General features: G+C 39.9%; 1 protein-coding gene across 1 annotated transcript; it reads left to right on the top strand.

Annotated features, from left to right (window-relative positions):
* The first annotated feature begins 6,330 nt into the window (after positions 1 to 6,330).
* Positions 6,331 to 49,775, top strand: SKOR2 (SKI family transcriptional corepressor 2). The gene is made up of 9 exons (XM_073655085.1): positions 6,331 to 6,509; positions 9,200 to 11,004; positions 11,373 to 11,430; positions 20,637 to 20,711; positions 25,875 to 25,940; positions 31,939 to 32,037; positions 36,628 to 36,695; positions 48,761 to 48,826; positions 49,270 to 49,775. Exons 2-8 carry the CDS (start codon positions 9,244 to 9,246, stop codon positions 48,821 to 48,823), a joined length of 2,190 nt encoding a protein of 729 aa, XP_073511186.1. The 5' UTR covers positions 6,331 to 6,509; positions 9,200 to 9,243; the 3' UTR covers positions 48,824 to 48,826; positions 49,270 to 49,775.
* The last annotated feature ends 22,314 nt before the right edge of the window (positions 49,776 to 72,089 follow it).

Consider the following 72,089-nt stretch of genomic DNA (forward strand, 5'->3'; position numbering starts at 1 on the left):
TGTCCTGGCACTGACAGCTGCCTCTGCTGACAGCACAGGTACTGTACATAGATGACCTGGTGCTGAGTGCACCCCCTGATCACAGGTATCATGTCCTGGCATCTGCCTCTGCTGATACCACAAGTCCTGTACCTTGTGAGGTTTTGCTGCCAGCTTTCTCCTCTGTAGCTTTATCCCTTCTAATTGCCAAGATTGATTTCTGCTATTTAAACGTGAGATTTTAATTGAAGGCTGAATTGTAAACAGCTCGGCCCCTGACCAGGCAGATTGAGGTAATTGTGCGTAATTTGGTTGTCAAAAGATTAATCGCAGAGGCTGGGCCGATTTGATTAAGTCAATTAATCTCTGATTACAGTGTTCAAGTGTCATTTGGCATAAGACAGACCATCTCAGGTGCTGCTTGTAGTTGAGTGATCGGAGCAATCTATTGGAGGGCAAACATCCTGGGCTGGAAGCATTACATGCCCATGGTGTGTGCAGCACTGACAACATCAAATATGTATATGTATATACCTTTTCAATTAAATCTCATATATACATAGAAATATTGTTTATAGTGCATTCTAGTTGTAAATCGTAGTACCCATTTATATTGTTCCTTGTGACCTCATAAAGATTGGTTTTCTTGGTTTTCAAAGCTTATTTGTTAAGTTTTATTTCTTATTGAAGTTGATTTAATAGAATTGCGATTATATACACCAGTGCTCTGTTCTCCAGTGCCATAGTCCACAGAGGTCGTGTGTGGGTGCCTCACCCATCAGCAATATAGCTCACAGCCTTAACTAAACATTTAGCACACCAGTCTATAGCGTTTATATACGTCCCCTGCTCACTTAGCACCACTGCCCACTAAGTTTATAGAAGGTGCCATATACATTAGTACAACAATCCATATCCTTTTTCTGTCTTTTCAGCACCAAAGTCTATAGCATTAATGTAACCTGCACCGTCTGTTCAGTCCATTCAGTAGCTGATCTGCATTACTTTCACTACTACTTTTCACTATTACTTGATATTTAGACGTTAAGCCAAAACAAATCTATTACTTTTATTTTTTACTAGTATGTACTTTGATTTATGGTAACAATAGTTATCCAAGGGCTGCTGTTTGTGTATGCGTGTGGATGTATATATATGTATGTGTGTGTATATATATATATATATATATATATATATATATATATATATATATATATATATATGTGTGTGTGTCTGTCTTATTCCTACACTTTGACATAGCAGGAATGATGCAATGCAGCTAGGCTGCATGTAATGCTATATACGCTCTTTCTACTCCTCACATTGTGTTGATCGTAGTTTTTTTTTTCATCAAGATGAGATACTAATACTGTACTAAGCCAATAATACTTTTTTCCAATTGTTAATCGTATATGCTAACACTCTACAATACAATAATACTAAAAAATAACGAATATTGTACTAAATATTGTACTCGACTAGACCAGAAATATTCTGCTAACACTAAACAATAAAGTATTTAAAATGCAGTATTGCTACATAATAATGTACAAAATATAGGAACTGATATAGTAATTAATTGATAGTATGGTATGTTATATTACTACATACAACAGCTTTAAATTATATACTAATATTACTGATATGAGTAATACTATATCATTCTATAAGTTATGCTACACGATTGTGCTTAAATTATAATATATATATGTCTATTTACTATACAGTATATCTATTTACTATACAGTATATATATATATAATTATAGTGTATATTCATATATACTTTAACTATAATATATTATAATGTAAAGGATTCCTCTCATTAATACAGTATATACTACATATTGGCAAGTTAAATAAAAAAAAATGTCTAGATAAATAGATCGATACATAGACGGATGGATGGATAGATACAGTGATCATTTCTTGATAAAATAAAAAAAGTGAAAGTTATTTTTTTAAGAGAAAGTTTTTATGGTGATAAGATAATGATAATGGTGATGATAGTGATACTATATTGTTCCTAAGTAAATAATTTATATCAAAAGGGCAATGTCCAAATACATTCTCTCTGCATGAGACCTAAAGACAGGAAGGCAAGTATCAGTAGCACCAGCTTTAAGCCCTGGGTGTAGTGCACCTCCAGAGTACAGGGTGCAAGTGTCCAGGCCATGGAGGGAGGATTAGTACAGTTGTGGGATGTGTAAGTACCTCTCACAAGGACCCCAGGAAGCTCTGCTGTGAATTCAGAGCAGTCATTAGCAGGCAGCTTTAAGTGATTGTGAACAGTAAGTAAAGAAATCTCTTGATTGTAATACTCTCTCACAAAGCAATAATATCCCAGTGGGTGGTCATCAGTAATGATGGATGCAGCTTTATAATAGCAGCTCTGGAACTGCTTTTGGAAAGCGAATCTCACTCTTATTTCCTTCTATCCAGTTGCAATAGTTACTTAGTGATTCCTTCAGAAGCAGCAGAGCAGGTAGGAGTCAACTCACATCTGCTGATTATTAACTGCCTCCATTTAAGTCTCTCATTAACTTTACATTGTTGTACTCCAAGAATATTCATCCATCTCCTTAATTGTTACTTTGTAGCCACTGCAATTCCTGCACAATACAGAACACCTCAGTATGGATTTCTGCTGCTTATTATTAGTAATATTTGTAGTCATTTGGATGTAAACTCTACTCTTGGGGATTTGTACAAGATTTCCAGATTCCAGATTTTCTATCTATCTATCTATCTATCTATCTATCTATCTATCTATCTATCTATCTATCTATTATCTATCTATCCATTATCTATCTCCTATGTATGTATGTATCTATCTATCTATCTATCTCACTATCTATCTATCTATCTATCTATCTATCTATCTATTATCTATCTCCTATGTATGTATGCATCTATCTATGTATCTATCTAGCTATCTATCTATCTCTTTATCTATCATATACTTACACCTGTCCCATACTTTTTATACCATCTATATTTGTATTCATATCTGACAATTTCCATATATATGTCCATCTGACTATTTATCTATCCATGTATGGACAGGTCTCACTTGGTGTAGTTAAAACATATCTCTTTAGACACATATGAATAATTCTAAAATTTGGGGGATGATTGTCAGACCCGGAGTGCCTTATGTGAGCTCTCAGACTTTCTTTTGTTATATCAGACCAGAGGTTATTGAGAATGACAGACAAAGCCTGGAGTGCTGTGGCCAAATGAGCCCTAGATTTCTCCAGATGGGACCATCTCCATTGCAAATACCCAGTATTGTAAAAAAAATGAAGCATCTCTGCCACAATCATAACATAATTAAAAGCAAGGAGAAGCAATAACAACGATCATCAGGGTAATTGGGGGGCAGTTGATTGCTTAACCTGCTGAGTGCCAAAAGACATCAGTTTGTAATATGGTAGAGGTTGCTAAAATACACCAGATTAAGAAATACTGTAATTAGACAGATCGATAGAGAAAGAAAGAATCAAAAGAAAGAAAGAGAAATGAAAGAAGAGAACGAAAGAATGAAAGAAGGAGAGAAAGGAAAGAAAGAGAGAGAAATAAAGGAAAGAAAAAGAGAGGAAGTAAAGGAAGAGAAAAAGAAAGAGAGAGAGAAAGGAAAGAAAGAGGGAGAGAAAGTAAGAAAGAGGGAGAGAAAGGAAAGAAAGAGGAAGAGAAAGGAAAGAGTGAAAGAATTAAAGACAGAAGTGAAAGAAAGAATGAAAGAGAGAATGGAAAGAAAGAGAGAATGAAAGAGAGTAAGGAAAGAAAGAAAGAAAAAGCGAGAAAGAAAGAAAAAGCGAGAAAGGAATGAAAGAAAGACAGAAAGGAAGAAAGAAAAAAAAGCTGCAATTATTAATACTGCCATAACCAGTGCAATAGATCAGTAAACAATTGTAAAGTTCAAAGTACCATAAATATGACTGAGGTACACATACAGTAATATTATTATTATGTTTTTTTTTCATTATTTTAAATGGTTTAAAATAGTTAAATAATCTACAAGAATGAGGAACTATAAGTGCATTAATTTGCAGTTTTATTATTAATGATGGAATATAAATTCATAATATTAGTAGCAATACTAATAATTACATGCTATAGAAAATAATAATAAGAAGAACTAATTGAACTTTACTATTTTAAGTGTATTTGATCAAAATATGAAACGTATAAATAACAGTGATCTCCTTCCCATCACAAATCTCTTCTATTTAAAAATCTTCAGTGCAGTGTACACCATGTATACCTCCTCCTCCTCCACCTCCTTCTTCTTCTCACCCCTAAAACTAAACATCTCTGTCATGTATCCAGAAGAGAGGAAAAAAAATATGGCTTCTAGTCTAATTAAGTAGATTAATTAACTTCTCAACCACTTGCAATAATTACACCTTGCGGTTTTACCTGTACTAAGTGGAGAAAGATTACATTGCATCACGACTTCTTAATTATGCATATCAATATACAGTTTATTATTATTATTGTTATTAATAACAATAATAATCATACTATTAATATTATGAATTTGATTGTACAATTTATCAATTAAAAGAAAACATTTTTAGGAAATTATTAGAATTGTTGTAATAGCATGATCTCATTTTAAAAAGTCGCAGTCAGTTGAATCCTGGATTCAGATGTTCTCATCTATGGCCAGTGGTGGCCACACAGTAACATGTGGCTCTCAGTCTTCTCACCCTCTTCTGGTTATTTTCTAGTCTGGATTGACACTTTAATTCCCCCCCATGTTGACGCCGACAATGAAAACGGAGGAAATCGCAGGATCCCGAATTAGTTCTCATTGCCAGGGGTCCATTAAAGTCTCTGACTCTTATTTTTGAGTCTTTTTTTACCACTTTTTCCCCCCCTTGTCAGTCAGTCCCGCCATGGACATTAACAAATTAGGTGCTCCTCTATGCCACTTGTCTGCTAGGAATATATCCTGATAGATCCATGTCACACAAAAAAATGTCACAAATGGCAGGTCATTTATTAAAACAAAAAATCACGTCTAAAACTACAGAACACTTTAACAATTGTGACTTTCCAATTTAAATGTTTTATCTGACTTAACCAAATTGCTCAAAATAAAACACAATCATATCAAGTCATGTCGAAAATAAATAATATTTTTCCATTACATTATTAGCTGAAAAAAAAGGAAGAATTGGAGATCCCTCTCCTATTATCCTATTATATAGGTCTTAATGTGTCCTTGCGGACATGTACAGTGTGCGCCATTTGTCATGCACTTGAAAGCCATAAGATCAGATCCGACATTTTGGTTGCAAGAAACTGCGACAAATTAATCATATTTAGGGATAGTCTGGGAGTTAGATTTTTTTTATGGAATATGAATAATGAATAATCATGGATACTACATACTATATGCAGAATTATCTATGTAATATTTCATAGAGAGATCTATCATGTATCCAGTTGCTTCTGTATATATATATATATATATATATATATATATATATATATATACACATATAGATAGATAGATAGATATTTATATATAGTACATTTGTTACATGGTTGATTATAAAAATTGTTTTTCCTTAAGTTATCTATCATATCTATCTATATATTATCTATGTATTATTTATTATCTATGTATTATTTATTTATAATTTATCTCATATTTATTGCCTCATATCTATTTATCTATTATCTATGTATTATCTATATAATCCCATATCTATTATCTATCTATCATTTATCTCATCTATTTATATATTATCTATATATCTATCTATATATTATCTTTCTATCTATTTATCTATCATCTATCTATTTATTATCTACCTATTTATAATTTATCTCATATCTATTTATCTATCTATTATCTATCTAAATATATATGTCTATATATCTATCACTATAAACTACTAATTGTTAAATTACAGGACTGAAACAAAAAAAAAATTGAAAAAGTGATAGCATTTTTTGGTTCTGCTATTTATTTTTTTACAATAGGTTAAATAATTTTGACTATATTGAAAATATTCATAATAAATGAAAAAAAAAAATCTGAAAAGAAACATAAATAAATCAAATGATGATATATAAAATACAGATGCAATGTAATGGAGCTCTGTGCTCCAGCCCTGTAGACTGTGCAGTCAGGGAGCAGTCACAATTATGCAGCACATAATCTCTCCAGCACCTAAGGATTATCAGATCTGTGTCTTTATACTGATGACATCTAAGGTGAAGGCAGATCAAAGGATGTCATGAATATAAGGAGGGAAGTCCCAGGCGGAGAGGGGGTTAATGAAGAAGTGATGACGTCACTTGGAGTTCTAGTAAGAAGATAGGCTCAGAGGATGGAGCTCCTCCATAGAGCAGCTCAGGCTCCTGGAGCAGGAGTCACAGAGGAAGGAGACCATTAATAGAGGAGACTCTGGATCTATGTCACATCCAGCTGCAGCCTGAGGACCCTCCATTACTGGCTGCACCCACCACACCATGCCCAGGTCTGAGCTGTGAGGATCTGCTCTGCAGCAGGTAGATAATGCGGTCTCTGGGCTGGATCCTCTGTGCTGTGCGGCTGTATGAGTATGTGGGCTGGGAACTAGCGCTGCATGTGAATGGTGTCTATGGGGAAAGTCTGGGATAAAGTTTAGAAATATCAAGCTTTGCCCTATTCAAGTTATGTGGTATTTGGATTATTAAGTATGCTGTGATAAATGATAGATAGATGATAGATAATTGATAGATGGATGGATAGATGATAGATAATAGATAGATAGATAGATAATAGATAGATAGATAGATAGATAATAGATAGATAGATAGATAGATAATAGATAGATAGATAGATAGATGATGGATAGATAGATAGATGATAGAAAGAAAAATAAATAATAGATAGATAATAGGTAGATATATAGATAGATAATAGAGAGATAATAAATAGATGAAAGATAATTGATAGATAGATAGATAGATAGATAGATAGAAGGATTGTATAGATAGATTGTGCTGCATTCTTATGGAAAACCACTGAACAAACTCAGCTCTGCTAGATTACTTTGAACGGTAACAGAATAAAATGTGAGTGTGAAAATTAATTTAATAATTATAATGTCATCATTTCAACTTTCTATTTAAAACTAAATATAATTAAAGATATATATATATATATATATGTATATAGTGTTCTTTAATTATATTTAGTTTTAAATAAAAAGTTGAATCATGACATTGAAATAATACTGAGAAATAGTATATATATATATATATATATATATATATATATATATATATCTGTATATACATACACACTATATATATCTCACTATGTGCTATGCACTCTGATTTAAGATGTGTTGGTAGCCAGGATGTGATACCTTTATAAATTGTTGCAACCTGCAAAATCAGCTCATATGACAAACTCAAACTCAATTCTACACCTCTGCATTTGATTTATAGTAATATATGTAGCTTGTCATCTTAATATATAGTGGGTTTTTAAAAAAAAAAAAAAAAAAAGTATGTGCCACATTGAGTTTATTGCTTTTAACCTCAAACTACATTTCTGAATTAGACCAAAAGATATAGGACAGGAGGTATCCACAAAATATTCCCAGAAAAAAAAAAATATATATATATAAAACTTCATATATCATAGGTAATATATATATATGTGTGTATGTGTATATATATTATATAGATTACCTATAAGTAGAGGACACCGCTTGATCCTCTTTTACAAAAGTCATTCAATTATTAATAATTGTGCTAAACATTTCTAGGTAAAAAAAGGCATAATATGATTATAAAGATTTTGCAAAATTCACAGTTAAATATATAAACATTCCATGCTTTGTGTAGATGATGAAAATAAATTAAGCAATAAAATAACTTTCATTTTGTCCATTTATATAATTTAATAATAAAATAAAAATTTACAACTGGATGATTATGATGATGATGATAACAGGAAAAATACAGCTATATGAAATAGAATGTAAATGTACGTGTGGTAAATTATTCAATTAATTTTAATTATATTTTTGTTTACTGTTTATTATAGATTTTTTTTTATTTATTAACATTATTTTTTATTAATTTAAAGGTATTCATTTTTTATTTTACCTTTATTTACATTTTCCGCAGTTTGATAGATTTATTTTCTGACTTATATTGATATTTTTAGTCTGCCTACATTTATATTATTTTTATTTCTTGAATGTTCTTACAAAAAAAAAAAAAAAAAGATTTGGGAAAAGAAAAGTGATTATTTAACATGAATGCATATTGCCTGTAGTCTCAGGACAAAAACACATGCTCATTTTATTTCTGAGTCTCATCCTGATCTAATGAAAACGGCTCTGGGTTACCCGCCACAGTAAGGAGGTTAATTGCATTTTAATTAATAGTTACATTACCAGGAACCTTTGCTTTGTACATAAAGAACCCTGTAGCAAAAGTCTGTATCACCTATTGTTTACAAATGCAAATTATGGCTACAATGTAACGATATAATACAAAAGTGTTAAGAAAGAAAGAAACATAGATGAATGGATAGATAGAAGGATAAATAGATAATAGATAGATAGATAGAGGATAGATAGATAGATAGATAGATAGATAGAAGGATAAATAGATAATAGATAGATAGATAGATAATAGATAGATAGATAGAAGGATAGATAGATGGATAATAGATAGATAGATAGATAGATAGATAGATGATAGATAGAAGGATAGATATATAGATAGAAGGATAGATAGATAGAAGGATAGATGATAGATTATTGATGTGAAGTATGACCTAGTGTGCAATTAATGATAATTTCTTGCTAATAATTAAAAATGAACCTTAAGATAGATAGATGTGATACATAGTCTGATAAAAGATAAATGTAGCAAATGTCACTATTCATACATTGAAGAAATAATGAAAGGAAGAAAGAGAAAGAAAGAGAGAAAGAAAAGAAGAAAGAAAAAGAGAAAGAAAGAGAAAAAATGAAAGAAAGAGAAAAAACAAGAAAGAGAAAAAGAAGGATAGATAGATATTTTGGGGTGAATGTATAACCTTTCCCTGGTGTCCAATTAATGGTCATTGACAGCTAAAAATTAAAATTAACTTTAAGAATTATGCATCTGTCTTTAGTTTTTCACATTGCCCTTGAAATGTTTCTAATTCATTATCTAGAAAAGACTAAAAATATATTTTTTTCTTATCTTAGGGATTACCAGACAGAGGAATTTCCTTCATCTGGGGTCTGGAGTGATGGCCACCAGCCCACTAACAGCTGCAAACGACCACCTTTTACCCTCTCCACCAAACTCCTACCAACAAGATTCCCTTCAGTCAAGAGTCAGTCACTCTAACATGAAACCAAACCAAGTCAGCCAAGTCACTTTGTATGGCATCCCCATTGTATCGCTGGTAATAGATGGGCAGGAGAGGTTGTGCCTTGCCCAGATCTCTAATACACTCCTTAAAAACTATAGCTACAATGAGATCCATAACCGGCGGGTTGCCCTGGGTATCACCTGTGTACAGTGCACCCCAGTCCAGCTGGAAATCTTGAGAAGGGCAGGAGCAATGCCCATATCTTCAAGAAGATGTGGAATGATTACTAAGAGGGAGGCTGAGAGACTGTGCAAGTCCTTCTTAGGAGAAAACAGACCACCAAAGCTTCCTGATAACTTTGCATTTGATGTTACTCATGAGTGCGCATGGGGGTGCAGGGGGAACTTCATCCCAGCGAGGTACAACAGCTCCAGAGCTAAGTGTATAAAATGCACCTACTGCAATATGTACTTCTCTCCAAACAAGTTCATTTTCCACTCTCACAGAACCCCAGAAGCTAAATATACCCAGCCCGATGCTGCCAACTTCAATTCATGGAGAAGACATCTAAAGCTTTCAGATAAAACCCCTCCAGATGAAATGGTCTTCGCTTGGGAGGACGTCAAAGCAATGTTCAATGGTGGCAGCCGTAAGAGGGCTTTAAGTCACGCACACTGCCAAAGTCTTGGCGCCGTAAAAGCATCCAATGGTATCTTGCCACATATGATTGGGCAAGACCTCAACCACAAGAGGCCAAGGTTCGAAGAAGAAGAAGAGATAGAGAGCAGCAACATCCCAAACAAGACCCAAAGAAGTTACCCTGTAATTCCAGTCCCTAGCAAAGGATTTGGCATGTTGCAAAAATTCCCAGCCAGCACCCTCTTTCCAAGTCCATACACCTTCCCGGCCTTTGGCCTGTGTCAGAAAAAAGATGACACCGAAGCAGTCAACGGTCAGAAAACCAGTGCACTTTCAGGACTATTCTGGCCTGGTAGAAAAGATGCATTTTACCCTCCTTTTTGTATGTTTTGGCCACCAAGAACCCCTGGTGGACTTCCAGTTCCTACTTATCTTCAGCCTCAACCCAGCGCCCTTACTTCTATCACAGACAACCCAACTTTGAGACAGGCCTTCCTAGAGCTGGCGGACCAGAGTGATGCCAGTAACCTCAGCAACACCGGTGACAACTTGTTTGAAACTGAATGTTCCAACTCTCCGGTGTCCAGCGACATCAGACCCTCCTCCGAATCCAGGACCAATGTCTTGGATGTACCTTCTTTCCCAATTAGAAAGCAGAGTTACCACTCTGCCTTCCGGCCTGTGGTCAAAGATGCCGAGAGCATTGCCAAATTGCATGGTACCCTTGATGACTTTCAGAACGACAGGCATGTGTCTCCTGGCACTAGCTGCAGTTACCAAAGTGACAGCTCGGACTCGGACGAAGAGCAGGACGTAGATGTGGAGACCAATAAGCCGACCGGCGAAGAAGAAGAAGAGGAAAGTCTCAGCAGTCAGTTTCTGCAGAGCAGAGGACTTGTAGAAAGCAATGAGAAAACGTGCAAAGACCGTTCTCCGTTCTCCAGCTCAAGGAGTGAAACCCAGGCCGAGAAAATTGAAAGCGCAGAACATCCTTCTTCCACCCCAAAAGACTCCAGCCCCCGTCATACATCACTGGAGGAACCTTGCTACAAAGATGTAAATATTCCCGCAGGCTTCACAGCTAATTATTATTATTTAAATGCAGCTTTAGGCTGAATGGGCGATGTCTGCATAATAAGATTGATAACTAGATGCCCTACAGAAATGAAATCTTCAATGTGTTTAGCTCTTTAACACAATGCCACCGAGAGCAAATGTTCTACATGCAAATAAACCTCTGTGTTCTGAGATGTGGCCCATATGGTACATAGCCCACCCTATATTCCCATATACAATGAGGGGCCTGTACCGATAATGAGTTCACCTTCACCACCAAGAACCTGACATGTTTTATTACCCCGCACATATAATGCATGTACTCCTCTCCTCTATACCTCCCTATATCTTATGCTTCTCTCTCATAGACACAGAAAAGCAAAGAAGACAATGGGAACTTATCCTCCAAAGAAGACTCCTACTCCGGTAAGAGAAGCCATGGCCCCTCTATAACCAATCCCTGCCCACTGAATGGCCGTGTGTCACCAACATTGTAGTAGGGATGTCATTCGCTTTGTATTTCGCTTGTTTAGTATTTGAGGGTTTTCGTTCTTCGGTGCAAAGTTTATTGAAAAACATAAACTGCAATATTGTTACATTTCATATCTGTATATGGAATTGTTATATATTTATTTGCTAAAATCAATTAAGTTAATACTTCTATATCCTATCTGTCTATCTATCTATCTATCTATCTATCTATCTATCTATCTATCTATCTATCTGTCATCTGTCTATCTGTCTATCTATCATCTATCTATCTAATATCTATCGATTATAAATCTATCTATATATCTAATCATTATCTATCTATCTCATATCTAATAAAGAAAAAAGGAGGCAGCACTCCAAAAATCTGTGCAAGAAAGTGTATGCTTTATTAGCACATGTGGCGACGTTTTGCCTCCATAACAGAATCTTTCTCAACCTGTGAAACATTCTGTTATGGAACCGAAACGTCGCCACATGGGCTAATAAAGCATACACTTTTGTGCACGGATTTTTGGGGTGCTGCCTCCTTTTTTCTTTATTATAAGACAATTTGGGTATACGTATGAGAGGCCTGGTACCCGCAACCAAATACCCTGGTGCTGCACTATTGTTATTTGTTGTACGTATCTATCCATCCATCTATCTATTAACTATCTATCTATCTATCTATCCATCTATTATCTATCTATCTATCATCTATCTATTATCTATCGTCTATCTATCTATATGATCTATCTATCTATCTAATTATCTATATTATTAAAATATATCTATCTACCAATCTGTCTAATATCCTCTCTACTTCCTACCTGTTACTTTATCTTGCTACCTATAATATATCTATAAATTTCATATCTATTTCATATCTATCCATTTATCTATCTATCTATCAGGTGGATTTGATATATGGATTAGATATAATGCATAAATAGAGTTATAGGATAGAATTGATAAATGTATGAGATAGATACGATAAATAGATAGATGATAGATGGATAAATAGATAGATAGATGGATAGATAGATAGATAATAGATAATAGATAGATAATAGATAGATAGATGGATAGATAGATAGATAATAGATAGATGATAGATAGATAATAGATAGATAGATAGATAAATGAAATAAGGAAACAAACAAGCAAACATAAAATTTAAGCAGTGCTCCAAAAATCTAGAAAATTATAGGACCTTAATGGCCACATGTGTCGATGTTTCTGTCCATAGTCTGAACCTTTCTTAAGCTTGAGAAAGGTTCACATTATGAATGGAAACGTCGCTACATGTGGCCATTAAAGTCCTATAATTTTCTAGATTTTTGGAGCACTGCTTCCATTTTTTGTTTCTACTGTCCAGGTTAGTCTTATGCCTGGGACTCTTTGCACCACAATTTTGTCTCTTTATATATATATATATATTTTTTTTTTTTTATGTATAACTGGTTCTTTTTTTCCCTTTTCCAGATAATGAGATATATAGATAACTGTATCTATCTATCTATCTATCTATTATCTATCTATCTATCTAATAAATCTATCAATCACCATAGAACATTATTGCACTAATATTATGTACAGTAAGTCCTGACCTGGTCTCTACATCTCACACTTCTGCCATATTAAATCTGCGTTAATGAAATCTCTGTCTGTCCTTCTGCCTCTATTAACATAAGAGGTCACCCGGCCATGGCTGTATTATAACATGTGCTGCAAGTAATGAGGACTGGATGGTTTACAGGGAATAGTGTCACAGTTCCCCTACATCTCCCCGGCCTGTGTTACCTGCAGTTAGGTATATAATTACTTCACTATTAATACAAAACACTGTAAACCGCCATCTACATGTCACACATACCGAAGCAGCAGAGTTGACATTGTCATTTGACACATTGCACCAAGCTAGTGCTAGCATCCCGGATTTTTTCCATAAACCTACTACAAGTCATAGACTTGTCATTAAGGATAAGCAAACAAGCTCAGCTCTGCTACATATGTACATACATTAGGTAGAATTAGACACTGTCCTATTTTTGTATCTTCTGCAGTCGTTTTTATAAGAGCAGTTTACAATATTAGTAAACACAAATCTTTATAAAAGCGCGATAAAATACAATGGACGGATATATCTATATACTCTGTGCATAGTAGTGATGGGAATACTAGAATTTACTGGTCCATTGGAATAGTACGGCAAATTAGGTGAACTGATTAGTGCACGCTTAAAAGTAATAACAATCTACAACTGAATCGATCAATCAAGACTGAAGCATCATCATTACTTAAAGGCAATTCCCCAAAATTCATAGTTTGTCTAATAAGTCAATTACTGGTTGGCTTAAGCCAGCCCTATAACGTTATAGTTTTAAAAGTTTTAAATAGAACTTTTCAAAATATTTTAATTTTGAGGTTAATTTCTCCAATCTACGTCCAAAGTATCCTTTAAATGGTGGCCAAAACCACACACATTTATGTACCATTTATTCACTCTGCCTTACCCTTATTTTTTAGCTTATATTTTAAATTACAGATTGTTTTTAAATATTTAAGAATCAAGCCACTTCTGGGGTGGCTGTGAGCTGGTATTTTTAGGCTGGGAAGGACCCAATATCCAGGGACCTTCCCAGCCTGATAATGTCAGCTCACAGCTCTCTACTTTACCTTTGCTGGTTATCAAAAATGGTGGGGACCCCAACGTCATTTTTTTCATTATTTATTAGGTTAATATATGTACAGTAAACTTCACACGCACAGCACTAACTTTATATCTCATGGATATCTATCTTTCTTTCTCGCCTACATACATATAAGGCAATGTACTTCCATCGTTTTTAATGAGAGAAACAAGGCTTTAAATAATGTACAAATTCACAAAATCATAGCAAATTAAATTTTCACCAGTTTGTTCCGCTCCAACGACACCTGATCTGCACTTTACATATATAGCAGTTTTAATGTTTTTTTTTGCCACCTGACTGATACTATTTCGTGTTTTTGACTAATTTAAGATCTATTGTAATACAATGTATTTGGAGACACTTTTTGGGAAATGCAAAAAAAAGATCAAAACATGAAAACAGGGACGCTTGTAAACTATAGGGCACATAATGGGCACAGTCTTGCAATTGTTTTGTGATGGTGAAAGATTCACCTTTCCTGAGAGATCAGAAAAGATATACAGTAGCTATTTTTGTGTATTTTACAGTTTGTGTTAATCTTTGGAGGATAGAAATCCATATTCATCTGGAAACCATTAGCAAGTGGGGTAACTGTTACTGTTATTGACAGATTTTATTCTCATTTATTTATTGTGCTAATAAACTCACCTTATTAACACAAAATACTAAAAGCATGGGTGGGACTAACATTTTTAACAATAGGTGAGGTAAACCACACCCTTTTTCTGACTACAACCATTTTCACAGACAACCACACACAGTTGCATGCCCCTCCCTCACCAATGAAATAAAAGTAATTGCACACAAAATTATTGGTTTTCCTGCAGTACTATGTAACAGCACAAATGACACACAATAATACCGCTTTGAGCACTGAAAATGTACTAGGTGTTATACAAGTATTTCACATGAATACAAAATCTCCACAGATTACACAGCAAAGCCAAAGTAACACTCCTGTCTCTCCAACCAGCATCAGTACATGGATTCAGTGCTAGAACCATCATCAGTACATAGATACAGCAATAGAACTATCATCAGTACAGGAATACAGCACCAGAACCGTCATCAGTACAGGAATACAGCATCAAGACCATCATCAGCACATGAATACATTACATTACTAGAATCACCATCAGTACATAAATACATCCACCAGAACCATCATCAGTAAATTAATACATTACACAAACCATCATCAATATGTGAATAAAGCACCAGAAGTGACATCAATACAGGAATACAGCACCAGGGCAAACATCAGCACAGAGATTTAGCACCAGAACCATCATCAATACATGAATACATTACCAGAGTAAACATCAGTACATTAATACACTGCTCAAAAAAATAAAGGGAACACTCAAATAACACATCCTAGATCTGAATGAATGAAATATTCTCATTGAATACTTTGTTCTTTCCAAAGTTGAATGTGCTGACAACAAAATCACACAAAAATCATCAATGGAAATCAAATTTATTAACCAATGGAGGCCTGGATTTGGAGTCACCCCCAAAATTAAAGTGGAAAAACACACTACAGGCTGATCCAACTTTGATGTAATGTCCTTAAAACAAGTCAAAATGAGGCTCAGTATTGTGTGTGGCCTCCACGTGCCTGTATGACCATCCTACAATGCCTGGGCATGCTCCTGATGAGGTTGCGGATGGTCTCCTATGGGATCTCCTCCCAGACCTGGACTAAAGCATCCGCCAACTCCTGGACAGTCAGTGGTGCAACATGACGTTGGTGGATGGAGCGAGACATGATGTCCCAGATGTGCTCAACCAGATTCAGGTCTGGGGAACGGGCGGGCCAGTCCATAGCTTCAATGCCTTCATCTTGCAGGAACTGCTGATACACTCCAGCCACATGAGGTCTGGCATTGTCCTGCATTAGGAGGAACCCAGGGCCAACTGCACCAGCATATGGTCTCACAAGGAGTCTGAGGATCTCATCTCGGTACCTAATGGCAGTCAGGCTACCTCTGTCAAGCTCATGGAGGGCTGTGCGGCCCTCCAAAGAAATGCCACCCCACACCATTACTGACCCGCTGCCAAACCGGTCATGCTGAAGGATGTTGCAGGCAGCAGATCGCTCTCCACGGCATCTCCAGACTCTGTCACGTCTGTCACATGTGCTCAGTGTAAACCTGCTTTCATCTGTGAAGAGCACAGGGCGCCAGTGGCGACTTTGCCAATCCTGGTGTTCTTTGACTTGTTTTAAGGACATTACATCAAAGTTGGATCAGCCTGTAGTGTGCTTTTCCACTTTCATTTTGGGGGTGACTCCAAATCCAGGCCTCCATTGGTTAATAAATTTTATTTCCATTGATGATTTTTGTGTGATTTAGTTGTCAGCACATTCAACTTTGTACAGGACAAAGTATTCAATGAGAATATTTCATTCATTCAGATCTAGGATGTGTTATTTGAGTGTTCCCTTTATTTTTTTGAGCAGTGTACATTACCAGAACCATCATCAGTACAGGAATACATCATTAGAAGAATCGGCAGTATAGGACTACAGCACCATAACCACCATCAGTACATAAACACAACAGCAGAACCATCATCAGTACAGGAATACAGCACCAGGAGCATCATAAGCACATGAATAAAGCACCGAAACTACCATCAGTGCATGATTACAGCACCTGAATCACCAACAGTATTTGAATATAGTTACAGAACCATTATCTGTACATGAATACAGCACGAGAACTACCATCAGTACATGAATACATCACCAGCACTGCCATCAGAACATGAATACATCACCAGAACCATTTCAGTAAATGAATATACCACCAGAACCACTGTTAGTACATTAATACAGCAAGTAAATAACTGTACATACATGAATACAGCACCAGAACTACCATCAGTACATGAATACATCACCAGAATCATCAACAGTAAATGAATACTTTATTGAATGGCCATAAGTACATGAAAATATCAACAGAACCACCATCAGTACATGACTATATCACCAGGCCACCATCAATGAATACAGCACCAAGCTTAACTACAACAAACAAATGTAATGTCAAGGCAGCTATCACCATATACATTCATATCAAATGAACCTACAACTTCCAGTATGCCCTTTACAATGATAAGTAAATGTTGGGAGTTATTACCAGCCATCATCAGACTGTGGACCATACAGAAACCACAGCAATGACTAGACAAAGTCAGTATAAAAACGAACATTACACCCAGGTACCTAGTAGGTGACATGTTCTCTGATTAGAGTCATTCTCATCCTTTTCTTCTCCATCTTGTCCAGATGCCATGATGACTTTTCACATCCACAAATAGTCTCTGCAAACTTTCATCTTCTCTGGCTTTCTGCAGCACATCCTGCCCTTAAAAAATATCAATGTCCTTATAATGCCTCCACAATAAAATGATGTACCCATGCTATGCCCCTGAATAAATAATTACCTCTCACTTTGCTCCCTGTATAAAATATGACCCTCACACTGTCTCTCTTCTGGTACGTAACACACTGTCCTCGTCTATAAAATATTGCCTGCTCACCATCTCCCCCTTATGAACCATAACCACCACATCATCCGCCCTAATGAATTTTAACCGCCAAACTATCCACCCTTTTGAACTATGACCTATACACTATCCCCCCTACACAGTCTCCCCATTTTCACACCGTTCCCCCAATGCTACCTGAATGTAAGACCATGCTTCTCCCTGTTGAGATATGGAGCTGATTAGTGCTCCTCAGCCCCAGCAGCGCTGGCTCACACATACTGTATGTTCAATTGTATTTGCTTCTTAAAGACACTAATACAATTGAATCCAGGAAGCAAAAAATTAGGTCGGCATCCAAATTTCTACTAGTTCACTGAACTGGTTTTCATTTTAAAAACTGTTTTTGGTGAACTGGTGAGAACCAGCTGAATCCCATCCCTGAGTTAAATGGTTATTTTCTACTTCTGGCTGCAGGAGCACACCGCTCCCCTGCCTTGTGGCTTCCTGCTATCCAAGGGGTGGTATGGTCCTTGATAGTTCAGACCAGTGACTAGGCTGCACCCTGGACCAAACTGTGTTCTCTCGGATGCTGTTTACAGGGGCAGCATTGTCTCTGCAACATCAGAAGAGCGCAGGGGCTCTGAAACTGACCAAGCCCATCAATCTTGTTGGCTTCACAGCTACGCTTGCAAGCTTTATAGCAAAGCGCTTACAAGCACGTGTCCTTACCCAAGATAAAAACAAAATGAGCAAATTCCCTGCAGTAAATAAATAAACAGCAATAGTGCAAGAAAATAATATAGCGTACTTAGTTAATATAATTATAATCCAAAAAATGTAAAAGCCATCCCACCGCGTCAAGGTGACCCTATTCGGGACGGTCCTAACCTTTAGTATTAAAACCTTACCATATGTCACATGACGTAAATGTGAATAAGGGCCGAGCAGGACCGAGATCCCGACTAATGGACACCCAGCAATGGGGAGCTATATAAACGCAATGTTCAGCTCAAAGAAAAGGAAGGTCACACCCTTATTAGAACAGAGTGCAAAAACCTGAAACAAAATCCTAAAGAGATTAACTGGAATAAAAGTTGGTATGCATGTAGCGTGTAAGCACATGTTCATACTGGCCATTAAACAGATAAAACCCAAGATAAAAACAAAATGAGCAAATACTCTACAGTAAATCAATAAATAGCAATAGTGCATGAATATAACATAGGGTACTTAGTTAAAATAATTTTAATCCAAAAAATGTAAAAGCCATCCCACCGCGTCAAGGTGACCTTATTAGGGACGATCCTAATCTTTAGTATTAAAACCTTATAATATGTCAAATGATATAAATATGAACAAGGGCCGAGCAGGACCGAGACCCCGACTAATGGACACCCAGTAATGGGGAGTTATATAAACGCAATGTCCAGCTTAAAGAAAAGGGAGGCTGCACTCTTATTAGCACAGAGTGCAAAAACCTGAAACAAAAACCTAAAGAGATGAATTGGAATATAAGTTGGTATGCATCCAAGGTGTAGGCGCATGTTCACACTGGCCACTAAACAGACAAAACCCAAGATAAAAGCAAAATGAACAAATACCCTGCAGTAAATAATTAAATAGCAATAGTGCGTGAAAATAACATGGGGTACTTAGTTAACATAACGTTTATCAAAAAACATAATAGCCATCCTACCACGTCAAGGTGACCTTATTCGGGACAGTCCTAACCTCTAATGTTAAAACCTTACCATATGTCAAATGACGTAAATGTGAGTAAGGGACAGATACCCCCCGACTAATGGACACCCAGCCATGGGGAACTATATAAATGTGTCCTTGCCTAGAAAACTAGCCACATTGATACACTGCAAAACAAAATGTAAAGTTGCTTTTTTTTACAAGTGCTTTGTAATGCTACCCATTTCAGAATATGAAATAATCCCATAAATGAACATATACATGTTAAAGTCAGCCTACTCTGATTCATTTTTCATTAAGAAATTCTTTTGTTTTCCCTCCCGCCTAGTTATTTTTCACTAACTTTCCATCTTGTCCCATGCGATCCAATCTGTAGGCAGCATAGTATATGGTAGGAAGAGCTGTAGATTTGTGGGAAAATATTCAGCATAACTTGTAATCTATTCATGAATTCCCATTTGCTCTGGGCTTAAGAGTCCAGTGGGCGGTCTTATTAGGGATTGACAGTCTTTTATTTTTAAGAGCCAACCTGTATATCAATCTTATCATCTCTTCCTGTTGCCTGTAGATCATATTGTATAATTAAAGTGACAGATTCCCTTTAACATTTTACCCTACAGTCTCCATCCAAAAGAAGCAAAATATCCCCCATAGAAAATCCAGACCAAATTGAAACTATTACAACCAATCACCTATCACAATATACTTTGAGCATTCCATAGTTTAACTGCTAGGGGTGTATACAGAAATCATAGGACCCTATGGTAAAACTCAGAATGGCACTGTCCACTGAGAGCTCAATCAAATGTACTATGTCTTTATTAGAAAATAATTCCCATCATATTAACTGCACTGATTAATCTCATAATATATTTTTCTGACTTGATGGATTATATAATTCTGGCTGTTTTCAGTCACCACTAGGGGGAGCTCACTGCATTGTTTATAGCTAGTATTGAATTCAATAGGAAATGTATAACTCTGTATGCAGTGAGCTCCCTCTAGTGGTGACTTCAGGTAGCTGCTAGTAGAGTATTATGGCTAATAAGTGAAGCAATTCATTGCTGGCCCCACTAGCAGTTGTAAATTTGGCCTTTCAAGTTGAGAAATATTGCATATAGATTTATATACATTTTTCTGTCCTAGATTTGCATCTAAATACTCTCGCCAAGGCAGAGTGACTTATTAGTGTCCCCTTGCTTTATATAGTGGATATGAATGAATAAAACCACCACTGAGCGCATATCTGAATTTCCATTGTAGATAAAAGCAAAGAGATGCATTTTTATGTCACAGAATCGGACTCCTCTGCGGGTGAATTCTGGAGAGAAATACCAGGTAAGATATAATGTTTCCGCTCCCCCTAGAATGTGCCAACAGAGGGGAAAAAATGATGAAACCCAGAATAGAAAGAGAAAAAAAAACAAGACAGAGTTAATAGCAAGTGGATTATTAATTGCGGAGGACGCATGAAAGAGGCTTTTAGGACCATATACAATGAGGCGGCGGGCGGAAGGCTACAATGACAATAATTGAAATGTTCCGTACAAACCTTCTATTAAGAAGGATCACAGCTTATTGCTTTTTCTATCTGTCAGACAGACATTAAAGGTGTTTTATTGCGTCTTTCCCAACATTTATATTATCTACATGATAATGATCTCTACACAAAATGTATAATACATTTACAAAAATTACATTATACAAATTAAATGAAACCACCTTTTTACTGATTGCTAAACGTCTCCGAGGGCTTTACGGACGACGTGATTAGAACTTGTGATACTAACTTGTCTATTGCAGTGTCTTAAGGAGAGGTTTGCTTTCTTGGGAGCAGGGAATCTAATTTCCCATTTATGTAATGCAAACTGCCTTGGCTTTGACTATTCACGGTTAATTGACTGTCAAACGAGGTTGTTATCCTGAGGCAATGTCTGCAAATTTGCCTGTCAAATGAGACAGAGAGTGCAGGCAGCGGAGAGAGAGAGGCAGAGAGAGAGAGGGGCAGAGAGAGAGGGGCAGAGAGAGGGGAGCAGAGAGAGGGGAGCAGCCAGGCAACCGCAAGGGGGGACAGGCGGCTCTGGAAATGGTTGGGGTGCAGCTAGGTGGTGTGACCGCCAGAGGCCGGGGACGGCATCTATCTGTTTATTGGGGGAGTGAAATACTGAAATATTTGCTTCCAAAAATACTGAAAATAGAGAATTGTTACAATGTATCCCACACCCATTACATATGTATATATTATGTATCAATATATTCATTTATCATCTTATTGTCTATCTACTATAAATAAATGATCTGGCAACTATCTATCATCTATCTATCCTTCTATTATCTGTTTATCTATTTGTCCATCATTTAGAATTTATCTATGTCCTATGTATCAATTATCTAACCATCTGACCATCAGTCTATCTATCTGTCATCTATTATCTATCATTATTTATCTATCTATCTATCTATCTATCTATTATCTATCCTTCTATATATCTATCAATTATCTACCTATTTATCTATTATCTACCTATTATCTATCTATTATCTATCTATCTATCTATCTATTATCTATCTATCTATCATCTATATATTATCTATCTATCTATCTATTATCTATCCTTCTATCTATTATCTATCTATCTATCCATCTATATATCATCTATCTATTATCTATGTATCTATCTATTATCTATCATCTATCTATTATCTATCTATCTATCATCTATCTATCTATCTATCTATCATCTATCTATTATCTATCTATCTATCTATTATCTATCCTTCTATCTATTATCTATCTATCCATCTATATATCTATCTATCTATTATCTATGTATCTATATATCTATTATCTATGTATCTACTATCTATGTATCTATCTATCTATTATCTATCTATCTATTATCTATCTATCTATCTATTATCTATCATCTATCTATCTATCTATCTTTCGATTATCTATCTATCTATCTATTATCTATCTATCATCTATCTATTATCTATCTATCTATCTATCTATCTATCTATCTATCTAGCTATCTGTGAATGACACTATATAATTGAGTAAAATAAATAAATATCTATGATACAACCACCCATATTTATAGGGAATATAGTATTTAATGGGATTTCAATATGTCATTAAAATCTGATTTAGATCCATGTTGGTCTCCTCAAAGAAGCAGAGAGTCAGTGGTCCCCCAGAGGTAGAACTTATTTAGTTAGATTATTGTCAAAGGCCGATTATCTCATTTTCCCATAATTGGTGTGTATGGGCTGTACCAGGGTTAAGCTGCATTTTTCTTACCTACTTATTCCACTAGTGAGCGCTTTAATACTATAGTATAAAACTTCTAACCACTTTCTTAGTATTGATCAATGCTCCTAAACAAACTGTCCAAAATCTGAGCATAAAGCTCATGTTATACCGGAGCCCATGTCCTAACACATGGTGCCCTTCTTGCTTTTTTCAATTAAATAGATTGTATAACAAGAGCACCCCTAGTGGTCAAAATAATGCAACTAATCAGATGATTACAAGGACTTGCTCCCTCATTCCAAGCAATTATGGTTTAGATAATAATTTATGTTTCATGTTTTTTTTCTTAATATATACTCACTTTAGTCTTTGATCCTCTACATATAATGTTTTTTTTGTAAAAAAAAAAAAAGTCGCAAATCAGACCAAACTCACCCAATCAAATAAATGGGTTCCCTCCCCCCCCAAAAAATAAATTGGACAGTACTTGAATGGCGTTGCGTCCATGTGTTGTCCATTTTTCACTGATTAATGCTGGAAAAGCTCAGAAACCTCCATCAGTTTTGTTTCTCAAAAAAACTAATGACGCGCGGTCATGTTGACCAAAAACAGAAGAAAATCCGATCCAGATCACTGATGAAAAGCGGTCTGGTTTTTGTCTACGAGAAAAATACTCTGGTGTAAATTTGACCTAATTCTGAAAGATTGCAGCACTTAAAATAAAATAAATAAATAAATAAATAAAAATGAGCTGCAGGCGGAAGAGTCTGCGTGGCGGCTGCCCACAGTCTTGTCCCTGCCCAGCTAGACTTAATTGACAGGTCACTCTGAAAAAGTAATTCATTTGCATGACATCAAACTTATATAATTAATTTATCATCCATAATATGGAAAGGGGTCACATCACATTACAAGAGGAGACTCAAAAACAGCACCCCTAGTGGCCAAACCATTCCTAACAGGAGGACCTGAATAATAGACTATCACCCTGCTTTTCTACAGCAACATAACATACCACTGGGATACAGAAAGGATGCATAGAGAATCCCTCATTTTGGAGAACTTAACAAATCCATACTTTACATTGGCATCCAATTCATTTAATTGAGAACTGTGTAATACCCTATTTCCCCTGTGGTGGCACTGCAGGGAAATTGAGTGCTCGCAGTCAGGTTCCATCAGAAGTTTTAGCTGATTACTAATAGTTGGAAACCTCGTGATCAGCTTATTGGCATAGTGCTTAAAAAAGGGTTAGTCCTATGTGAAACGTTGGTTTAAATGTATAACGAATATTTCAGTATAATACATCTTTGGGATGAGTCTTAAATATCTCCTTAAAGTCTCAAGATTTTTTTTATCTAAAATGCTCTTCTGATTAATATGAGTAAGCTCTGATTTTCTGATAAACCCTTCCAAATCCATTGCTTCCCTTCACGTGGCCATAGAGGTAAACAATAATCTTACTTCTTGCAGTCACCACTAGAGGGAGCTCTAAAGCTCACTGAAGACAAATCTATTACTGAGTCCAATTGGAATTGTATAAATCAATGTACAATGAGCTCCCCCTAGTGGTGCTTGAAGGCACATCAATCTTTTTTAGGGGATTTAAAGGGAATTTATGAGCAGTTTTTGCAATGTAATTTGAGAGCTGCATGATGTAGGGGCAGAAATCCTAATTCCAGTGATATATCACTCCTTGGTGCAGTTTTGATAGAATCCCAGTTTTCTCTGTTGTAGATGTAGCAGTACTATGAATGCTCAGCTCTGTATAACCCCGCCCACACCCCTGATTGGCAGCTTCCTCTGTACATTATCAGCAAGCTCCCAATCAGTGCTGGGGGCGGGGTTACACAGATTATCTTGACTGGTTTACACATGAGAAATAATTCTGCTGTGATAATCTCCTGCTGATTAAACACTGATTGTATTGAAACTACAACACACAGCCTGATACTGTAAGTGACACATCCCTGGAATCAGGCTCTCTTGCTCTGTATTATTTTGCTTTCAAACTAAATAACAAAAACCTCCCAACAGATTCCCTTTAAGGCTCTGTATTAGAAAAATAGATCCTTAAACTCTTAGTAAACCAATAAACCTCTATTAAGAATGAATCAGCAAATAACCAAGTGTAATCTAGATAATAGAATAGCTCTTAGGCTGAAATCAAAATACATTTTAGTATTTATTATTATTATTATTATTATCATCGTTATTATTATCATTATTTGTATTACTATTATTATCATTATTATTAATATTATTATTATCATTATAATCATCATTGTTATTATTGCTATTATTACAATTAGTATTATCATTATTATTATCATTATTATTATTACTATTATTATTATTACTACTACTATTATTATTATTTTTCCTTATGTTGTTTTTTCCTTGTCTTATTTTTTATTTAACTTTTTTTTTCCATTTTACCCTCATTTTTATCTTTTATGTCATTTTATTTTCTCTTTTTTTACCCACTTCCTTTCCGTTTTATTTCTCCAATTTTTTCCATTTTTCTACAAAGTCTGAAATCTAAGGCTCCACATATAAATTTACTACATGTTATAACAAGTCCTCAGTGATACATTGTAGCCCCGTTATACGAATTCTGAACTCATGTAGTAATATTTTCACCAAGTCCTCGGTGCAGTTATTATATATACATAAAGTTAATGTTGAATCCCACAAAATAAGAAGAACCGAAAAAAAATAAATAAATAAATAGCGGGACATCTGCGCTCATAACGCGTTTAATTAACTTTTGCATCATGTTCTCAGTGGGTCACAAGCAAAATACTGATCTTTCTCCATCTTTACTTTAATAACTTGTTGAAATGTTGGCATAAAAGGCAGAATATAAAAATTCCAAGTAAAGACATAAAACGCGTCGAAGCCTCCCCCCTATCACTAACAGATGCCAATATCTTTCTTGACAGCCGACACTAAACATGTAAAAGCTGCAGAAAGCGAGAGAGACGGTGGTTAATCCAACGAGCGCAAGCCGTAACCTCGTCCCCGCCTGTGGCAACGCGCCACGCTGAATGGGCCCTTAAAGTGAAATTTATGTTGCCTCTTCTCTGCCCGTGAAACTGTTTTAATCTTGAAAAAGGCAATTACTTGACTGCCATAAAAGCGGACGGGAGAAAAAAAGGGAGAACAAAATAAATGGGAAAAAAAACAAACAAAGTCAACAAACTCGTTAAAAAGACATTTTGTTGTTTTTTTTTTGCTTGCAGGAGAAGCCGCTCAGGACAACAGCTCATCACAAGCCCTGAAGAAGGACATGGGGACCATGGGGAAAGGTATGATTTCCCAGCTTACATCCCCAAAATATAGTAATATCCAAGCATAATAGAGAACGGCAATAAAAGACATAAAACTACTATTGACACATTTCAGACCAACATATCCTTAAAAATAATGGACATGTGAAACGCGTTAGACATGGTTTTTATTTTCCTGAAAGTCTTTTGTTGCCATCCGGTGCCAGTCTGTACTATACATTTTTCCATAGGCAGTTATTGCATTGCTTTACACAGTGGCACCAAAGTGATCATCCAACATGGCATCCAAACTTTCAGAGCCAGGGAGAACATATTTAACAATGGGGTACATAAAAGAGAGACGTTCCATAGCAAAGACCAAATGAGACCCCATTGTCCGTAGTTTTGTTCCCCAGAACAGAAGTGTCCAGTGTTTCCAACTCCAATCCCTTTCCCTGACCATTGAGGTGTTTGGCTCACAGAGGATTGTGTAGACTGTATGCAGTTGTAGCAAACCCTCAGCTGTAAGGAGTGTTAAATCTGTATGGGTTTTCAGTCTTCATCTGGAGAGATTTATTTCTCGACTGCTCAAAATCTTTCTGCTCAGTTTCTGTTCCAAAAGATTAAGCAAAAAGACTCCATGTACACATAGCCAGAGACTAAAATTGTGGCAAAACCTCAGCTGTGAAAAGTTTTAGGATTTTAACAAGGGATGAGCAAACCTGAACTGTAAAGTTTGAGGTTTGTAACATGTCCGGTGCTGAGCTCCGAACACGGACATCTCCCGGTAGTCTGTGTTACTGTTCAGAGTTCAGATGCTTAATAAAGCTTGTTGAAAGGCTACAGCGCAGCCAATCAACAAGCTTTTAAGCTGTGGGCACTTCTAGAGCCATCACAGCCATACCAAGTATTGGCATGACTGTGACTGGCCAGCGTCCACCCAAAAATCAAGGGATTCCAAAAAAAAATAACGTAGGGTCCACCCTCTTTTTAATAACCAGCTAAGGCAAAACAGACAGCTGGGGGCTGATATTAATAGGCTGGGTAGGTCCATGGATATTGGCTCCTTCCCAGTATAATAAGACCAGCTCATAGCTGTTTGCTTTGCCTTGGCTGGTTATAAAAAATAGTGAGAACCCTACATCGGTTTTTTTCAGTTATTTTTTTTATTTATTAATAAATACAGTAAACTACACACACAACGCACTGCTCCACTCCGCCACTTGGAGCTCCGTCTCCTCGATCAAGATTATTATTTTAATATTTTTTATTTTATGTCATTTCCCTATCCACATTTGTTTGCAGGGTAATTGTCCTGCTCTTACCCCCATTTTGCTTCCTTTTTCAGCCCCCGAGCACTTACTATGACCAGTTTACAGCCATTTTACAGCACCAAAGTTCTGGTTCCCATTGACTTATATGGGGTTCGGGTCCGGGCTCAAGTTCTGGTACCCCAACTAAACTTTGGACTAAAGTTTGGCCGAACCCGACCAAACCGACCAACCCGTCCTTCCACGGGTCTGCTCATCCTATATTTTAACCGTTGAAGGAAATTCACATTTACTAAAACATTTGGACCTCCAGGTTGATATATTTTACCTGCAGATATATACTAGAACTTTCAGGACAGCATAGACTGGTGTTGATGTATTTTGTTAATGCTGCTGATGTTTTTGGCTCATAGAGAATTGTCTACGCCAAAAACCATTGTAGCAAACGCTGAACTGTGAACTGTATCAGAAAATGACCTATTGTTTAAATCAGGTTTTTGTGTTAAATGTATTTTTTTTATATATTTTGTCAGTGTTTTTCCCTCATATAAAAATACTTATTAAAATTAGTATTCTTTCAATTTTCGCACCGGCCGCCGCTGGGGATTTATTAGACTCTAACTTCCCGTTATTTCAGAAAATCCACATGTATATTAGCTGAAATGAACAGACTCTGACACTTTATTTTGTGTGGAAGCATCTAATGAGCGTGTAAAGGTCATTGTACAGGAGGAGGAGGTGAGCTGTGATATCACCTATTGTGAATGGTGGATCCTGTGTTATCTACTGTATATAGAGGTGTTATCAGTCATTGTACAGGAGGAGGAGGTGAGCTGTGACATCACCTATTGTGAATGGTGGATCCTGTGTTATCTACTGTATATAGAGGTATCAGTCATTGTACAGGAGGAGGAGGTGAGCTGTGACATCACCTATTGTGAATGGTGGATCCTGTGCTATCTCCTGTATATAGAGGTGTTATCAGTCATTGTGGAGGAGGAAGTGAGCTGTGATATCACCTATTGTGAATGGTGGATCCTGTGTTATCTACTGTATATAGAGATGTTATTAGTCATTGTACAGGAGGAGGAGGTGAGCTGTGACATCACCTATTGTGAATGGTGAATCCTGTGTTATCTACTGTATATAGAGGTGTTATCAGTCATTGTACAGGAGGAGGAGGAGGAGGTGAGCTGTGACATCACCTATTGTGAATGGTGGATCCTGTGCTATCTCCTGTATATAGAGGTGTTATCAGTCATTTTACAGGAGGAGGAGGAGAGCTGTGACATCACCTATTGAGAATGGTGGATCCTGTGCTATCTACTGTATATAGAGGTGTTATCAGTCATTGTGGAGGAGGAAGTGAGCTGTGATATCACCTATTGTGAATGGTGGATCCTGTGTTATCAGCTGTATATAGAGATGTTATTAGTCATTGTACAGGAGGAGGAGGTGAGCTGTGACATCACCTATCGTGAATGGTAAATCCTGTGTTATCTACTGTATATAGAGGTGTTATCAGTCATTGTACAGGAGGAGGAGGAGGAGGTGAGCTGTGACATCACCTATTGTGAATGGTGGATCCTGTGCTATCTCCTGTATATAGAGGTGTTATCAGTCACTGTACAGGAGGAGGAGAAGGTAAGCTGTGACATCATCTATTGTGAATGGTGTATCCTGTGCTACCTACTGTATACAGAGGTATTATTAGTCATTGTACAGGAGGAGGAGGTGAGCTGTGACATCACCTATTGTGAATGGTGAACCCTGTGTTATCTACTGTATATAGAGGTGTTATCAGTCATTTTACAGGAGGAGGAGGTGAGCTGTGACATCATCTATTGTGAATAGTGAACCCTGTGTTATCTACTGTATATAGAGGTGTTATCAGTCATTGTGGAGGAGGAAGTGAGCTGTGATATCACCTATTGTGAATGGTGGATCCTGTGTTTTCTACTGTATATAGAGGCGTTATCAGTTATTGTACAGGAGGAGGAGGTGAGCTGTGACATCACCTATTGTGAATGGTGAATCCTGTGTTATCTACTGTATACAGAGGTTTTATCAGTCATTGTACAGGAGGAGGAGGAAGTGAGCTGTGACATCACCTATTATGAATGGTGGACCCTGTGTTATCTACTGTATATAGAGGTGTTATCAGTCATTGTGGAGGAGGAGGAGGTGAGCTGTGACATCACCTATTGTGAATGGTGGATCCTGTGTTATCTACTGTATATAGAGATGTTGTCAGTCATTTTACAGGAGGAGGAGGTGAGCTGTGACATCACCTATTGAGAATGGTGGATCCTGTGCTATCTACTGTATATAGAGGTGTTATCAGTCATTGTGGAGGAGGAGGTGAGCTGTGATATCACCTATTGTGAATGGTGGATCCTGTGTTATCTACTGTATATAGAGGTGTTATCAGTCATTGTACAGGAACGGGGGGAGGCGAGCTGTGACATCATCTATTGTGAATGGTGGATCATGTGTTATCTAATGTATATAGAGTTGTTATCAGTCATTGTACAGGAGGAGGAGGAGGTGAGCTGTGACATCACCTATTGAGAATGGTGGATCCTGTGCTATCTACTGTATATAGAGGTGTTATCAGTCATTGTGGAGGAGGAGGAGGTGAGCTGTGACATCACCTATTGTGAATGGTGGATCCTGTGTTATCTACTGTATATAGAGATGTTGTCAGTCATTTTACAGGAGGAGGAGGTGAGCTGTGACATCACCTATTGAGAATGGTGGATCCTGTGCTATCTACTGTATATAGAGGTGTTATCAGTCATTGTGGAGGAGGAAGTGAGCTGTGATATCACCTATTGTGAATGGTGGATCCTGTGTTATCTACTGTATATAGAGGTGTTATCAGTCATTGTACAGGAACGGGGGGAGGCGAGCTGTGACATCATCTATTGTGAATGGTGGATCATGTGTTATCTAATGTATATAGAGTTGTTATCAGTCATTGTACAGGAGGAGGAGGAGGTGAGCTGTGACATCACCTATGATGAATGGTGGACCCTGTGTTATCTACTGTATATAGAAGTGTTAGCAGTCATTGTACAGGAGGAGGAGGAGGTGAGCTGTGACATCACCTATTATGAATGGTGGACCTTGTGTTATCCACTGTATATAGAGATGTTACCTGTCACTGTAATCCTGCCTCTGATGATAATGATCGTACTGTAAACTCATCCTGAAAGGACAAGAAGTATGGGCCCAAAAAAAGCCCTAGTGGCCAGTATGAAAGTTACAAAATTACATGTTTTAAAGGGAATGTGTCACCCCCTGGGGGGTTATCAGACCTCTACTATGGGCATACAGGTGATAGAAAAGTAAATCTATACTTACCTGTATGGCCCATAGCAGAGGTCTGATTGCAGAGAAATCTGGTTTTATAAAGTCTGTTTTTGAGAGATTTGGAGTCCGGGGGACGGGAAGAAACCCCTCCTATCTGCTTACTATTCCCCTAAATCACCACCTCTGTGCTAAATTACCATATTCCCCCACCCCCTCCCCTGCCCGTCACTGGGCCCTGTGACCGGCCCTGCTCTGTCTCCCCTCCCATGGAGCGCGCTTTGTTTCCCTCCGACCCCGTTTGGCTGCGTACTGCCAGCGGACCGAAAGTCTCAGTGACTCACCGTCGCCTGCGCAATACAAGGCTGCGGCGCAGTACACAGCCAAACGGGGTCGGAGGGAAACAAAGCGCGCTCCATAGGAGGGGAGGCAGAGCAGGGCCGGTCACAGGGCCCAGTGACGGGCAGGGGAGGGGGTGGGGGAATATGGTAATTTAGCACAGAGGTGGTGATTTAGGGGAATAGTAAGCAGATAGGAGGGGTTTCTTCCCGTCCCCCAGACTCCAAGCCTCTGAAAAACAGACTTTATAAAAGATAATTTCTCTGCAATCAGACCTCTGCTATGGGCCATACAGGTAAGTATAGATTTACTTTTCTATCACCTGTATGCCCATAGTAGAGGTCTGATATCGCCCAGGCGGGTGACACATTCCCTTTAATACAAGATCATGATGTGAAAAAAACATTGACAAACATATTCAAAAATACAGGTAACACAAAACCCCAATGTAAGCAATAGGTCATCTTGGGAAGAACGGTTCTCTTTAGCTCTGTACATTTTTTCCCTCTTGGGCTGTAAGTGAAGGGAAACACAATGGCTCACTTGACTATACAGTGAAAGGACACACAAGGTCGCAGTTAGAGTCCTAGACCGGCCCGGCCGACTACAGACAGCCAGATGTGATCTCTTCATTCTCTCTTCGAGGGTGAACCCATTAGAGTCCATTATTCGCCCTTCATTATGGTAGTGACATGGCCCCTTTTAAATACTGACATTAACTCCTTCCTTGCCTGAGGCTGGAAACCCATCACTCACAGAGAGCCACTCGCTGCCGGCATCACCCTCCCGAAAGGGTTAGCGGCAAAGTTAGGCAGGTAACCGGCTTATGAACCATATTTTACGCTTGACAAGCTACGTATGAATAATATATAGAGGTTGGGTGGATATAATTGAGATTAATGCATGCGTATCAATCAATACATGACACGGTAATATAATACTTTAAAATAATATATTGCATTGATTTATATTCATGGATTTCTGCAGCAGACCTCGCCCTGCCCACACAACATCATTTCTATATTTTTTATTTTTTATTTTATTTTTTTTCAACTTTTGACAAATTTTATATAAATTCTTCCACTTTTTTTTATTTATTTATTTTTTTTTTTTAGAAGAACTTCAAAAAGTTTTATTTGAGCAAATAGATCTGAGGAGGAGATTGGAACAAGAATTCCAGGTGTTAAAGGGGACGCCATCATTTCCTGTGTTCAGTAAGAATATTTATTATTATAATGTGACTATTATTATTATTATTATTTGTGCTTAATAGTTGGCCCAGGTCTGGGATAAGTGGTGACTTTATAATATTTTAATGACCTGAGAAGGAAAACTTATGCAACAGAAAATATACTGCCTTAATAGACATTAATCAAAACTTCCATGTTTAATGTGGCCGGTGGCCTGCAATAGGCTGCGCAAACTGATGATAGATAGATAGATAGATAGATAGATAGATAGATAATAGATAGATAGATAGATAATAGATAGATAGATGATAGATAGATGATAGATAATAGATAGATAGATAATAGATAGATAGATAGATAGATAATAGATAGATAGATAATAGATAGATAGATATGGATGATAGATAGATAGATAGATAATAGATAGATAGATAGATAGATGATAGATAATAGATAGATAGATAGATAGATGATAGATAATAGATAGATAGATATGGATGATAGATAGATAGATAATAGATGGATAGATAGATAGATAGATAATAGATAGATGATAGATAGATAATAGATGGATAGATAGATAGATAGATAATAGATAGATGATAGATAATAGATAGATAGATAATAGATGATAGATAATAGATAGATAGATATGGATGATAGATAGATAGATAGATAGATAGAGTGGGGGAAATAATTATTTGATCCCTTGCTGTTTTTGCATGCAAAAAAAATTATCTAATTTATACAATGTGATTTTCTTGCTTTTTTGGATATTCTGTCTCTCAATGTTAAAATGAACCTACCCTTACAATTATAGACTGTTCATGTCTTTGTCAGTGGGCAAACTTACAAAAAAAGGGGTCAAATACTTATTTCCCCCGCTGTAGATTACAGATGATAGCTAGATAGATGATAGATAGGAGATAAATGATAGATAGATACAAGATAGACCGATAGATAACAGATGATAGATAGATAATAAAACAGATAGATATGAGATAGATGGATATAATAGATAAATAGATTGATAGATAATAGATAGATATGAGATAAACAATAGATAGATAATAGAGAGATATAATAGATAATAGATGGCTTGGACTGGCCCCTGGGAAGCTGGTGAATCCCCCGATGGGTCCCTGAACCAACCAGTGTCTTCCATGTAGCAGTTTTCCTCACTGGATCCTACATCTTCAGACCTGGGAATGCGATTTATATCTTCATTGTCATCTCGTTCACTCGTTCACATAGTAAAATAAGCCATTTTTTTATTACACTATCCAGTTTACTCCATAAACCCAGAGACCAAGGTGCCATCTTCTCTGACTCCTGCTTTGGCAGAGTGGTGCCCGTCTCCTCTCTTCTTGGGTCCATCCGCCTGGTCACACCACCACACCGCCCCAGCGCCCCGAAATCCACTATCACAATACATCTTCTTACTGCTCAGCCAACAACATATGAGAACGATACAATCGCAGAATGTTTTTTTTCTTTGCAGGGATTTGTTTGCACTTTGAATAAATTGTGCCAAAAATAAGATATTGCGATCAGATCATGTGAGCCCACCCAATGTCAGAAAAAGGGTCAGGAGTTGGAAGGTGCTGCTGACAGAGCTGAGGGGCCTCCTGAAAAGACATATGCCAAGAAACAAAAAAGTATCAAGAGAAGTGCAAACATTGGCTCCAATTCCTTTCTTCCTCTCCTTGCTGCTCCCTGTTTGGGGAACTGTGTCTTCTCAACTATAAAGATAACTTCAACCCCCAGCATGTCCAGATCTTCAGGAGCTGCTGAGACTTGTAGTTTTCTTTACTGACGGGGAATCACAGATTGCATTACCCTTTATTGCCCTTGACATAATAATTGATGGGTCATTCCTGCAATTATTATGAGGGCATAGCATCTGTGCCTGCGCCATCACTTTTTGGCGTCAGCTGTACGGTGCAGCTGACATCCGACTTTAACGACGGAAAATAAGAAAGAAAAAAAAACAGCATACTTGCACCCCCCCCCCCCCTCGGATCTCCACTCTCTGTTTTGTGTACCCTGGTGATCTTCTGGCATTGCTTATGTCACGTGAGCGCTGCAGCCCATCAGTGACTGATGGGCTGCAGCGCTCATGTGGCATATATAATGATCCAGCACAGGAAGGAGATCCTCGTTTGATCGTGGAGCCCTTCTTTTCTATCTTAGATGTATGACAGAGCACCAGACAAGGGGTTAAAGTCCTCATAGAGCCTCATTAAGTGAGCTTCTCCTCTAGGACCTATATCTTGTATGCAATATATATATATATATATATATATACTGTATATATCTCATCTTCCCATGAGAGCCCTCTGAGAGCTTCCTCATCTCATTGCTTCCTGTTTTGCCTCTTAATCCTCAATGAGGTTTGTTAAAAGAAGAGCAGCGGCTGTTTAATGCGCGCTCTCCGATGTTACCTCCATTACCAGGGGCCAAAAGTGATATATACTCTGGGATAAAAGTCCAGACACTTGTGAATCTTTAATAACTTCTGCTCAGTGGCTGCCCCCAGGTCTCCAGGACTCCTCACTCCATGTAGGAACATCACACAGCGGCTCTTACGATCCCCCGAAACAGATATTTCATTAAATACAAAGTTTTCTATAAAGTAAATATTGAAGAAAAAAAAGGCAAAACAACTTAAACATAATAAACATCTCCATCCCCATAAAATTAATATCACATTACAGCATTTTATAACAAGCCAAAATACAAACATTTTTCATTGAATCTGAGAAGAAATGTTTTTTTGAAGAGTCTTGAGTTTTCGAAGAAGATTTGGAGAGTTTCTGCTCTAAAAACCTCAGTGTGCGCTCACTGATAGATTTTGCTCACACCTCGCACTTTTGCTGCATTTTTTTTCCCCACATGTTTTTACCGCAGAAAAAAAAACGTAGCGTTTTACAGTAGCGGCAAATTGAATGAGATTTCTAAAATCTCCTGCACAAGCTCCTTATTCCTTCCTTGCAGATTTGAACCATCGAATTGTTTTTTTTAATCACCCATTCAAATGAACAGGAAGGAAAACACATAAAATGCATAAAAATACGCACGCAAATACGAGACAAAAATGTGCAAATTTTACTTGCCAGGACACTGTTTTTTGGTGCAAAGAAATCTGCTGCAAATGCTCAACGTGTGCAAATCGTCTTAATGCTCATCAGTGCACTCAATACCTTAATGGGTAACATAGTGTGAACCATCCCCGATAATATTACTATTTTACTTAGTACGTCAGGCTTTTTTTTCTTTCTCTGTTAAATGAAGGGAGGGGTGCAAATCACTAGGAACAGGCAATACATGGTGTCATTTATATGCGCACTATATGGCACTATTTCTAATGACAGTATGTGGTACAATATATATGGACATTGTATAGCGCGGTTTATGTTGTAAGTCTATGTGTAATAACAGTGTATTGTACTATGTCCAGTATATTAGCACTCTATGGGACTACTTATAATGACAGTATATTTATACTATTTATGAGCACTGTTTGGCACTATTAACTTTGCATTATCCATGTGTAATAGCAGTGTATTGTACTATGTACATTAGCACCGTATGTCACTATTAACTTGGCATGGCACATATGTAATGATAGTGTATTGTACTATGTATATTAGCACTGTATGGCACTACTTATAATGACAGTATATTTCTCCTATTTATGGGCACTGTTTGGCACTATTTCTATAGTGTGTGGTATTATTTATATGAGCGCTGTTTACATAATCTGATTATGGAATTATTTATCTGGCCACTGTATTACACTCTTTACTTTGCATAGCACATTTGTAATGACAGATGATGGCACTATTTATAGGGGCATTGTATGGCATTATTTCTAATGACAGTGTATGGTACTATTCACACAGGGCACAATTTGGAAATATTCCTAATATTAGTATATGTTATTATTTATATGATACTATTTCTAATGCCAGTATATAGTACTATATATATATGGATTTTGTATGCCACTATTTCTAGTGACACTGTATGGCACTATTCATAGGGGCATTATATGTCATTATTTCTAGTGACACTGTACGGTATGATTCTTATGGGCACTGGATGCCACCATTTCTTACAACAGTGTTTGACACTATTAATATAAGCACTATATGGCACAAAAATCTAATGGCTGTGTATGGTACACTTTATATGGGCGCTGTATGACACTATTTTTAACGGCAGTGTATGGTACTATTGATATGGGCACACTACAACCATATTTTTAATAACAGTGTAAAATACTATTTATATGGGCAGTGTTTCTAATGACTGTGTTCGGTAGTATTTATATGGGCACAATATGGCAATATTTCTAATGACAGTGTATACTACAATGTATTTGGGCACTGTATGGCATTATTTCTAATGACATATAGGGTACTGTATATGGGCTTTGTAGAACACTGTTGATATAGTCAGTTTTTGAAACTGTTTATGTGATCACAGTATATAAGGTTTTATGTACGAATAGAGGAGGCTGGGAGTGATCCGGCCTCTTACATTGAATATGTTTCATTCCAGTATGTTACTTATTATTAATTCTTTTTGCTTTTCCGTTTTCCATCACAGATAACTTCCATGACCAAATGAAGCGAGAACTAGCATATAGGGAAGAAATGGTCCAGCAACTACAGATTGTAAGTTATTCTCCTCCCCCACTGAGTAAAGGCTGCCATAAACAGTGACAATTTACTGCTAAATATTATATTTACCCCAGATGTACTGCAGATTTATCTTTAAAATATCCCCTGTGCAGTTCATATTTGTGCCACTAGGGGGCAGAGCTGTAATCTTTTAGTTTAAAAATTCTCACTCAAACCAATAATGAAGTAATTCTTGCCCATACAAACTACATGGCTCCAACAGCAATGCCTATACCTCATCACAGACAAGTCCCTGGTGTTTTCCTATACCAGTCCTGACTTACTTCTGCCATTATAGTCCAGAGCTGTATTCATAATACTGTAGTCTTCAGAGCTGAAATCTCCCAGAACTTCCTGTTTATACAATATCTGTAAAAGTTTTTCATTTTGGGTAGTGTCATCTTCACAACAGGCAGAATACAGTAATCTGATGTAAGAAAAACTGAACTGCAGAAGCTGAGCGAAGCTTGTCTGATTAAAGGGGTTGTCAGGTGCTTTAATATTGATTGCCTATCATTAGGGAAGGTCATCAATACCAGATCAGTGGCGGTGAGACACCCAGGATCAGTAATGTATGTACACAGTGACTGCACCAGCAGAATAGAGAGTGCAGCTCTGGAATATAATACAGGATGTAACTCAGGATCAGTACAGGATCAGTAATGTAATGTATGTACACAGTGACTGCACCAGCAGAATAGTGAGTGCAGCTCTGGAGTATAATACAGGATGTAACTCAGGATCAGTACAGGATCAGTAATGTAATGTATGTACACAGTGACTGCACCAGCAGAATAGTGAGTGCAGCTCTGGAGTATAATACAGGATGTAACTCAGGATCAGTACAGGATCAGTAATGTAATGTATATACACAGTGACTGCACCAGCAGAATAGTGAGTGCAGCTCTGGAGTATAATACAGGATGTTACTCAGGATCAGTACAGGATCAGTAATGTAATGTATGTACACAGTGACTGCACCAGCAGAATAGTGAGTGCAGCTCTGGAGTATAATACAGGATGTAACTCCGGATCAGTAATGTAATGTATGTACACAGTGACTGCACCAGCAGAAGAGGGAGTGCAGCTCTGGAGTATAATACAGGATGTTACTCAGGATCAGTACAGGATCAGTAATGTAATGTATGTACACAGTGACTGCACCAGCAGAATAGTGAGTGCAGCTCTGGAGTATAATACAGGATGTAACTCAGGATCAGTACAGGATCAGTAATGTAATGTATGTACACAGTGACTGCACCAGCAGAATAGTGAGTGCAGCTCTGGAGTATAATACAGGATGTAACTCAGGATCAGTACAGGATCAGTAATGTAATGTATGTACACAGTGACTGCACCAGCAGAATAGTGAGTGCAGCTCTGGAGTATAATACAGGATGTAACTCAGGATCAGTACAGGATCAGTAATGTAATGTATGTACACAGTGACTGCACCAGCAGAATAGTAAGTGCAGCTCTGGAGTATAATACAGGATGTAACTCAGGATCAGTACAGGATCAGTAATGTAATGTATGTACACAGTGACTGCACCAGCAGAATAGTGAGTGCAGCTCTGGAGTATAATACAGGATGTAACTCAGGATCAGTACAGGATCAGTAATGTAATGTATGTACACAGTGACTGCACCAGCAGAATAGTGAGTGCAGCTCTGGAGTATAATACAGGATGTAACTCAAGATCAGTACAGGATCAGTAATGTAATGTATGTACACAGTGACTGCACCAGCAGAATAGTGAGTGCAGCTCTGGAGTATAATACAGGATGTAACTCAGGATCAGTAATGTAATGTATGTACACAGTGACTCCACCAGCAGAATAGGGAGTGCAGCTCTGGAGTATAATACAGGATGTAACTCAGGATCAGTAATGTAATGTATGTACACAGTGACTGGACCAGCAGAATAGGGAGTGCAGCTCTGGAGTATAATACAGGATGTAACTCAGGATCAGTACAGGATAAGTAATGTATGTACACAGTGATTGCACCAGCAGAATAGTGAGTGCAGCTCTGGAGTATAATACAGGATGTAACTCAGGATCAGTACAGGATCAGTAATGTAATGTATGTACACAGTGACTGCACCAGCAGAAGAGGGAGTGCAGCTCTGTAGTATAATACAGGATGTAACTCAGGATCAGTACAGGATAAGTAATGTAATGTATGTACACTGTGACTGCACCAGCAGAATAGTGAGTGCAGCTCTGGAGTATAATACAGGATGTAACTCAGAATCAGTAATGTAATGTAATGTATGTATACAGTGACTGCACCAGCAGAATAGTGAGTGCAGCTCTGGGGTATAATACAGGATGTAACTCAGGATCAGTACAGGATAAGTAATATACTATATGTACACAGTGACTGCACCAGCAGAATAGGGAGTGCAGCTCTGGAGTATAATACAGGATGTAACTCAGGATCAGTACAGGATAAGTAATGTAATGTATGTACACAGTGACTGTACCAGCAGAATAGTGAGTGCAGCTCTGGAGTATAATGCAGGATATAACTCAGGATCAGTACAGGATCAGTAATGTAATGTATTTACACAGTGACTCCACCAGCAGAATAGTGAGTGCAGCTCTGGAGTATAATACAGGATGTAACTCAGGATCAGTACAGGATAAGTAATGTATGTACACTGTGACTCCACCAGCAGAATAGTGAGTGCAGCTCTGGAGTATAATACAGGATGTAACTCAGGATCAGTACAGGATCAGTAATGTAATGTATGTACACAGTGACTCCACCAGCAGAATAGAGAGTGCAGCTCTGGAGTATAATACAGGATGTAACTCAGGATCAGTAACGTAATGTATGTACACAGTGCCTGCACCAGCATAATAGTGAGTGCAGCTCTGAAGTATAATACAGGATGTAACTCAGGATCAGTACAGGATCAGTAATGTAATGTATGTACACAGTGACTGCACCAGCAGAATAGTGAGTGCAGCTCTGGAGTATAATACAGGATGCAACTCAGGATCAGTGCAGGATCAGTAATGTAATGTATGTACACAGTGACTGCACCAGCAGAATAGTGAGTGCAGCTCTGGAGTATAATTCAAGATGTAACTCAGGATCAGTAATGTAATGTATGTACACAGTGACTGCACCAGCAGAATAGTGAGTGCAGCTCTGGAGTATAATACAGGATGTAACTCAGGATCAGTACAGGATAAGTAATGTAATGTATGTATACAGTGACTCCACCAGCAGAATAGGGAGTGCAGCTCTGGAGTATAATACAGGATGTAACTCAGGATCAGTAATGTAATGTATGTACACAGTGACTGCACCAGCAGAATAGGGAGTGCAGCTCTGGAGTATAATACAGGATGTAACACAGGATCAGTACAGGATAAGTAATGTATGTACGCTGTGACTCCACCAGCAAAATAGTGAGTGCAGCTCTGGAGTATAATACAGGATGTAACTCAGGATCAGTAATGTAATGTATGTACACAGTGACTGCACCAGCAGAAGAGGAAGTGCAGCTCTGGAGTATAATACAGGATGTTACTCAGGATCAGTACAGGATCAGTAATGTAATGTATGTACACAGTGACTTCACTATCAGAATAGTGAGTGCAGCTCTGGAGTATAATACAGGATGTAACTCAGGATCAGTAATGTAATGTATGTACACAGTGACTGCACCAGCAGAATAGTGAGTGCAGCTCTGGAGTATAATACAGGATGTAACTCAGGATCAGTAATGTAATGTATGTACACAGTGACTGCACCAGCAGAATAGGGAGTACAGCTCTGGAGTATAATACAGGATGTAACTCAGGATCAGTACAGGATAAGTAATGTAATGTATGTACACAGTGACTGCACCAGCAGAATAGTGAGTGCAGCTCTGGAGTATAATACAGGATGTAACTCAGGATCAGTACAGGATCAGTAATGTAATGTATGTACACAGTGACTGCACCAGCAGAATAGTGAGTGCAGCTCTGGAGTATAATACAGGATGTAACTCAGGATCAGTACAGGATCAGTAATGTAATGTGTGAACACAGTGACTCCATCAGCAGAATAGTGAGTGCAGCTCTGGAGTATAATACAGGATGTAACTAAGGATCAGTACAGGATCAGTAATGTAATGTATGTACACAGTGACTGCACCAGAAGAATAGTGAGTGCAGCTCTGGAGTATAATACAGGATGTAATTCAGGATCAGTACAGGATAAGTCATGTAATGTATGTACACAGTGACTGCACCAGCAGAATAGTGAGTGCAACTCTGGAGTATAATACAGAATGTAACTCAGGATCAGTACAGGATGAGTAATGTAATGTATGTACACAGTGACTGCACCAGCAGAATAGTGAGTGCAGCTCTGGAGTATAATACAGGATGTTACTCAGGATCAGTACAGGATCAGTAATGTAATGTATGTACACAGTGACTGCACCAGCAGAATAGTGAGTGCAGCTCTGGAGTATAATACAGGATGTAACTCAGGATCAATACAGGATCAGTAATGTAATGTATGTACACAGTGACTGCACCAGCAGAATAGTGAGTGCAGCTCTGGAGTATAATACAGGATGTAACTCAGGATCAGTAATGTAATGTATGTACACAGTGACTGCACCAGCAGAAGAGGGAGTGCAGCTCTGGAGTATAATACAGGATGTTACTCAGGATCAGTACAGGATCAGTAATGTAATGTATGTACACAGTGACTTCACTATCAGAATAGTGAGTGCAGCTCTGGAGTATAATACAGGATGTAACTCAGGATCAGTAATGTAATGTATGTACACAGTGACTGCACCAGCAGAATAGTGAGTGCAGCTCTGGAGTATAATACAGGATGTAACTCAGGATCAGTAATGTAATGTATGTACACAGTGACTGCACCAGCAGAATAGGGAGTACAGCTCTGGAGTATAATACAGGATGTAACTCAGGATCAGTACAGGATAAGTAATGTAATGTATGTACACAGTGAATGCACCAGCAGAATAGTGAGTGCAGCTCTGGAGTATAATACAGGATGTAACTCAGGATCAGTACAGGATCAGTAATGTAATGTATGTACACAGTGACTGCACCAGCAGAATAGTGAGTGCAGCTCTGGAGTATAATACAGGATGTAACTCAGGATCAGTACAGGATCAGTAATGTGATGTGTGAACACAGTGACTCCATCAGCAGAATAGTGAGTGCAGCTCTGGAGTATAATACAGGATGTAACTAAGGATCAGTACAGGATCAGTAATGTAATGTATGTACACAGTGACTGCACCAGAAGAATAGTGAGTGCAGCTCTGGAGTATAATACAGGATGTAATTCAGGATCAGTACAGGATAAGTCATGTAATGTATGTACACAGTGACTGCACCAGCAGAATAGTGAGTGCAACTCTGGAGTATAATACAGAATGTAACTCAGGATCAGTACAGGATGAGTAATGTAATGTATGTACACAGTGACTGCACCAGCAGAATAGTGAGTGCAACTCTGGAGTATAATACAGAATGTAACTCAGGATCAGTACAGGATGAGTAATGTAATGTATGTACACAGTGACTGCACCAGCAGAATAGTGAGTGCAGCTCTGGAGTATAATACAGGATGTTACTCAGGATCAGTACAGGATCAGTAATGTAATGTATGTACACAGTGACTGCACCAGCAGAATAGTGAGTGCAGCTCTGGAGTATAATACAGGATGTAACTCAGGATCAATACAGGATCAGTAATGTAATGTATGTACACAGTGACTGCACCAGCAGAATAGTGAGTGCAGCTCTGGAGTATAATACAGGATGTAACTCAGGATCAATACAGGATCAGTAATGTAATGTATGTACACAGTGACTGCACCAGCAGAATAGTGAGTGCAGCTCTGGAGTATAATACAGGATGTAACTCAGGATCAGTACAGGATCAGTAATGTAATGTATGTACACAGTGACTGCACCAGCAGAATAGTGAGTGCAGCTCTGGAGTATAATACAGGATGTAACTCAGGATCAGTACAGGATCAGTAAAGTAATGTATGTACACAGTGACTGCACCAGCAGAATAGTAAGTGCAGCTCTGGAGTATAATACAGGATGTAACTCAGGATCAGTACAGGATCAGTAATGTAATGTATGTACACAGTGACTGCACCAGCAGAATAGTGAGTGCAGCTCTGGAGTATAATACAGGATGTAACTCAGGATCAGTACAGGATCAGTAATGTAATGTATGTACACAGTGACTGCACCAGCAGAATAGTGAGTGCAGCTCTGGAGTATAATACAGGATGTAACTCAAGATCAGTACAGGATCAGTAATGTAATGTATGTACACAGTGACTGCACCAGCAGAATAGTGAGTGCAGCTCTGGAGTATAATACAGGATGTTACTCAGGATCAGTAATGTAATGTATGTACACAGTGACTCCACCAGCAGAATAGGGAGTGCAGCTCTGGAGTATAATACAGGATGTAACTCAGGATCAGTAATGTAATGTATGTACACAGTGACTGGACCAGCAGAATAGGGAGTGCAGCTCTGGAGTATAATACATGATGTAACTCAGGATCAGTACAGGATAAGTAATGTATGTACACAGTGATTGCACCAGCAGAATAGTGAGTGCAGCTCTGGAGTATAATACAGGATGTAACTCAGGATCAGTACAGGATCAGTAATGTAATGTATGTACACAGTGACTGGACCAGCAGAATAGTGAGTGCAGCTCTGGGGTATAATACAGGATGTAACTCAGGATCAGTACAGGATAAGTAATATACTATATGTACACAGTGACTGCACCAGCAGAATAGGGAGTGCAGCTCTGGAGTATAATACAGGATGTAACTCAGGATCAGTACAGGATAAGTAATGTAATGTATGTACACAGTGACTGTACCAGCAGAATAGTGAGTGCAGCTCTGGAGTATAATGCAGGATATAACTCAGGATCAGTACAGGATCAGTAATGTAATGTATGTACACAGTGACTGCACCAGCAGAATAGTGAGTGCAGCTCTGGAGTATAATGCAGGATATAACTCAGGATCAGTACAGGATAAGTAATGTAATGTATGTACACAGTGACTGTACCAGCAGAATAGGGAGTGCAGCTCTGGAGTATAATACAGGATGTAACTCAGGATCAGTACAGGATAAGTAATGTATGTACATTGTGACTCCACCAGCAGAATAGTGAGTGCAGCTCTGGAGTATAATACAGGATGTAACTCAGGATCAGTACAGGATCAGTAATGTAATGTATGTACACAGTGACTCCACCAGCAGAATAGAGAGTGCAGCTCTGGAGTATAATACAGGATGTAACTCAGGATCAGTAACGTAATGTATGTACACAGTGCCTGCACCAGCATAATAGTGAGTGCAGCTCTGAAGTATAATACAGGATGCAACTCAGGATCAGTGCAGGATCAGTAATGTAATGTATGTACACAGTGACTGCACCAGCAGAATAGTGAGTGCAGCTCTGGAGTATAATTCAAGATGTAACTCAGGATCAGTAATGTAATGTATGTACACAGTGACTGCACCAGCAGAATAGTGAGTGCAGCTCTGGAGTATAATACAGGATGTAACTCAGGATCAGTACAGGATAAGTAATGTAATGTATGTATACAGTGACTCCACCAGCAGAATAGTGAGTGCAGCTCTGGAGTATAATACAGGATGTAACTCAGGATCAGAAATGTAATGTATGTACACAGTGACTGCACCAGCAGAAAAGTGAGTGCTGCTTTGGAGTATAATACAGGATGTAACTCAGGATCAGTACAGGATCAGTAATGTAATGTGTGTACACAGTGACTGCACCAGCAGAATAGGGAGTGCAGCTCTGGAGTATAATTCAGGATGTAACTCAGGATCAGTAATGTAATGTATGTACACAGTGACTGCACCAGCAGAATAGGGAGTGCAGCTCTGGAGTATAATACAGGATGTAACTCAGGATCAGTACAGGATAAGTAATGTATGTACGCTGTGACTCCACCAGCAAAATAGTGAGTGCAGCTCTGGAGTATAATACAGGATGTAACTCAGGATCAGTAATGTAATGTATGTACACAGTGACTGCACCAGCAGAAGAGGGAGTGCAGCTCTGGAGTATAATACAGGATGTTACTCAGGATCAGTACAGGATCAGTAATGTAATGTATGTACACAGTGACTTCACTAGCAGAATAGTGAGTGCAGCTCTGGAGTATAATACAGGATGTAACTCAGGATCAGTAATGTAATGTATGTACACAGTGACTACACCAGCAGAATAGTGAGTGCAGCTCTGGAGTATAATACAGGATGTAACTCAGGATCAGTAATGTAATGTATGTACACAGTGACTGCACCAGCAGAATAGGGAGCGCAGCTCTGGAGTATAATACAGGATGTAACTCAGGATCAGTAATGTAATGTACAGTGCTGGCCAAAAGTATTGGCACCCCTGTAATTCTGTCAGATAATGCTCAGTTTCTTCCTGAAAATGATTGCAATCACAAATTCTTTGGTATTATTATCTTCATTTAATTTGTCTTCAATGAAAAAAACACAAAAAGAATTGTCCTAAAGCCAAATTGGATACAATTCCACACCAAACCTAAAAAAGGGGGTGGACAAAAGTATTGGCACCGTTTGAAAAATCATGTGATGCTTCTGTAATTCGTGTAATTAGCAGCACCTGTAACTTACCTGTGGCACCTAACAGGTGTTGGCAATAACTAAATCACACTTGCAGCCAGTTAACATGGATTAAAGTTGACTCAACCTCTGTCCTGTGTCCTTGTGTGTACCACATTGAGCATGGAGAAAAGAAAGAAGACCAAAGAACTGTCTGAGGACTTGAGAAACCAAATTGTGAGGAAGCATGAGCAATCTCAAGGCTACAAGTCCATCTCCAAAGACCTGAATGTTCTTGTGTCTTCCGTGCGCAGTGTCATCAAGAAGTTTAAAGCCCATGGCACTGTGGCTAACCTCCCTAGATGTGGACGGAAAAGAAAAATTGACGAGAGATTTCAACGCAAGATTGTGCGGATGGTGGATAAAGAACCTCGACTAACATCCAAACAAGTTCAAGCTGCCCTGCAGTCCGAGGGTACAACAGTGTCAACCCGTACTATCCGTCGGCGTCTGAATGAAAAGGGACTGTATGGTAGGATACCCAGGAAGACCCCACTTCTTACCCCGAGATATAAAAAAGCCAGGCTGGAGTTTGCCAAAACTTACCTGAGAAAGCCTAAAACGTTTTGGAAGAATGTTCTCTGGTCAGATGAGACAAAAGTAGAGCTTTTTGGGAGAAAGCATCAACATAGAGTGTACAGGAAAAAAAAAAAAGAGGCATTCAAAGAAAAGAACACGGTCCCTACAGTCAAACATGGCGGAGGTTCCCTGATGTTTTGGGGTTGCTTTGCTGCCTCTGGCACTGGACTGCTTGACCGTGTGCATGGCATTATGAAGTCTGAAGACTACCAACAAATTTTGCAGCATAATGTAGGGCCCAGTGTGAGAAAGCTGGGTCTCCCTCAGAGGTCATGGGTCTTCCAGCAGGACAATGACCCAAAACACACTTCCAAAAGCACTATAAAATGGTTTGAGAGAAAGCACTGGAGACTTCTAAGGTGGCCAGCAATGAGTCCAGACCTGAGTCCCATAGAACACCTGTGGAGAGATCTCAAAATGGCAGTTTGGAGAAGGCACCCTTCAAATATCAGGGACCTGGAGCAGTTTGCCAAAGAAGAATGGTCTACAATTCCAGCAGAGCATTGTAAGAAACTCATTGATGGTTACCGGAAGCGGTTGTTCGCAGTTATTTTGGCTAAAGGTTGTGCAACCAAGTATTAGGCTGAGGGTGCCAATACTTTTGTCCGGCCCTTTTTTAGAGTTTTGTGTGAAATGATCAATGATTTGATTTTTGCTTCATTCTCTTTTGTGTTTTTTCCTTGCAAGCAAATTAAATGAAGATAATAAGACCAAAGAATTTGTGATTGCAATCATTTTCAGGAAGAAACTGAGTATTATCTGTCAGAATTGCAGGGGTGCCAATACTTTTGGCCAGCACTGTATGTACACAGTGACTGCACCAGCAGAATAGTGAGTGCAGCTCTGGAGTTTAATACAGGATGTAACTAAGGATCAGTACAGGATAAGTAATGTAATGTATGTACACAGTGACTGCACCAGCAGAATAGTGAGTGCAGCTCTGGAGTATAATACAGGATGTAACTCAGGATCAGTACAGGATCAGTAATGTAATGTATGTACACAGTGACTGCACCAGCAGAATAGTGAGTGCAGCTCTGGAGTATAATACAGGATGTAACTCAGGATCAGTACAGGATCAGTAATGTAATGTATGTACACAGTGACTGCACCAGCAGAATAGTGAGTGCAGCTCTGGAGCATAATACAGGATGTAACTCAGGATCAGTACAGGATCAGTAATGTAATGTATGTACACAGTGACTGCACCAGCAGAATAGTGAGTGCAGCTCTGGGGTGTAATACAGGATGTAACTCAGGATCAGTACAGGATCAGTAATGTAATGTATGTACATAGTGACTGCACCAGCAGAATAGTGAGTGCAGCTCTGGAGTATAATACAGGATGTAACTCAGGATCAGTACAGGATCAGTAATGTAATGTATGTACACAGTGACTGCACCAGCAGAATAGTGAGTGCAGCTCTGGAGTATAATACAGGATGTAACTCAGGATCAGTACAGGATCAGTAATGTAATGTATGTACACAGTGACTGCACCAGCAGAATAGTGAGTGCAGCTCTGGAGTATAATACAGGATGTAACTCAGGATCAGTACAGGATCAGTAATGTAATGTATGTACACAGTGACTGCACCAGCAGAATAGTGAGTGCAGCTCTGGAGCATAATACAGGATGTAACTCAGGATCAGTACAGGATCAGTAATGTAATGTATGTACACAGTGACTGCACCAGCAGAATAGTGAGTGCAGCTCTGGGGTGTAATACAGGATGTAACTCAGGATCAGTACAGGATCAGTAATGTAATGTATGTACATAGTGACTGCACCAGCAGAATAGTGAGTGCAGCTCTGGAGTATAATACAGGATGTAACTCAGGATCAGCAATGTATGTACACAGTGACTGCACCAGCAGAATAGTGAGTGCAGCTCTGGGGTGTAATACAGGATGTAACTCAGGATCAGTACAGGATCAGTAATGTAATGTATGTACACAGTGACCGCACCAGCAGAATAGTGAGTGCAGCTCTGGAGTATAATACAAGATGTAACTCAGGATCAGCAATGTATGTACACAGTGACTGCACCAGCAGAATAGTGAGTGCAGCTCTGGGGTGTAATACAGGATGTAACTCAGGATCAGTACAGGATCAGTAATGTAATGTATGTACACAGTGACTCCACCAGCAGAATAGTGAGTGCAGCTCTGGAGTATAATACAGGCTGTAACTGGGGATCAGTACAGGATAGCCAGTGTATGTGTAAAACTGAACCACAGAGCTATACTAAGAGCAGGACCAGATGGGTGCTGCATGACTTGGATGTTTTCTAAATGTCATACTTTATAATACCAGATTCTTCACCTCCAGGTAGTCTAGTTTTTCAGTCTTCCTTAATTTTTATATACAGATTTTATTCCACTTACTTTTTTTTTTTAATTAATTGCAAAAACTGCATGTGTGCAATGTCAACTGCGAAACGAATAAGCAATAATACACCACAAGCCCCTGAGTCACATAAGAAACAAGTTATACACCCGCAGCGCCTCCTTGTGTTTATTTTAATATTGCCTTGAACAGTAAATACCTTTTTTTAGGATTTTAACTAAAATTACTCTGATATTTCTTTCAGGGGCAATATTCTACTACTGTTTGCAAAAAAAGATGTATATCATATAAATCATAGCTTAAAATGTATTAGAAATTACAGAATATTTTAGCATTCGATTACTTAATAAAGGATGACCCCATTACAGCACGATGAAGTGTTCGTCAGAGATCTGTCCAATTACATTGCATTTCTGTCCATGCAGATCCCTTATGCTGCCAGCTTAATACGGAAAGAGAAACTCGGTACTCACCTAAGCAAAAGCTAAAAGGTAAGATGAGCATCTATGAAACATTAGGGTACATTGCTGGGGGCATTTTCCTAGTTGACCTCTGCTTTTGCTGTACAGAGATATGGATCCTATCCCTTCCCTCCTAGAGTTAAATGATAAACCTCTTTTACGTCCGTCCCTTTTCTTCAGCACCTAAACTGTTCCCCTGTCTTCTTCCTGTACGATAATTATTGCATTTACCTCCAGCTGCCACTAGGAGGAGCCCACCGCACACAGCTTTTCTCATTTTCCATTGATTACTAATTATATAAATCCATTTGCTGTGAGCTCCCCCTAGTGGTGACTGCCGATAGTTAGAATTTCATTATCTATGGCTGTACAAAGGGAAATAATGGATTAAGGGGGTTAAAAAATGAATCTAAAAATTAATTTTGGACATATAACAAGCATATTTTTTAATTAAATTCTTCTTTTTTTTCCAGGAAAGAAAAGAATTGCTGCAAATTCAGCTAACGTTTTTTGTAAGATAATCACCTCCTTGTACAAAGACTGGAAACCTGGACTTTTGGGGTTAAAAAAAAACTGGTTTCTTGAAAAACTGAGTGATCATGGACACTTTTTTGGACATAGCAGCTGATTCTATGGAGTAGCAGAGACTACACTCACAAGGACCCACCGTGGTGGTACCAAAGTATGTGCGACCCCAGAACATGCACTAAAACTCCCAGGATGGGACGATAATGATGTGTACAGCCTGAGTGTGACTGATGGGGATAGGGGGCGCTCTCCACCCTGTGTACAATGGCAGCACCAGGATCTGGGAATGGACATTGACTGACTTCAGACCCTCTGTCATTTTACTCTGCCTGCTGTAAGGGTTAAGCCGGACCCTGCTGGAAATAATTTTACAGTTTAATATTAAGTGTAATTAAGAATATAATCTCTGTTCTCAAAGTATTTATCACTGTTCTCGTAGTTTCTTTAATATTTATGTGGATAAGAATCTATAATAAAAGCTATCAAGTGGTATCGGGGCTTTTCCGTCAGGTTGCGTGCTCATCCGAAGCTGCTTTGAGTAGTCAGAGTTGCAGTGTAAAGCATGGTGGATAGACAAAAGCAGATGCCTGAGTCCTTGACGAGACAACCGACAACGTCAGACTCCTAGAACAAAGCTCAGAGTCCTCTCCTGCCTCTTCTGGAAATATCTGCAAAACTGTCAATCAGTCTGAAGTCCACCGTTTTGTAAACTGTCCCCTATCTGTGATTGGTGGAACTACGTATCAGGCATAAGAACATAGACGGAGCCTAATTATTAAGAGCTCATATATTAAACATAAGAGAACAGTTGGCCAAACCCCCAGCTGACAAATGATGTCAGCAGTAATAAAGATCGGGCATGCTGTTCTTCAATATGTCCTATCCTTTTTCTCAGGAGGAATAAGCTGCTGCCAGAAATTTCTGGCAGTGGCTTACTCCTCTTTTCCTTTTTCCAACCACTTATCTGTGTCTCATTGCTGCCTGATGAAGAAACAGAGAGAGGCCCCCATGACAATATTTCTGGGTCCTGTCTTCTGACCATTCAGTGTTATCATAGGGATATTAGTTTCCAAAAGAAAGGGGGCAGAAGTGTAGTTCCTTGGGGCACAGAGAAGTGTTTCTTATAACCTCGGATAATTTAGTTTACAGGAATGTTATGTTAAAAGAAACCCCACAATACTTTTATTCAGATCTGTTAGTACTTCTCCTTTAAATAGATGTGCAGGATTAGAAATACTTAGCTACTTTCTCCTAGAAACAGCGACACACCTGTCCACAGGTTGTATCTGGTATTGCAGCTCAGGTCAATTGAAGTGAATAGGTCTGAGCTGCAATACCAGACATGACCTGTGAATAGGTGAGAGGTGTTTTTCAGATTCAACCATGTTTTTTTTTATTCTGAAAATCCCTATAACCTCTTCCTGACAGGACATCCCGGCACATCCAGTATGTCAGGAGCCTTCGTATGGAGCAGACTCAGAACCTGAGCCTGCAATATACGCAGCATATGCTGACTGTGTCACACAGCCAGCATTGGGAGCATTACTATAATAGGTGCAGGGGTTGCAATCGCACCCAGGGCCAGGAGTTTAGGGGGGCCAAAAAGTTCCCTTTGGCATATATGAAAATTACTATTAAAAATTTTCAATAATTGGGGGCCCTCTATGTAGCTGCGGACATGTGAATCCTCACAGTGTGCACAGTGCGCGGTGTCAGGATTCTCTGGTAGCAGTAGTGGTAGTGGGCCGTTAAGTGACCGCAAATATGAGATTTTCATACTTCCGGCCACATTCCGACTAGACATGTCTGGCCTCGCTCAATACATTTTCATTGTGAGAGGCCACTCACGTCTAGTTGGCATGTGACCGCATGTATGCAAATCACAAGTAAAAATGCAATAAAAAGCAATCGAATGATTGAATGTAACCTAACATAGTACCAGTCATATCTACACCTCAGTAAGCAAAGAAAAAACAAGCTCTATTGTAGAAGCATAAAAAAATGTTAAGGGTCATAAAAAAAATTTTTCCCTTGTCTCGGTACATTATATGATAAAATCAAAGGTGCCATTCAAAATTACAACTCGTCCCGCAAAAAACACAAGCCCTCATACGGCTGTGTCCATGGGAGAAAAATGATGGCTCTAGAAGGAGGGGGTGGAAAAAAATGAATGCACAAAAGCGAAAAAAATCACCCGGTCATGAAGGGGTTAGGTTAGATCATCTCCAGTGTAGCTTTCACATTGCATATATTGACCAGCAGGGGGAGATCTACAAGTGCACAATTTTTTTTCTTTATGTGATTGTAGCAATTTAAGTAAAAAAGTAACTAAAAAAGGGACTGAAGCTGCTACTCCTGTGCCATAAACCCCAGCAAAAGTATCTAGATAAGGAAGCAGCTTCCAGAGAAGAGCCCAGACCTGACTCACTGTGCGGCAGGTGAGAGATCGCTCCGCACGCAGGACACAGGCTGCACTCAGATTCTTCAGGACGTGAGTGTTTTGTCTTCCTACATTATACTTAAAGATTTTAGAGTATTATATACATGATCCATTACATTTTTGAGTGAGTGCAGCTCTGGAGTATAGTACAGGATGTAACTCAGGATCAGTACAGGATCAGTAATGTAATGTATGTACACAGTGACTGCACCGTCAGAATAGTGAGTGCAGCTCTGGAGTATAATACCGGATGTAACTCAGGATCAGTACAGGATCAGTAATGTAATGTATGTACACAGTGACTGCACCAGCAGAATAGTGAGTGCAGCTCTGGAGTATAATACAGGATGTAACTCAGGATCAGTACAGTATCAGTAATGTAATGTATGTACACAGTGACTGCACCAGCAGAATAGTGAGTGCAGCTCTGGAGTATAATACAGGATGTAACTCAGGATCAGGGCAAGATAAGTAATATAATGTTTTAGGTCTAAGGGGTAATGTTTCTCCTTATGGAGAGTGACACACCAGCTCTGGCTCGTCAAGGTAATGAGGCTTATTCACCATGCAATGCTCCTCTGGGAAATTTAATATGCAAATTGCCTCTTCAGAGGAAAAGAGGACTTGTAGTCTATAGTGCCACCTATTGCAAGCAGAGATCCTACAAGTCACAATCAGTCGTGCAATATGACTTAGGATAAAAGCCAAATGAGAATCTCAGTTTGCTCAATTTTTCTCTGACGAGGCAATTTGCATAATGTTTTTATAAATGTTAATTATGTTTCTTTATCACTTATAAATTGATGTATGGGAATAGACATAAAATCAAGCATTGTCGTATTACATAATTAATTTTTTACATACACACGTGGTCAAAATTGTTGGTAGCCCTCGTTTAATGAAAGAAAAACCCACAATGGTCACAGAAATAACTTGAATCTGACAAAAGTAATAAATTAAAAATCTATGAAAATGAACAAATGAAAGTCAGACATTGCTTTTCTGCTTCCACGGAATTTTAAAAAAAAATGAAACTCATGAAATCGGCCAGGACAGAAATGATGGTTCTTCTTAATATTTTGTTGAACAACCTTTTGAGGCAATCACTGCAATCAGAGGATTCCTGTAACTGTCAATGAGACTTCTGCACCTCTCGACAGGTATTTTGGCCCACGCCTCATGAGCAAACTGCTCCAGTTGTCTCGTGTGTGAAGGTTGCCTTTTCCAGACGGCATGTTTCCGCTCTTTCCAAAGATATTCAATAGGATTTAGGTCAGGGCTCATAGAAGTCACTTCAGAATAGTCCAATGTTTTCCTCTTAGCCATTATTGGGTGTTTTTAGCTGTGTGTTTAGGTCATTATCCTGTTGCAAGACCCATGACCTTTGACTGACACCAAGCTTTCTGACACTGAGCAGCACATTTCTCTCTAGAATCCCTTGATAGTCTTGAGATTTCATTGTACCCTGCACAGATTCAAGACACGCTGTGCCAGATGCAGCAAAGCAGCCCCAGAACATAACAGAGCCTCCACCATGTTTCACAGTAGGGACAGTGTTCTTTTCTTGATATGCTTCATTTTTCCATCTGTGAACATAGAGCTGATGTGCCTTGCCAAAAACTTCCATTTTTGTCTCATCTGTCCATAGGACATTCTCCCAGAAGCTTTGTGGCTTGTCAACATGTAGTTTGGCAAATTCCAGTCTGGCTTTTTTATGATTTTTTTTCAACAATGGTGTTCTCCTTGGTCGTCTCCCTTGAAATCCACTTTGGATCAAACGACAGATGGTGTGATCTGACACTGATGTTCCTTGAGCTTGAAGTTCACCTTTAATCTCTTTAGAAGTTATCCTGGGCTCTTTTGTTACCATTCGTATTATCCATCTCTTTGATTTGTCATCAATTTTCTTCCTGCGGCCACGTCCAGGGAGGTTGGCTACAGTCCAATTGAGCTTACATTTCTGAATAATATGTGCATCTGTAGTCACAGGAACATCGCGCTGCTTGGAGATGGTCTTATAACCTTTACCTTTAACATGCTTGTCTATAATTTTCTTTATAACCACCTGAGACAACTCTTTCCTTTGCTTCCTCTGGTCCATGTTGAGTGTGGTACACACCATGTCACCAAACAGCACATTGAGTATCTGTAGCCCTATATACAGGCCACTGACTGATTACAAGATTGTAGACACCTGTGATGCTAATTAGTGGACACAACTTGATTTAACATGTCCCTTTTGTCACATTATTTTCAGGGGTACCATCATTTCTGTCCAGGCCTATTTCATGAGTTTCATTTTTTTTAATTCTGTGGAAGCAGAAAAGCAATGTCTGACTTTCATTTGTTCATTTTCATAGATTTTTAAATTATTATTACTTTTGTCAGATTCAAGTTATTTCTGTGACCATTGTGTTTTTTTCTTTCATTAAACGAGGGGTACCAACAATTTTGACCACGTGTGTATTGTTTTCGCTTATTGCAAAGTTGAACATTTGATGCTTTCCAAAGCCCATCACCAAGCAGGATACTGGATGCTGAGAGATTGACAGAAGGTCTCTGCTTTAGTGAAATTATAACACGTCAGAGTATGTAGAGTGACACCGATTATTACAGTATGAAAAGCTGACGATCAATATTCCTATTAGCACAACTCCTGCCCTCATGCAGCATTAGGGATTATGGATAATAAATGGAGGGTGCTTTATTGGGGCTTGTTCACACAGCCGTGTTTTCTGTCTGAGTGCTGTCCATGAAAAAAAGAGATTGCACTTGGACCAATGTTATTCAATGGGTTAGTGCAGATTAGTGATTTTTTTCAGTGACTGAATCTGCGTGTGAAAAAATTCCCAGCATGCACTAGTTTCTTCCGTAAATTGAATGAAAGTCACCCATTCAAGTCTTTGGGCGCGCAAAGAAAATCGGATGCCATAGGGAGACACAGTGTAGCATCTGATGTTTATGGATACATTGCAATTATGTGAAATAGGAAACTACATGGTTAATAGCTGCTGATTAAAAAAAAGGATTGTATACGGACATCACACGGATGACAAGTGAGAAAAAAAATCATCCCACTTTTCTGGATGAAAATCGAGATGACTTTTGTGTGAACCTGGCCTTAGCCGGAGTGGTGGGCTGCTGGGAGTAAGCAGATTGTCTAAAATCAGGTTCTTTTTTATTAATCATACAAATAGCCGTGTTCTTCAGATTCCCCATCCCCCGCTGCACATTGCACATAGCAGATAGCAGAGTTTGTGTTAATAACGAGCTGTGTGCTTCTGTTACAGGATGTCTCTGACTAGAGCAGACGATGACTCGGAGAGCGATCCAGGTATGTACAAAGATGCAAGGTGCCATGAAAAAGCAAAACTCTGTCAACTCACAATGAGGGAAAATCGTTTGTTTTTGCAGCTATTGTCTAATCCTATAGTAATGTAAAGGGTTCTAAAAAATCTATTGTTTCCTCCCTTTCCCTTCTTTCCATCCTTCTTTCTTTCCTTCTTTTTCACTATTTCCTTCCTTCCTCCTTTCTCACTTTCTCCTGTCTTTCCTGTTTCTCCTTCCTTCTTTCTCCTGTCTTTCTTTCTTTTTGCCTTCTTTCCTTCCTTCTTTAGAGCTCTCTTTCTCATGTCTTTCCTTCTTTTTACTTCTTTCCTTATATCCTCCCTTCCTTCTTTCTTTGTTTCTCCTGTCTTTACTTCTTTTTCCTTTCTTCCTTATTTCTTCCCTTCCTTCTTCCTCTCTTTCTCCTGTCTTTTCATCTTTTTCTTCCTTCTCTCTTTCATCTGTCTTTTTTCCTTCCTTCTTTATATCCTGCTTTCCTTCGTTCTCTCTCTTTCTCATGTATTTCCTTATTTTTCCTTACTAATTTCCTCCCTTTCTTTCTTTCTTTCTTTCTTTCTTTCAGCTGTCTGCTCTTCTTTTTCTTTGCTTCTTTCCTTCCTTCCTGATTTCTTCTCTTCCTTTTTCCTCTCTCTTTCTCCAATCTTTCCTTCTTTTTCCCTTCTTGCCTTCCTTTTCTCCTGTCTTAATTGTTTTTTCCTTTCTTCTTTATTTCTTCTCTTCCTTCTTCTTCCTGTCTCTTCTTCTTTTTACTTCCTTTCTTATCTCTCTCTTTCACCTGTTTTTTCCTTCCTTCTTTATATCCTCCTTTCCTTCTTTCTCTCGCTCTCCTGTGTTTCCTTATTTTTCCTTACTCATTTCCTCCCTTCCTTCTTTCTCTCTCTTTCTGCTGTCTTCTCTTCTTTTTCTTTCTTTCCTTCCTTATTTCTTCTCTTCCTTTGTCCTCTCTCTTTCTCCCATCTTTACATCTTTTTCCCTTCCTTCCTTTTCTCCTGTCTTTCCTTCTTTTTCCTTCACTCTCTCTCTCTTTCTCCTCTCCATGGGTGTCAGTCAGAGGTGACACAGTCAAGGGTCGTATAGTTTTCCCATACAGCTGACATGCATATGACAAGTGAGTACATAGAGGTGCTTATCCCAGCGGTCCTGGCACATATGAATGGACCCCCACACATGGGTGGACGCTGACACCAGACGACCGACCTCTGAGCGAGATCATTATCTAGGCTCCTTAACATATAACATGTCTGCTTGCCCCATGAGTTTACATAACTGAACCAAAGTGTGATGTCACAGTAGCTAACATACGTGTGATGTCACAGCAGGCTACTCAATGGAAGCACAGAAGTCATACCACAGCAGCTTTCCTTCCTCACACCAATTTATGATGTCACAGCAGATCACTTGACAGTTGTGATGTCACAGAAGTTTCCCTCTCTGAAAATCTCTTATGATATCACAATTACCTGTAATGTTACAACAACTTACCTGACTGAAATCCACTTGTGATGCCATTCGGGCTTACCTGACCGAAACAGTTGTGATATCATCACCAGTGTGATGTCATAGCAGATTATCTGATTAAAATGCACTTTTGGGTCACAGCAGCTGATCTGATAGAAACCTTACAAGTGCTGATCTGACTAGTGCGGTCACAGCAGCTGATCTGACTAGTGCGGTCACAGCAGCTGATCTGACTAGTGCGGTCACAACAGCTGATCTGACTAGTGGCGGTCACCGCAGCTGATCTGACTAGTGCGGTCACAGCAGCTGATCTGACTAGTGCGGTCACAACAGCTGATCTGACTAGTGCGGTCACAGCAGCTGATCTAACTAGTGGCGGTCACCGCAGCTGATCTGACTAGTGCGGTCACAGCAGCTGATCTGACTAGTGCGGTCACAACAGCTGATCTGACTAGTGGCGGTCACCGCAGCTGATCTGACTAGTGGCGGTCACCGCAGCTGATCTGACTAGTGGCGGTCACCGCAGCTGATCTGACTAGTGCGGTCACAGCAGCTGATCTGACTAGTGCGGTCACAGCAGCTGATCTGACTAGTGCGATCACTGCAACTGATCTGACTAGTGCGGTCACAGCAGCTGATCTGACTAGTGCGGTCACAGCAGCTGATCTGACTAGTGCGGTCACAGCAGCTGATCTGAATAGTGCGGTCACAGCAGCTGATCTGACTAGTGCGGTCACAGCAGCTGATCTGACTAGTGCGGTCACAGCAGCTGATCTGACTAGTGCGGTCACAGCAGCTGATCTGACTAGTGCGGTCACAGCAGCTGATCTGACTAGTGCGGTCACAGCAGCTGATCTGACTAGTGCGGTCACAGCAGCTGATCTGACTAGTGCGGTCACAGCAGCTGATCTGACTAGTGCGGTCACAGCAGCTGATCTGACTAGTGCGGTCACAGCAGCTGATCTGACTAGTGCGGTCACAGCAGCTGATCTGACTAGTGCGGTCACAGCAGCTGATCTGACTAGTGCGGTCACAGCAGCTGATCTGACTAGTGCGATCACTGCAGCTGATCTGACTAGTGCGGTCACAGCAGTTGATCTGACTAGTGCGGTCACAGCAGCTGATCTGACTAGTGCGGTCACAGCAGCTGATCTGACTAGTGCGGTCACAGCAGCTGATCTGACTAGTGCGGTCACAGCAGCTGATCTGACTAGTGCGGTCACAGCAGCTGATCTGACTAGTGCGGTCACAGCAGCTGATCTGACTAGTGCGGTCACAGCAGCTGATCTGACTAGTGCGATCACTGCAGCTGATCTGACTAGTGCGGTCACAGCAGCTGATCTGACTAGTGCGGTCACAGCAGCTGATCTGACTAGTGCGGTCACAGCAGCTGATCTGACTAGTGCGGTCACAGCAGCTGATCTGACTAGTGCGGTCACAGCAGCTGATCTGACTAGTGCGGTCACAGCAGCTGATCTGACTAGTGCGGTCACAGCAGCTGATCTGACTAGTGCGGTCACAGCAGCTGATCTGACTAGTGCGATCACAGCAGCTGATCTGACTAGTGCGATCACTGCAGCTGATCTGACTAGTGCGGTCACAGCAGCTGATCTGACTAGTGCGGTCACAGCAGCTGATCTGACTAGTGCGGTCACAGCAGCTGATCTGACTAGTGCGGTCACAGCAGCTGATCTGACTAGTGCGGTCACAGCAGCTGATCTGACTAGTGCGGTCACAGCAGCTGATCTGACTAGTGCGGTCACAGCAGCTGATCTGACTAGTGCGGTCAAAGCAGCTGATCTGACTAGTGCGATCACTGCAGCTGATCTGACTAGTGCGGTCACAGCAGCTGATCTGACTAGTGCGGTCACAACAGCTGATCTGAATAGTGCGGTCACAGTAGCTGATCTGACTAGTGCGGTCACAGCAGCTGATCTGACTAGTGCGGTCACAGCAGCTGATCTGACTAGTGCGGTCACAGCAGCTGATCTGACTAGTGCGGTCACAGCAGCTGATCTGACTAGTGCGGTCACAGCAGCTGATCTGACTAGTGCGGTCACAGCAGCTGATCTGACTAGTGCAATCACAGCAGCTGATCTGACTAGTGCGGTCACAGCAGCTGATCTGACTAGTGCGGTCACAGCAGCTGATCTGACTAGTGCGGTCACAGCAGCTGATCTGATTAGTGCGGTCACAGCAGCTGATCTGACTAGTGCGGTCACAGCAGCTGATCTGATAGAAACCTGACTAGTACGGTCATAGCAGCTGACCCAGAGGCAGACACTAATACCAGATGGCCCTGTGCATACTTGATATGATTCCAGGGTACTGGCTATAGACCCCCTTATTCACATCTCCAGAAATTACCCCATCGCTGAACCAGTCTGTGAGTCATTGTAAGACAATGATTAGAAGAAGCAAAGTCTTCTCTGTTCTTAGAATAGCTGGTATCATAAATGGCTCTTTATAGATGGGGGGCCCTGTAGTAGATTTTGGGGGTCATAAAGTTACCCTCCTACTGTGGTATACAAATGAAATATACAGATTGCCAGTTCTGTTCTTTAACTTTTTCTCTTCTCAGTTCCCTCTAATAGGGTCTATGAGATTGTGATGGTGGCGGTGGCCGGAGGGATTATGCTGATGTGCGGACTCATCTTCATAGTGCTGGTACTGAAGAGGTGAGGTCCTGAGACCTCAAGATTTCTGCTAAAAAATTCTGTTGACTTCATTAAAAATGGATCTGTCACCAGATTTCACATTACAAACTGCATACATTATAAAATACTTCTCTTAGACCTGTTGAAACTGATGTACTTACTTTGAAATTCCATGTCAGAATGATTACATGAGCATTTTATGAGTGCAGGTCCAAGTGTTTTCAGCCTTCTGCCCTCCCAGCCTGGTTGACAGCTTCAGCTTGTACTGTGAAGCAGGGCCGGACTGGCCATCTGGCAATTCTGGCAAATGCCTGATGGGTCGGTCTGGCCAATGGGCCGCATCAATTGCAACTTTGTTAATGGTATCGGCATACTCAGGACGATTCCAGGAGGAGCAACAAAGGAATGACACAATTCAAATTTATAAGAAAAGATACTGTAGAATTTTTATTCTGCCCATACCAAACACTGCATTTCTCTCTTCCTTGTTCCTGTGTCTGGTGCTGCAGCAGAGAACCATTCACTTCAATGGGGATGAGCTGCAGTACTGGCCACATGGACATGGATTGCGCTGTGTGACAGTGAATGGACTGCAAGACCAGGAACAGGTAGCAGAGGCCGTGGAAGACCGGTAACAGGCAGCAGAGATCCTGGAAGACCGGTAACAGGTAGCAGAGGTCCTGGAAAACTAGGAACAGGTAGCAAACTTTTGGAAGACTAAGAACAGATAGCAAAGGTCCTGAAAGACCAGGAACAGGTAGCAGAGGTCCTGGAAGACTGGTAAAAGGCAGCAGAGGTCCTGGAAAACTTGGAACAGATAGCAAAAGTCTTGGATGAACAGGAACAGGTAGCAAAGGTCCTGGAAGAACAGGAAAAATTAGCAGAGGTCCTGGAAGACTGGTAACAGGCAGCAGAGGTCCTTGAAGACCGGTAACAGGTAGTAGAGGTCCTGGAAAACTTGGAACAGATAGCAAAAGTCTTGGAAAACCAGGAACAGGTTGTGTAGGTCCTGGAAGACCGGGAACAGGCAGCAGAGGTCCAGGAAGACCGGTAACAGGCAGCAGAAGTCCAGGAAGACCGGTAACAGGCAGCAGAGGTCCTGGAAAACTTGGAACAGATAGCAAAAGTCTTGGAAGACCAGGAACAGGTTGTATAGGTCCTGGAAGACAGGGAACAGATAGTAGAGGTCCTGAAAAACCGGGAAATGGTGCACACACAAATCTAAGAGTCTTAATACTAAGACACAGGTGTGTTTTGGTGGGTCTTCCATATGCAGACGTGGAGCACAAGAGAGTTTAGTGGACCGGGGCAAAGGGAGCAGGGTCCAGATCCGGGACAGGTGTGTAACAGTACCAAAGTCTTGATTTTAGGTCCAGGGGGTCAGAACGCACAGATCCCATGTTTATATATGATTTTCATGATTTTTGGCTAAACATATACAAATATAAATACAATGATATAATTTTCTACATTTTATGACCTCTTTATCTTTCCTCGCTCAGGCGATGGTCTGATGGTGGAGTCGCTTATAACAACTACACTGAAGAAAGCACAGTGTCCAATATCAACCTAAACCGGACCCCCAATGACAAAATCTCCACGGCGGACCACCAAGGTCCAGTATACATCAACTATATTAATGAGAAGGGGAAACAACCTACAGAGATCCCAATCGGCAATGTGAAGCTATCGAGAGATGCCCTGCTCTACATCTCCCTCATCACGTGCATGAACCTTCCTGACGAGATCGGCGCAGAGGAAAGTCTCTGAAGCCCCCAGTGGGACCTTATATTATTCTCATAATTGCCAGAAACATATAACTGGACTGGTCATCATAAAAATTAGGACGAATCATCGGCCTGCCTAATCATTGCTATGTAATCCGCTCTCGGGCCACCCATCAGGAGAAGTAGAATGGAACCATCTATTCCTGACATTTATGTCATTAATATTAATGGAAAATATGGTTATTAGGACTATGAGATGTAGGAAAATGCCAGAATCCAAATAGGTCAAGGCAGGTTTTACTCATGAGAGAAGAAAGGGACATTAATGGTGGTGGAACAGATCAATGGTAACAGAAGGTAGAGCGTTAGATCAGGGGCGGACACACCACTGGTACAGCCTGTGCAGCCGCACGGGGGCCCAAGAGGTAAGGGGGCCACTACCACGTCCTAGGCAGTTGCACAAAAATATTGAGACTTTTGGCGTTTACATGCCAATCCTGGCCAGCGACGCCAATACGGTCACATCCGCTCTTCGAATTCATCATCTGTTCGTAAGTTACTCCAAGAAATGTATGCGAGCCCTCGGCGTACGTCGGGTACCAGAAGTGCCTGATTCATTAATCGGTGATTTCCGCTTAATGGTTAGAGTCAGCGTTCTCCATTGAGCCCTTCATTAAGACTGCTGTGTGCTAATGAAACACCCCTACTGTATTCACAAGCCGGACATATGCAAAATTCACATTCTGGACACAGACACATGGGCATCACACAGGCTATCAACATATGCCACAGGAGCACAACTTATATAGGGTGCATACCAGGGACGGATGTATCATAGGTGCAACCGGGGGCCAAGAGGTCAGGGGGCCACTACTATCTCCAAAGCAAGTGGGACTGTACATTATGATGGTTGCTCTTGGTTGCAAAGGGCCCATATATTGTCCTTGCACGGGGTCCATCCTCTGTGTCCACCAGTGGTGCATGCTGCCGACAAGCTGCACTCAAATACTGAACATGTGCCACAAAATAATGCCCACATGATGGACACATGCAACACTCACATGTTGGACTGATGCCACACAAGTACCCCTCACACACTGGACACACGACTTACTAGCACACTTTTCTTCTTTTTCCTTTCTTCCTTCCCTCTTTTTTCGCCTGTCTTTTTTCCTTCCTTCTTTATATCGTCCTTTCCTTCTTTTGCTCTCATTCTCCTGTATTTCCTTATTTTTCCTTTCTTGTTTCCTCACTTCCTTCCTTCTCTCTCTTTCTGCTATCTTCTTTTCTTTTTCTTTCCTTCCTTACTTCTTCTCTTCCTTTTTCCTCTCTCTTTCATTTTTTCATTCTTTTTCCCTTCATGCCATCCTTTTCTCAGATGTTGACCATGACCATTAATATACATGGACACATGACACACACTCCACTTGCAACCTGTACACATGTTGCACATGCACCGCAGATATATATATACATATCCACCACTCACATACTGGACATATGCCTAGCAAGTAGCACACATACACAGGGCACATGCCGCACATAAGCGCCACTCACATACAGGGTACATGCCGCACATAAGCGCCACTGACACACAGGGTGCATGCTGCACATAAGCGCCACTGACACACAGGGTGCATGCTGCACATAAGTGCCACTCACACAAAGGGTACATGCCGCACATAAGCACCACTGACACACAGGGTGCATGCAGCACATAGGTGCACCTCACACATGTAAAACCTTCCACAGCAGCATTATGATCCCACTCACAGTCCCACTCTATGAGCTTGGCTCTATATGTGACGTTGCTTGGAGTCTAATGTGATGGATCAGTTTCCATGATTTTGCAATTACTTATAAACTATAGAAGAGAACGAACACTGTCTGATAATGAATAATTTTATTATTAAATACCTTATTGAGAGCAGTAAGATGTAACAGCGGTATGCTATATATACCTGTATATCCTGTCCTATAGATTGTAACCCTTCTGTTGTACTGCTACCATACAAGCATAATGTATATATGTATTATGTGTTATAAATAAATTATTTGATCTGTCTGTTACACGCACGCCGCTAGATTCAGATAGGGGCGAGACAGGTTACATGAATTCTTTGGAATCCTGGGGGAACCGTTACTCAGGGCGACCATAGACCATGTGCTGCAGCGTCTCTCAGGCACACAGGGGTATTGACCCTCAAGCACAGACACGGAGGTTGTTTCACTTGCTGACCAGACACACTTGACAAGAGTCCTCATAAACGGTAGAACAGTAGTATTAAATAAGAAGCCGCACAGCCAGTGCAAGTTAAGTCTTATGACAAACAGTACAGTTTCCTTAGCAGAACAGCAGTTCACAGTCTTCTCAGTAGTACAGGACAGCACAGTTCTAATGCAAAGGGACATTAATGAACACAGCATTCTTTACAGCACAGTGAGATGGAGGAGGGGGGAGGGTTTGCTAGGGTGATGATCCCTGTGACACCATTTCTTACAGTCCTTATCTTTCTGCTTGACAATACTCTGCACTGCTAGTTCAGGAACTCTACCTGACCTGTGCTTAGCTTCACTCCTCACTTGAATCCTTTTCACTTTCAGGGGCGCTTCTGTGAGATACAGAACACACACACCACCTTTCTCTTCGGCTCCAGCCAGACAGTAAACAACTTCCCCACAAACCCCTTGCGGCTCTGCTAAAACACTCCCCTTCTCCTGTGACTGTGTTAACCCCTCTAGTTGCTGGATGCTTCTGGAAAACAACACTACCTGTCTCATGTGCTTGTGTTACTGCTAATAGTTGCTGGATGCTTTTAAAGCAACAGCACTACTTCTGCATGTCACACTATGCAACAGCACCACTTCTGCATGTCACATGTCCTTTTCATATAATGTAAGCCCCCTGTAAAGAAATAAAAGGGGGGGTCTCATGATAATACGGACCCCATGCATTGTTATTTGGTCACTTTACATTCATTATTATGAGTTGACAAAGAGTTAATTATTTGAAAATGTAAGCTGTGGTGACACGAGCAGGTTATTTCCAGTTTGTTCCAGTTTTCTGGTGGTTCTTTTTCCAGTCAGCTGATTGGCTGTCGAAGAAAAGTGCAGGAAAGATTTTTGAGATAAAAGGACAGCTGTTCCCCAGCTGTGCATTAGTCCAGCTGTAAGAAGATAAGAAGATGGAATCGCTACTTCAGGAGCTGGTTTGGAGAGCGGAGGAAGAAGGTGGCCTGGACTGTCTGAAGAGCTGTTTAGCTATAAAACCGGCTATAGAACCTACCCCAGCCTCTGGAGACCCAACAGCTCCAATGCCAGGTCCGTCATCACCCCTCCGTTCCTGCCAAGGATCACCGCCGCTGCTCAGGAGAAGCAGGAGCGCCAAGTGGAGTAGACCGCGCTAAGGTGATATACTCACCGCCATCTTCCCCTCAGAACAGCAGCCGCGCGCCGACAGCTCGCAGCTTGAAGAAAACGCGTGAATCCCTGTAGTCTCGCAGCCCAACGCGAGACCTACGTCAGCTGAGCTGCCCGGATCTGCTGGCATCATCAGGACCCACCGGTGATTCATCTAGCCGCCACAGTCGGAAAAGCACTGCGACGGCCAAGGGATACACGGCACCTGCTGTTGGTATATGCAACAGTTGTGGACTTCTTTGTTTGTGTGAAGGAGGACTTTATGCTGATCTGACAGTAGATGGCGATGCTGTGTAAAGTTTCCTTGTTACTGTATTGTAAAATAAGAAAAGTGTCTCTTGTAATTTTCTGTTTTGTTCTTACTTCCTGGGGCAGTATTGGGTGACTGTGCGTTTTTTCTTTTACCTCATGTTCTGAGAAGTAAAAGCTTGTTATCCCATGTAATTTGCTCTGTGAAGTTTTTACCACAACTGTGGGTATCCAAAAGCTGTGCAACACCTGCAACACCTCCTCCTGCCTTCATTATTGCCTTCAGCTAAAGAACAGCCAAATAAATACAATAAGAAAGACGAAAAAGCTGATGCTGACAAAAAGAAACGTAGCGCTCACAAATCCTTTAATAATTGGCTACAAGCCTTTAGTATTTATTCGGCTGTGCTTGCCGAAAAGTATCCTAAATTATGTTCTGGTCTATTTCAACATATTGACATAATTTTAGCGGCCTAACGTAATTTTGGCGGCATGGCCTGGCTATCATACGATGAGGCTTTTAGGCAAAAACTGGCGGTTTACCCAAATTTGTCATGGGGTTGCAAAGACATTGGACATCTCATGCTTCCCCAGCGGAATTCTACTGTTAGGACCACCGTGAGGACCGTCAACAAAAAGGGCCGTTGTTTTGCTTTTAATGAGTCATCTTGTAAATGACTTTCTAATTGCGGGTTTCGGCATGAATGGTCATTTTGTGGAGGGTCTCACCCAATGTTCAAGTGCTTTAAGAAGCAGGCTCAGATCCAGCAGAGCATTACCAGAGACTCTAACGCAAAGGGCGGCGACGCCAGTGAAATTAATAAATATGGTACCATGGTAAAACATTTACCCAGCCCGAATGAGCAGTGACTTAATTTTTGTAGGTTTTTCTAGGTGGTTTTCATGTTCCATCATTTCAAGGTTTGGGTTGTGGTATAGTTAATAATTTACCTTCAATTATAAAATTTTATGATGTTGCTAGGGAAAAAATAGTTAAGGAAATTGAAGCTGGCAGGGTAGCAGGCCCTTTTGATTTTCCCCCGTTCTCTAATTTTAGAATTTCTCCTCTTGGTGTTGTTCCAAAAAAAAGAACCAGGTTATTTTAGATTAATTCATCACCTCTCTTACCCTACTGGGTCATCCTTAAAAGATGCTGTTGACAGGAAGTTATGCTCAGTGAGAGACGTGTCTTTTGACAAAGCGATTGATATGCTTAGGTCCTTTGGAAAAGATGCCCTTATGGCAAAATCTGATATTAAATCCACGTTTCGGTTACTTCCAGTAGATCCCAGCGGTTTTAATTCGTTGGGTTTTTATTTCAATAATCAGTATTTTTTTGATAAATGTCCTCCGATGGGTTTTTCCCTTTCCTGTTTTTATTCTGAATGTTTTTCTTCCTTCTTACATTGGGTGGTTCAATATAGTTACTTGGGAGGATGGATTTTGCATTACTTAGATGATTTTTTATTTTTAGGCCCACATGATTCTCACGTTTGTTTAGATTTACTTAATAGTTTTTTTATTATTTGCAATGATTTCCGTATCCCATTAGCTCATGAGCAAACCTTTTATCCTTGCATGTCTCTGGAATTCTTGGGAATTTTAATCGATTCGGTTAACATGCAATGCTGTCTTCCTATGGATAAAGTTTCTAAACTTCGGGAGGCCATAGTATCCTGTATCGGCAAACATAAGGTTACTTTGAGAGAGCTAAAATCTCTTTTGGGTATGCTGAATTTTGCTCTTAAAATCATTCCAATGGGTAGGGTTTTTTCCAAACAATTATATGAGGCCATGGCTGGTTTTACTTCACCGGGCTCATATTAGGCTGTCTTCAGATGCTAAAGCGGATCTTAAAGTTTGGCTTAGTTTCCTCACCAATTTCAATGGTAGGTCTTGTTGGCAAAATTCATTCTTATCTTCTGACAGTTTATCATTGTCAATTTTTTTCAGACAGAGATGAAGGTTTAGGTCTATCTTTTGGCACTCACTGGGTAGTGGAGTCTTGGCCAGAGTGTTGGGTGTCCAAGCGAGTCATTTTAAACCAGATAGTCTTGGATCTGTTTTCTATCTATATATCTATATACCTTTGGGGCTCATCTTTTAAAACTTCAAGAATTTTGATCCCATCAAGTAATCAAGGCTTAGTCTTTTCTTTAAATGCATTGTCTGCTAAGAACAAATGGGCTGCTAGAATTCTGAGAGCTTTAGTTTTGCTGTGTCTTGAACTTAATTTATGGCTGAAAGCTTCTTATTCTTCTAGCATAAATCCCTCAATCTCCCAAATTGTTTGTCACCGCCAGTGGTCAGAGTTTCGACTAAGGGTGCCGGACGCAGATATCAGAGGAACAGATTTCCCTCCACATCTCTGGGACTTCATTTGGGTGTAATACCGTATTTTATTGAAAAGTCCTTAGCAGATCGTACGTGGACCAACTATTCCGTAGCATGGCACAGATGGATGAACTTTTGCAGCAAAAATTATTTTAACCATGGCGAATCTCGCCCTGATTCAGCCTTAAGTTTCACTGAACATTTTCTTGAGAAAGGATTGTCTTACTCTGCGCTTTCAAAAGCTTTAGCTGGAGTATCTTTCTTTCTACAATTAGCTGGGAAGATGCCACTGACTACGTTATTTCCTGTCAAACAGTTTTTGAAAGGTTTTAGGAGGAGAAGTTTGGCACCGGATGACAGGCGTCCAATTTCTTTTTAATCTGTTTATAGATTTATGTTCATCTCTTTATTCAGTATGCTTTGATATTATTGAAGCTCGCCTATTTAATTCTGCGTTTTCTCTAGCATTTTTTGCGTCATTAAGGGTTGGAGAACTAGTTTCTTACAAAAAAAGCGGTACGCTCTGGCTTGTTTATAGACGATGTTGAACTTTTTGATAAGCATCTTACTATTTTTATTAAACATTAAAAAAACAGATCAGTTAGGGAGAGGTTCCTCGATTAGGTTGGAAGCTATATCCGATTCTTCCATCTGCCCCGTGATCAATACCAGAAAATGGCTTGAGGTAAGGAAGCAAGGGTCGGGCTCTCTATTCATTCATGATAACGGAGAACCGGCTACCGTTTTTCAGTTCAATGCAATCCTCAAAAAATGTTTAGCTAAAATTGGTAAGTCCAATCTGAAGATCTCTTGCCACTCTTTTCGCATAGGAGCTGCGACTGAAGCATCCGGCTTAGGTTTAGGAGATAATAAAATAATGAAATTAGGCAGATGGAAATCAAACAGGTTTAAGTTATATGTTCGTCCGAATTTGTACAGTCATTAACATTTGTTCAATTTTCTAGGTCCTACTATTATATGGATTGTTGGACATTCTTTAGTTTTTTGGGCTGAGAAAAGAGCATCCCTCAGGTGCTATACGAAGAACTTATCTTTTCATCCTTCCTCAATCGAAATTTGGTGGCATAGCGTTAGAGGAATGAAATGGGAACAATTGAGTTTTGAAATGAAGAAGTTATCTTCCAAAATGGCCATCTCCTGATCTGGCCATTCTTCATTTAGAAGGGAATGATCTCGGAGAAAGCAATACGCTAGACTTATTGTCTACTACGCGTAGAGACCTTTCGTTGTTAAAAATTGAATTTTTTCATACTTGTTTTGTTTTTTTCCCAGATTATTCCCAGATTAATCTGGTCCTCGCATAACCTTAAATTTTTAGAAAAAATTAGGAAGAGGGTTAATAGGAGCATAGAAAAATTTATGTTACTGTTGAACGGGTTTTCCTTCAGACACACTGATCTTGAAGGTTTTACTCCAGGTTTGTATCAGAGGGATCTAGTTCATCTATCTGACATTGGCCTGGACATATTTAATTTAGACTTACAGTCTATTGTTGAAATTTGGCTGTGGCGTTTTTGGGGGGGCCAGTCCTTTTCAAGGTCTGGCTATTGGGAAAATCGCCCAGTGAATGCTGGGTGGATTGGATTATTTATTCTTAATTATTTAATGGTGTTTGGTTATTTATATTCTATTTATTATCAATTTTAGTTACCCAAAATAAACGTCACAGTCATTATTTATCCAGATTGGTGTTGTCTGTTTTTTTTTATTGTAAAGTAAGTGGGTTTTGTATTATCATGACATTTCCATCTCCAAAAAGCTTGTCGGCAGAGGGAAGCATGAAGTGCTCTAAAATGTCCTGGTAGATGACTGCGCTGACTTTGGTCTTGATAAAACACAGTGGACCTACACCAGCAGATGACATGGCTCCTGAAACCATCACTGATTGTGGAGACTTCACACTAGACCTCAAGCAGCTTGGATTGTGGCCTCTCCACTCTTCCTCAAGACTCGGGGAGCTTGTGGAGCATGTCAATGACTGCCTTCTGGACATCTCTCAAGTCAGCAGTCTTCCCCATGATTGTGGAGCCTACTGAAACAGACTAAGGGACCTTTTTAAACGCTTAGGAAGCCTTTGCAGGTGTTTTTTATTAATTATTTTAATTTACTGAGATAATGACATTAACAAAAATAAACACTTGAAATACATCATTCTGTTTTTAATGACTCTATATATGGGCAGCCCGGTGGCTCAGTGGTTAGCACTGCAGCCTTGCAGTGCTGAGGTCCTGGGTTTAAATCCCACCAAGGACAATATCTGCAAGGAGTTTGTATGTTCTCCCCATATTTGTGTGGGTTTCCTCCAGTTTCCTCCCACACTCAAAAGACATACAGAGAGGGAATGTAGATTGTGAGCCCCAATGGGAACAGTGCTCATAATGTCTGTAAAGCATTGTGGAATTAATGGCGCGAGTGAGTAAAATAAATATAATATATGAGTTTCACTTTTTGTATTGAAGAACTGAAATAAATTAACTTTTTGTTGATTTTCTAATTTAGTGAGATGCACCTGTATCTCCATCTCATTAAAAATATATATATATATATTTTTAGAGGTTTATGAGGCCCAAATATAACTTTTGCTATGTGGCCCTGTGATTTCGATATACAGTACAGACCAAAAGTTTGGACGCACCTTCTCATTTAAAGATTTTTCTGTATTTTCATGACTATGAAATTTGTACATTCACACTGAAGGCATCAAAACTATGAATTAACACATGTGGAATTATCTACTTAACAAAAAAGTGTGAAACAACTGAAAATATGTCTTATATTCTAGGTTCTTCAAAGTAGCCACCTTTAGCTTTGATGACTGCTTTGCACACTCTTGGCATTCTCTTGATGAGCTTCAAGAGGTAGTCACCGGAAATGGTCTTCCAACAATCTTGAAGGAGTTCCCAGAGATGCTTAGCACTTGTTGGCCCTTTTGCCTTCACTCTGCGGTCCAGCTCACCCCAAACCATCTCGATTGGGTTCAGGTCTGGTGACTGTGGAGGCCAGGTCATCTGGCGTAGCACCCCATCACTCTCCCTCTTGGTCAAATAGCCCTTATACAGCCTGGAGGTGTGTTTGGGGTCATTGTCCTGTTGAAAAATAAAAGATGGTCCAACTAAACGCAAACCGGATGGAATAGCATGGCGCTGCAAGATTCTGTGGTAGCCATGCTGGTTCAGTATGCCTTCAATTTTGAATAAATACCCAACAGTGTCACCAGCAAAGCACCCCCACACCATCACACCTCCTCCTCCATGCTTCACAGTGGGAACCAGGCATGTAGAGACCATCCGTTCACCTTTTCTGCGTCGCACACAGACACGGTGGTTGGAACCAAAGATCTCAAATTTGGACTCATCAGACCAAAGCACAGATTTCCACTGGTCTAATGTCCATTCCTTGTGTTCTTTAGCCCAAACAAGTCTATTCTGCTTGTTGCCTGTCCTTAGCAGTGGTTTCCTAGCAGCTATTTTACCATGAAGGCCTGCTGCACAAAGTCTCCTCTTAACAGTTGTTGAAGAGATGTGTCTGCTGCTAGAACTCTGTGTGGCATTGACCTGGTCTCTAATCTGAGCTGCTGTTAACCTGCAATTTCTGAGGCTGGTGACTCGGATAAACTTATCCTCAGAAGCAGAGGTGACTCTTGGTCTTCCTTTCCTGGGGCGGACCTCATCTGAGCCAGTATCTTTGTAGTGCTTGATGGTTTTTTCAACTGCACTTGGGGACACTTTCAAAGTTTGCCCAATTTTTCGGACTGACTGATCTTCATTCCTTAAAGTAATGATGACCACTCGTTTTTCTTTACTTAGCTGCTTTTTTCTTGCCATAATACAAATTCTAACAGTCTATTCAGTAGGACTATCAGCTGTGTATCCACCAGACTTCTGCACAACACAACTGATGGTCCCAACCCCCAGGGCCAGCATCAGCACCTGGCGCACCCGGGCAAGTGCCAGGGCCCTGAGCAGGCAGAGGGGCCCACTGGCGGTCGCGCACCCCGCCGGGCTATGGGCAGAGGAGAGCGGTGTCAGCGCCCGCCCTTCTCTCCCGCTTGCTCAGGGCCCCGGCAGCCGGATACTTACCTCTCCCCGTGCCTCCGCAGATCCGCTGTCTTCCTGCTCTGAGCTCCCTGTGACGTCTCAGGTCAGAGGGTGCGGTGACTTCTTTCCAAAGCGCTCTCCCCTGAGCCGTCACAGGGAGCGCAGAGCTGGAAGACACCGGCGATGCTGGAGTCTGGACCCGAGCAGCTGCAGCAGGTGAGGAGGAGTGAGGTGAGTATTTGATTTTTTTTTTTTAATGTATGGAGGCATGGGCATAATATGGGGGGGTGACATCCTGCAAGGGGCATAATATGGGGGGGTGACATCCTGCATGGGGCATTATAAAGGGGGGGTGACATCCTGCATGGAGCCTCATAAAGAGAGGGGGTGACATCCTGCATGGGGCATTATAAAGAGAGGGAGGGTGACATCCTGCATGGGGCATTATAAAGAGAGTGGGGGGTGACATCCTGCATGGGGAATTATAGAGAGAGGGGGGGTGACATCCTGCTTGGGGCATTATAAAGAGAGGGGGGTGACATCCTGCATGGGGCATTATAAAGAGGGGGGTGACATCCTGCATGGGGCATTATAAAGAGAGTGGGGGGGTGACATCCTGCATGGGACATTATAGAGAGAGGGGGGTGACATCCTGCATGGGGCATTATAAACAGAGGGGGGGTGACATCCTGCATGGGGAATTTTAAAGAGAGGGGGGGTGAAATCATTATAGAGAGAGGGGGGGTGACATCCTGCATGGGGCACTATAAAGAGAGGGGGGGTGACATCCTGCATGGAGCATTATAAAGAGAGGGGGGTGACATCCTGCATGGGGCATTATAGAGAGAGGGGGTGACATCTTGCATGGGGCATTATAGAGAGAGGGGGTGACATCTTGCATGGGGCATTATAAAGAGAGGGGGGGTGACATCCTGCATGGGGCATTATAAAGAGAGTGGGGGGTGACATCCTGCATGGGGCATTATAGAGAGAGGGGGGGTGACATCCTGCTTGGGGCATTATAGAGAGAGGGGGGGTGACATCCTGCATGGGGCATTATAAAGAGAGGGGGGT

The sequence above is a fragment of the Phyllobates terribilis genome, unplaced genomic scaffold (assembly GCF_046119375.1).
Source record: "Phyllobates terribilis strain yellow unplaced genomic scaffold, ASM4611937v1 Scaffold_1__5_contigs__length_1240528914, whole genome shotgun sequence".
Taxonomy (NCBI): domain Eukaryota; kingdom Metazoa; phylum Chordata; class Amphibia; order Anura; family Dendrobatidae; genus Phyllobates; species Phyllobates terribilis.

What these genes read in the sequence shown, in the direction of transcription:
- SKOR2 (XM_073655085.1), top strand. Translation starts at nt 9,244, where the DNA reads ATGGCCACCAGCCCACTAACAGCTGCAAACGACCACCTTTTACCCTCT. An exon ending in GCCATCATTTCCTGTGTTCA is followed by an intron (nt 32,038 to 36,627) that starts GTAAGAATATTT and finishes TTTCCATCACAG; the next exon opens with ATAACTTCCATGACCAAATG. An exon ending in TGGTCCAGCAACTACAGATT is followed by an intron (nt 36,696 to 48,760) that starts GTAAGTTATTCT and finishes CTGTCCATGCAG; the next exon opens with ATCCCTTATGCTGCCAGCTT.